At 41.6% G+C, this 72,089-nt stretch overlaps 1 protein-coding gene across 1 annotated transcript; it reads right to left on the minus strand.

Annotated features, from left to right (window-relative positions):
* Positions 1–2,883: 2,883 nt before the first annotated feature.
* Positions 2,884–36,776, minus strand: LOC148014050 (uncharacterized). The gene is made up of 4 exons (XM_087666771.1): positions 36,465–36,776; positions 3,572–3,785; positions 3,374–3,464; positions 2,884–3,283 (listed from the first exon to the last, which is right to left on the minus strand). Exons 1-4 carry the CDS (start codon positions 36,566–36,568, stop codon positions 3,057–3,059), a joined length of 636 nt encoding a protein of 211 aa, XP_087522897.1. The 5' UTR covers positions 36,569–36,776; the 3' UTR covers positions 2,884–3,056.
* Positions 36,777–72,089: the final 35,313 nt, after the last annotated feature.

Below are 72,089 nucleotides of genomic sequence, written 5' to 3' on the forward strand. Positions count from 1 at the left end.
CTCCTATTTCTAGCCTAACATAATGCTCAACAAAGCAAAGCTAATACTTCACTGCAGAGTGAGGATCTGGAAGAAAAAGAAGGGCATATGAATGCAGTTTCTCCAGTTTCTCCCCAATATTCTGAACAGGATCAAAGTGAAAAGACGGCAAAAGATGGCTTCTCCTGAGGGCCTGCTCCCGCTGATCGCCGAGAACTCAGAATAAGACTATACCCTCGACACGGAGCCTTCTCGTTGCGTCTCCAGAGCTCCTACCGCTTCACCATCCCTGACAGCTATGAGGCGCGATATGCGTCAAGGATCGCTCGCAACATCGACACTGACCACATTGTTTTCCAAGTAGGTCCCTTCTCTACCTCTTTCTCTGCAAAGAATTTCATCGAGAATCCAAGATGCGCAGGGCAACAGAAGTCCTTGAGAGCCGCAAACTATGGGGGCAACCCTGGGGCTTCAGCAGGGTATGGGGTGGCACTCATGTACTCCAAGGTGAACCCAAGGTCTCAAGAAAGTGGCTAGAGGTGCCATGCAAGCCCTGGAAGAAGGGAGAGAGAGAGAGATCTTGCAAGATTTTGGGCTGGAACTTCCATGTGGCAACTTGAGGATCCTGAGAGAAAGAAGGGGGGAAACTCACTTTTGTAAAAGATAGTTACGATTAGTCTTTTACCCAAGTCCACAGGGGTCTCCTTAGAAGAGACACCCCTAAAATTGCTCTCTGAAGTAAAAACGAGCTGCCATTCTTGCCCTTTTGTCTCCAGATGCAGCCAAACCTCCAGTGAACTCCCCAAGAAAGATTGCCAGAGTCTTCAAGAAGGCTGACAACTTGTCTAAGTACTCCCTATGTACCTATGGGAACTGTGTAAGTAGGATTTTCTAACTGTGAAGGATTGTAAGGAACCTAAATCTAAGGGAAAAAGAAGGATCAATGACAAAGCTCTAATACCAACTATAATGAAAGAGACCTAGCTAGCCTAAGGGAGAGGAGAGAGAAAGACTGTAGGAGAAGAAGAAGAGAGAAAGACAAAAAGGAGAGAGAGAGAGAGAGAGAGAGAGAGAGAGAGAGAGAGGAAGAAGGAGAAGCCATGAGAGCTGAAGAGAGGTGAAAGAGAGATTTCTTGATAATTCCATGATACCTAAGGAAACCCTCTTACACCTTTTATACCGTCAGTGTAACTGATATTTTTTCATATGCCTGATCCATTACATTTATATCACTAGTTTGAGGAAAGTCCAACACATCTATGAATAGAATTGGGATGTCAAGGTCATAGTGTTATAAATGACAAGGATGTGTGATTAGAGTCCAGGTTTAGAAATGAGCTTATGAAGCTACTCAATACACTATTCAATAACATTTTGCTTCATGTTACTACATGAGGATGGTATCCTCATCCAACTTGATGGAAGACTTGCTAACCTTTGGCTTCTCTAAATAGATATGTCATGCTTATGCTAATGTGAGAATCATCTCATAATTGGATGAAATGTCAAGTTATGAAATGTTGCAAATGCAAACAAGAATGGCCAAATGATAATGCTCAAGTGTAGCACCTCAAGGTATGAAATCCATTAACAATAAAGTGCATTTTTGTCATGTGGATGGCTGGAGCAATCTCATGAAGTCATGTGGATGGCTAGAGCAATCTCATGCAATCCTACAAAGATAGTTAGAGCAATCTAGTGAAGTCATGCAATCACACTTCCACACCTAGATGAAGGTAGCAACAAATCTAACCTCAAAAGCCTTCCTAATCCCTAAGCTTAGATATGATAAAAATCCAATGAATATAGGGTTCAACAAGTAAGATTTATTCGCTATGGGTCGACAAGGATCTATTTGCTATGGGCCAACAACATGAAATTCCATCTCATGGTCAAATCTTTCATCATTTAAGATATCTATAAGGAATTGATGTCAACCTACATCAATTGGTCAAATGGATCTTGATCTAATCACCAATAAATTCACATTGCAAATCTCCCACCATAGTCTTGTCACAATTTGCATTAGAGGTCACTCAATCCATCGTGTTTTCTATGCTATTCCACTTTGTTGTTCCTCACATCAACTCATTAAATGTCACTCATTCCAATTTCTACATGCATTGAAAGATCCAACAAACTAATCGACTTAAATAGCTTGGAACCCAACATAATAAACCAAAAGAAGTTTCTTGTTTTTTCCCCTTGTGGGGGGTGGGGGCGGGCTACCATTGATATAGAATTCATATGCTTGCCAAAGATGGGCCTTGCTCCAAGATAGGCAAGGAACGATGGGTGGATATTGGGTGGATATTGCTATTCATGTTATTAAACGCTAGGTATTCAGCATGAAAACAAGTACATTGAGGCTTTCTAATGGCATGCTGTCAATGCAAATCAAAAGCTTGGACTCTCAAATTCTATGTTGCTAACTGAGTTGATTGACTCACAGCAAGTTCTACAAATCTTCATAGAAACCAACTTGCTTCCATTGCTTTGATTGAAAAAGTAAAGAAAAGGCTTTTAATTGGCAATTGCAAGATGGAGATATAAACATCTAGATTTATGCAAAAATATGCCTTGTCTAAGAGAGCGTAAAACGGACAAGGCTATGTCTTGAAAGTTTTTGACTTTGAAATAGAGAGAAACAAGGTTCATACATATTGAGGAATGCACCATCACCACACTAAACATGGGCAAAATATGAAATCAACCTCAAGAATGCATGTTCACTCACTAGCTTATATGACCAATCACCACAGTACACATGGACAAAATATGAAGCCAACCTCAAGGATGCATGTTCACTTACTAGCTTATATGACCAATCACCTGAAGGATGCATCTTCAGTCATTAGCTTATATGAACAATCTCTTGACCAACATTGAATTAAGTAGAACCAACGCCTAGCAGTTATTTAAAACCACTTTATTATTAGACATGTTCATCTATTCTAAAGGTAGACTACTATATACATATGCAGCAAATGGTTCCTATGGACCCATCCAAACTCCTCAGAGTGATGTTATCCCACAGAATAAGAGGTAGTTGTAACTAATTTGAGTTGTCCTGTACATCATTGACAACCTTCAGGTGTAACACCGCTTAGCCTCTTCTCAATAACAATTAGGAGTGAGACAGAAGCAAGTAGTACAAGCTTATCAAGATCTCTCATCACTGAAGGCTGGGTGTCAAGAGGAAACCAAATATTTGCCAGTGCCTGGAACTTCTCTTTCAAAATTTTACAAGTCTGCTTCCACAATACTGAAGAAACATTGAATTCATTCAGGGCTGCTTCATCGTCTGCAGCCAAGTATTATTTGACTCCTAGTTAGATGATGATCCATAACAAAGAAAGGTAAAAATTTTCTAAGGTCCCAACATAATGCACACCCTTCCCCACGCTGGAAAGCCTCTGTAGACACTTATTTTTCCGCACTGCATCCCATAAAACTGGATCCGACAGTAATGAGACTACAGCTTCCTGTCATACATGAAAGGTGACTAAGCGTTGTCAACAGGAACATCTGAAACTGAAAAGACTTCTGGTAAAATAACTCCACTTTTCAGGAGGTGAATTAGCTTATATACCTTGCACAGTTCGTAGCTTTGTGGTCCTACATTTGCTGATTTTGAGAAGACAAGCTGTGGTTCAATCCAATCAGAATTACAGTGTTGCTCTGTGCTGAAAGAAGGATTACTGTCTTTTGCCATCACAGTGACCAAAAAGCTTCCTTTACAGGAAAGAGAGGATGCTGTTGAAGGAAGACTCTCAGCTTGTGGAACCTCCCTAATAAGAACACCACTGATGCATTGCGCAAGTTAGTCTCCTACGTTCAAACTCCTATTCTTTTTCACAGTGAATCAGACAACTACTTCAGATATTGAAACCTTGAAATGCTTAATATGTATTCGGGGGCCTGATTGGAGGTAGTAAACAAAGCACAGAAAGCTCACAATAGGTCCCCCAGTGCCCGCTCATACAAAAACCATCTGTTTCTGTTGCACATGTACTAAGTGAGCTTGTATCAGTGAAGCAGATTTCAGCATTCCTCTTTTTTTCTATTTTTGTCATTATCTCCTTAATGAGTCTTCATATACAATGCAGCAGACAAGCCTGTAAATTTAAAATAGCATATTCTTCCTTACCACAGAGATGCTCTAAGTGAGCTTGTATCAGTGAAGCAGATTTCAGCATTCCCCTTTTTTTCTATTTTTGTCATTATCTCCTTAATGAGTCTTCATATACAATGCAGCAGACAAGCCTGTAAATTTAAAACAGCATATTCTTCCTTACCACAGAGATGCTTCTTGCTGCAGAGCCCACTCTTTTGAAACAAGTCAAGTTCCTTTCTCTGTGTGAAAGCATGACTGCTCTTGAAACCAGCCTTCACACTTGCAAAGGGCAGTCATTAACTTGACATGCAAAAGCACTAAGCGAAACCACAATTTCAGCAATAAATAACTTCACACATGGAGAGCTAGAATGCTCCTGCACAGAGACAAAAGACACATTGGCCCTAAAGCTTGATGTCCCTTGTAGTACTTCTTTAAGGCTACAAGAGCCATGGAAATGGAGTACAAAGTAGCCATTCTGCTCTAAAACTTTAAGTTTCAGCCACTAGCCGTCTCTAACCATCAACTTTTCTTGTACCTTCTCTTCACAAATCAGTCCATGCCTGTCTGCTCACTAAATCACAAGCTGCTCTCATGGACTGTGATTATTAAACTGCAGAAATGACCAGATCTACCCTAAAAACTTTGATTTCTGCATAAACTCCTCAAAAAACACTTACACACACACTATGCTGAACAAAGAAGCTTTAGGCTTTCACTAGTGCTAAGACACTTCAACTCAACCCTGCATGATGTTGTCCAGTTGTGTCCCTTGTGCACAAAAGACACAATGCAACCTGTTCTTCACAACAAACTACAAGAGAGAAGACAGATGCATCCAAGACAACAGTAACTGCTGCTCCCACTACCATGACTGACAGAAAAGCTACCGCCCTCATTCTCCGATTGCCAGAGTTGCAGAAATTAAACCTAACAAGCATATTTTCCACATTAAAAATCTTAAATCTAGGTGTTCTAGGCCCAAACTTTGCACTGCCCAAATTTAATAATTTCAATGAAACTTTTGGCACTAAGGTTCAAAAAGTCCCAAATGATTTTTTGTGAAGAAGTTTAAATTAATGAACCCTTGCCACTGATGAACCTGCCCATATCCTGAATAACTTATGCGACGTCCTGCCATCCCAAAGAGCTTGGAAAAACACATCCTAGTGATGGCTTCTCTCACCTCACACACTAAAACATTGTTAGTTATTATTCATCCCTGTGTGTGCATACACATTAGTGTGTTTGAAAGTGTGTGTCTAGGTGTGAACATTCAACACCTGTAACACCACTTAGAATTAAGTAAGGGTCAAAGGTGTAGCTAGATACTTTCGTCAAGCATCTGATTATCATATCCATTGGTGAATAGTTCTAAACCTTCACCAAATATCTCCTAGAAACTTTACCTTTGACCTTTCTTTCCTTATATGCTAAAATTTTCTTAAATACCAAGATCTCATCTAGCTCCTCAACCTCAAGCTGAATTTCAACAGATATATCCTCTAGCACACACCACGAAAAGGCCTCAACAAACTAACCTGAAAGGCATTGTACATCTAGTAATGTCATGGTAATTTCAGCCGATATGCCACATCACTAATCTTTTCCAACACCCAAAAGGGCCCATGGTATCTCATACTTAAGTTTGGATACAACCTCTCTCTTATTTACATCTTTTTTAGCCTGGGTTTTTCAAAATGCAGCAATACATAGTTACCCTCTGCAAACTGCAAAGCACGTCATTGGCGATTAACTACCTTCTTTTGCTTTTCTTGTTATCACTGAAGTGCATATTTTTTATTTGCATAGGCTGCATCCAAGTTTTCCATATAATGATCAGCCTCAAAGATCTTATCCTTAGTTTGCAAGATAGGTGGTATCTTCTCGTCACCCTAAACCACCTCAAATGGAGCTTTCCCAGTGAAACTACGCGCCCTATTGTTGTAAGCATACTCAACCAATGGAAAATACTGCTCCCACCATGTCTTGTGGTCTAAAACATAGCACCTCAAAAGATTCAACACTGTGGAATTTGCTTCCTCAAACTGATCATCTCTTTGCAAATGGAAGGATGATGAGAATTTCGAGGTGGTACCCATATTCTCAAACAATCCCTTCCAAAATAAACCGGTGATCCAAGGGTCTCAATCACTGACGATCGACTCTAGCATACCATGATACTTAAAGATGTGCTACAAAAACAATCGCACCATATGATCAACCTTTATTTTCTTCCTCACCAGAATGAAATGGGCATATTTGCTAAAGCTGCAAATGATAGTCCATATCCCATCATTTCCTATAGGTATCTTCGAAGGCTCAAAAAATAAAGTCCATCGTAATTCTTTGCTAAGGCTTATCAAAGATAGACAAAGCCCAATATCTTTTGTCTATCATGCTTTACATTTCGACATACGATGCATGTCCTAACAAACTGCTCTACATCATGTCTCAAAGTTGGCTAATAAAAGAATGCTCCACTACCTTAATCATGGTATCAATACCTCTGTGTCCTACATACGAAGGAGCATGACTTTCACTGATAACTATAGGCCTCAATAGCTTTGTGACACAGTCATCCATACATCATCAAAAATCCATCTCTAAGCACAAAGTGTTCATATCTCCGGCCATTACAAAGTTAATCGTAAACATTAGCAAAGTGCAAATCAGTAGCATATTGCTCTTTCATGGTATTCAACTTAAGGTGATAAACCATGTTGATGGTGAAAATTTGTGACTTACATGACAGTGCATCAACCATAATATTTTTTCTTTCCATTAATATGTACAATCTGAAAATGAAACATAGAGACAAAATTTACCCATCTCATATATTTCTCCTACGGATATGATGCCAGGAGACATATTACACGGTGGATTCCGTGCCAGGTGGACTCCGTGAGGTTTTACGGTGGATTCCGTAAACTTTTATTACCGGGGCTCATACACAAAGTGAATTCTTTGTGCGAGAAGTCAATGGGGACGCCTATCCTTTTTGGGCGTTTTGTTAATTTAGTGTGTACATGGGTGATTCCGCAAAATACATATTTAAATTAATAAACGTTTATGAGTTTAGAGTGCGAACTCGTAATAAATTAAGGTTAAGATTGATTTCTAACCAATTTATTTATATAGCTGAAGACTGCTAGGTATTCACTTTTGTCGGTTTAATTGTATTATTTTTCTAACAATTGTGAATGCTTCAGTTGATATGTAGAGCAAGCAGCGGTGGCAGTGGGAAGTATTGGAGCATAGCATGTATTCAAGTTATCGTCAATATTTTGATGGGCGCGTATCTTAGGCATGGCGCCTATATTTTGTCGCGCTTATTTATTAAAGCGCTTGATATTTATTTATTATTTTTGTATGCATATGGGCGCACGATTTAAATATTTGTATTGGACATTGTATTTGGGTACGCTTGACTTCTTGGGCGCCCATTAGCTTTAATTCTTTATTGGCACAAAAGCAAACTTAAAAGCTAAAGCGTGCTATTTTGTAATTTGGGCTATTATTTGAGCTTGAAGATGAATAATATATAAAATACATGCTTTGTGGAGCGCTCACACAAGGCATGGGGGGAGATTGCACCCAATTGGTCTCTTGTTCATGTCGTGCAAACTTTCTACATTGATTTGTATGCAAAAAGTAGAGTTCTTTTGTTCTTAGGGACCTTCTGACGCTCACTGCGCGCGCATACGGCATCTGATCTGTGCACCAAAACTTTGTCTGTATTAAAAAGTACCTCAAAGTCTAATGGTCTGTCTGCATTGTAAAATCAGCCCCTAACTAATAATGTTTCCATCTAAACAGTGCATGAATTATAACAAAGAACTCTTTCTCATAGACCTGCAAATTTTTCTCAGCACCGCAAAGAATTCGGCTCTCATAAGCCACAACTCGGCTATCCTCCATAAAAACAATCCCAATGTTGTTACCACACACATCACACTAAACCACAAATGACTTCCTTAAATCGGGCAGCACAAGCACAAGAACTGAAGTCTTTTTTTTCTTCAATTTTTCAAATGCTGAAATTTCCACTGCTATCCATCTAAATGGCATATTTTTCTTTTGCAAAGCCTGCAACAGAGATACGATTTCACCAAGCCCACGTATATACTTTACTTCTTGTAGTAAGAACATAAACCCAAGAAACTACAAATCTCATAAAGATTCTTCAAAGGTGGCCATAAGCGTATTACCTCAACCTTTGTAGGCTACAAAACTGATACAATGTGCCCCAAAAAGTGGATTTTATACAAAGAGAATTCACTTTTCTTGTCATTGATAACTAGCCTATGCTTACCCAATTCATTGAACACAATGTTTAAGTGCTTTCTATACTTTGCCTCATTCTTGAAATAGACAATCATGTCATCAAAGAAAGCATCCATAAATCCTCTATATGGCCTAAAGATGTAATTCATCATCCGATTGAAAGTGGTTGGAGCATTTTTAAGTCCAAAAGGTATAAAAAGAAACTCATACAACCCAAAAGATGTTCTAAAAGCTATCTTAGACACATCCTCCGGTCTACTATGTATCTGATGTTACCCACTTTTCAACTCTATATGGTTGAATATGGTTGCCCCTTACAATCCATCCATAATATCATCTATCGGAGGGATCAAAAATCGGGTTTTAATCGTGATATTGTTCAAAGCACAATAGTCAATGTACATATATCATAAACTATCTTTTTTCAATACCAAAAGCACTAGAGAACAAAAAGAAAATGACCCACTTTAGCCCCTTTTTTAACAACTCATTCATCTAACTCATAATCGTCTCCTGTTGGGCTCCACCGACTCCATAGAGTGGCTTATTGAATGGGCTATTTCCAGGAATAATATCTATGCCATAATCTCTAGGTCTTTTCAAGCGGTAGCTACCCTAGAAGTCACTAAGAGAACCAATCAGCATATTTTCAGAAATGACATTAGATCCTTCTCTAACTTAGACATATTCCCAACATTCTCACTATCATCCTTATCCTTAGTAAAAACCAAGTATGTTGGAAGATGATTTTTATTACTTTAGAAATAGTAGTTGTAGATACAACAGGGACAAATTCGCCTTTCAATTTTTCATGAAGTGAGAGTCTTTTCCTTATGTTGAATAGTAATCTCTTGTGCACATGAATCGATCATTGCATACAGACGGTGATACCATGGCATATCAAGCAATACATCATATCCTCAAGTGGAGCAATAAAGAGCTCTTCGCTTTTCACATATCCCTGTATATGCAACCGAAGCTTTCCAACAATAAGCGGTGTGATGGGCTCTACATGGCCTTTACATGCCATTCCAACTTCTCCATGGATCTCATCTTCTCTGATACCTGCCATGTCTACAAAGATTATGTTGGCTCATGCACCATTATCAAAGAATATCAATGCATGCTGATCCCTAATTTCACCCTATGCTCTGCACAACTCAGTAGCATTATCATTGGCTTCATCACTAACAACATCAAGCACCAATCACATTGATGTTTTGGGCTTCTTTCCCTTGTGATCTCCCTCATCCCCCGCACCCCACCTCGAAAAACCCCGCTCCCTCCGCAGCACCCCACCTCTCCTCCAAAAACCCCGCTTAACCACCCCAACCCCGCGTCACTCCCCCATGACACGGCGCACCGCCCCACCCCACCGCACCCCCCCACGACGCCCCCCCGCATCCCACCTCGAAAAACCGCGCTCCCTCCACAGCACCCCACCTCTCCTCCAAAAACCCCGCTCGACCACCCCCACCCCGCGTCACCCCCCACGACGCCCCCCCGCACCCCACCTCGAAAAACCCCGCTCCCTCCACAGCACCCCACCTCTCCTCCAAAAACCCCGCTTGACCACCCCAACCCCGCGTCACTCCCCCACGACACGGCGCACCCCCCCACCCCACCGCACCCCCCCACGACGCCCCCCCGCACCCCACCTCGAAAAACCGCGCTCCCTCCACAGCACCCCACCTCTCCTCCAAAAACCCCGCTCGACCACCCCCACCCCGCGTCACCCCCCAGTACCGATTTTCTAGCTTGTTGCCTATTAAGATAGTGCCTTGTAATGTGACCCTCCTGTTCATGAATAATGCATTTATTAGCAACCATCAATTCCCTACACTGAGCTAATGTTTTCAAGCCTATTTTTTTCTTGTTTTGGCCTCTTTTCAAACTAATTTTTAAATCTGCCCCTTTTCTCAGCCTTAAACAACTTTTTATTCGGCTTCTTCCCACTCTCTAGGAAGCCTAAATCCTTCCCACGTAGCAAAGTATCTACTATAGCAGTAGTCTCTATAAGCTAAGACATACTAGACACAGTGGGTTCAATGCAAAAATCCCTAATTCCTTTAGGCAGTTCACAAACATATTTTTCCACTTACGCATGAAGGGATACGGGGTGATAAGAAGTAACTGGCAACAATGCATTCCAAAACTTATTATTGTATCGCTCCAATTTTTTGCATTCCTTAGTATCCAACTTATTCCAAGTTGTCATGATGTCCACCTCAAAGGTACTTATCAACCAATTCAATACAAACATTTGCTTGAATTGTACCCATGTTGATTGTACTCTACCTTGCATCAAAAGTGTAGCATTGCATTTGCATTCCTTGCCCTATAGGTACCAACTATTTTGCTTCATTAGCATCTTTGGAAGCTCCAAGTGAAGGTTTGGCATTACCTTCGGTGTATCTTGCTATCCCAAAGGTGTGGAGGATGACTTCCTCTAAGACATGTTGCTATAATTTCTCAACTAAGCACAAAAATCAATACTAACACAAGGCTTTGGCTTGCAATCAAGTGCCTCAGGCCCACCAAATCAAAGGATTGAGTGATATCCAAGCAATGGAACCATGAAACTAGCCTTCCTTCTCGAATAGGGCAGTAATTCCCTGATTGAGCACTTAATTACAGCAATTAGTAAATAAACTTAAATTGAAATGCACACTTTACCTTCAAAATTCTTGGACACTAGACACCCTATTGGCCCCAAAACTAGCGCGTCTTTGGGTATTTCTTTAACTTGATTGACTAATGGATTGGATACAAACTAAGATTCCACAATCTCCTTGGCTGATCCAAAAGCCCCTTGCTGTAGATGCAATCAGCACACAAAATGGGCCAATTGCCCCTTGAATTTCATCCAAGACTTGCTCTAATTGGACCCCAAAAAGGCCAAATGCTACCTCAAATTTAAATGGATGGGCTGGCATCTGAAATCCCTAATAATACCACAAATTTTATTTGTTGATTTCAATCTATGATACCTTCTACCAATGGCACAAGTCCCAAGCTGGTTGGTAAACCCTACTTTTTGCAGAAATTTAGAATTTATAACAAAATTCCCTCTACTGTCCACCAAATCTGGTTGAGATCTGCTCCAAATGGCTGAGATAGGCTGAGATAAGCTGAGATCTTCTAAGAATTGGCTGAAAGAGGTGAGGTAGTGCCAAAGAGAGAAAATTCAGAATTTTCATGCAGGAAAACCCCTAACTCTGCCTACAACCTGCACCAATCAGCATTTAATGATGTCCCCTACTATTTGGAATCTCCATGATGCTGTCGCCCACAACTAAATGCTGTTATCTGCTCCAAATGATGATCTTCTTGCAATTGCGAGCTCTAGAATGGCTCCTGTCTATTTGGAACCTCCATGATGCTATCGCCCACAACTAAATGCTATTATCTGCTCCAAATGATGATCTTGCAATCGCGAGCTCTGGCTCCTTTCTATTGTCCCAACCTCCAATGGCCGTGTTCTCTGCAGAATTTGGACTAGCCGCCTCCTCCTCCTCCTCTCTCTCTCTCTCTCTCTCTCTCAAAAAATTTAAAAAAAAAAAAAAATATATATATATATATATATATATATATATATATATATATATATATATATATATATATATATATATATTTGAATGCCCTCCAACAGACCAAAAACGTTTTCTCAGTTTGCATGTGTATTTGTGCCAAGTGGCAACCTTCTAAATCCATTTTTCAACATCATCCAACCGGTAATTAATTTCCAGAATTAAATATTTCTAAAAATTATTTTCAACCCTTCTAAACTTGCCCAAAATTAAATGTGCCCATCCATAATCAAATTGGCTATACGATTTGCAACCCGGAGAGGTCCCCAACCTCTGTTGACTCTTAAACTAGCATTAGTCCCTAGTGATACTCCTGACACTTGTTGGCCAAACAACTATCCTAGGGTCAAAACTGACACTAACCAACCACCAAAGCCCAATTACATTAGTTGGCACCTGATTTCCAGCCCTCTTCTCGCAGTTTGGATCTGATCCCAGCCAAGCGACTATTGTGAAGGAATCGATTAGGCGCAGAGATCGAGGCAGACAGTCATTACGCGCAATGAGAGAGACAGGGAGAGTGCAAGAGAGCAGAGTATAGAGTGAACACGTTTTTTGGTACAATGACGAGTGTACCACTATAGGTTTTAGATAGATATATGTATGAAAGTACAATGTGCTAAGAGTGTGTTCACACCCGTGCACATATAAAAGGCACGATGGCCCTTTATTCCCAACAACCTCCCATCTAAAGGCAATGTGCCTTAAGAGGAGAAAAGAATTGGCCAAGTCTAAGTATGTACAAAGCTGAAATAAATATATCTATCCAACTCTCATCATCTGTCGGCAATGAGCAAACCGCTCTGTTGGAAGACCCTTCGTGAGAAGGTCTGTAGGATTATCATCTGTATGCACTTTGACAAACTCAATGCTCTTGCTGTTAAGTACATCTCTAATGAAGTGATACTTCACCTATATGTGCTTTGTCTTTGCATGAAAGACAAGATTCCGTGCTAGTATGATAGCACTCTGACTATCACAATGGAGAACAGGTAACTCTGTGATGCCAAGCTCTCCCACCAGACGTGAAAGCCATAAAGCCTCCTTGCATGCCTCATTGGCAGCTACATACTCTGCCTCTGTAGTAGACAATGCAACACACTTTTGTAGCCTAGAGATCCAAGAGACCGCTCCTCCTATGAAAGTAAACACATATCCAGAAGTGGACTTCCAGCAATCCGCATGACCAGCATAGTCTGCATCCGTAAAGCCAACAACAGATGCTTTCTGCTTTCCAAAGCAGATGCACAACTCCTTTGTGCCTTTGAGGTATCTCATAATACCTTTCACTGCATCCCAATGCTTCTTGCCAGGGGTTGCCATGTATCTGCTAACCACTCCCACTGCAAAAGCAATGTCAGGACGTGTAGCAACCATAGCATACATCAAACTGCCAATGGCTGAAGCATATGGTATCTTGGCCATTTCAGCCTTCTCATCATCAGATGTAGGGTTGTCCTCTGCACTGAGTTTCACATATGGAGGCAATGAAGCCCCAATTGTTTTCCCCCCCTCCATATTGAAATGCTGCAAAACTTTGGAGATATACTCTTGCTGAGATAGATAGAGTAAACCTTTAGATCTATCTCTGAGTATTTGCATGCCAAGAATGTGATTTGCATCACCCAAATCCTTCATGTCAAAGCTGCCATGAAGACTTTGCGTCAATGAATCCAAGGCATGAGTATCCCTGCCAGCAATCAACATGTCATCAATATACAAAACCAAGATAATCAAGCTGCCATCTGCTGCCTTCTTGCTATACAAGCAGTGATCCACTTAACTTCTATGAAAGCCTTGGAACTGCATGAATGTATCAAACTTATGATACCATTCTCTTGGTGCTTGTTTCAGCCCATACAAATTCATTTTGAGTTTACATACCATTTGTTCTTTCCCTTGTTCAACAAACCCTTCAGGCTGCTGCATATATATATCTTCATGCAAATCACCATGTAAAAATGGAGTCTTTACATCCATCTGTACGAGCTCCATATCCTCAACTGCAACCAAGCCCAAAATGGTTCTCAATATAGTCATCTTGACTATAGGAGAGAAAATCTCATCAAAGTCAATTCCATGCTCCTATTTGTACCCCTTTGCAACCAATCTTGCTTTATACTTTAGTAAGAAACCAGAAGTGACCTTCATTTTGTAAACCCATTTGCATGGAAGGGTTTTCTGCTCTTTAGACAACTACACCAAGTCCCAAATGCCATTTTTTTCAAGAGATTCCATCTCTGACAGAATGGCTTTATACCATTTCTTGCTGTCCTATCTGTCCATTGCTTCCTTGAAGCAAGACGGTTCACCACAGTCTGCCAACATGACATACTCAGCCACATCAATTGCACCAGGAACAAATCTGTCAGGTTGTCTAGTAGCCCTAGACGATCTCCTAACCCAATGGTCATTGTTTGCTGGCTGTTCCTGCAAATTTCCATTTTCAGCATGCTGTCCTGGCATTTCAGCCTACAAATCAGCATTAACAGCTTGCTGTCCTGGCTGTTCCTGCACATGTAATGGCTCATTTTCATGGGTAATAGCTGGCTGATCATTTCCAGCATCATTTCCTGCATTTAGAGGTTCATTTACAACAGGTATTTGCTGCTGTACAGGAAGCACATTTTGATGTCCAAACGGTATTTCTTCCCGGAGTACAACCCTACGGACCTCCTCAATCTTTTCGGGTTGTTTGTGCATGCAATCTTCCCGAAAGATAACGTCATTGCTACGTACTATTTTCCTTTTCTCGGGATCCCACAATTTATACCCCATTTCACCCTCGTCACCATATCCTAGGAAAATGCATTTACAAGACTTTGGCTCAAGTTTGCTGCGTTTTTCTTTACGAATGTGCACAAAAGCCTCGCAGCCAAACACTTTCAAATGAGCATATGAAGGTGGCTTGCCCGACCATGCTTCTTGGGGAACTCCCCCTCCCCCCCAAGACCTGTTTGGTGACCAATTAATCAAGTGAACGGCTGTCATAACAGCCTCTGCCCAAAAACCATGGGGTAATGCAACATGAGACAGCATTGTACGGACCTTATCCTGTATGGTCCGATTCATACGCTCTGCAACTCCATTTTGGGGTGGATTATGAGGGGCAGTGAGCTCCCTCTTTATCCCTTTGCTGTCACAAAATGCCTAAAAGGCTTTGGACACATATTCCCCACCATTGTCAAAGCGAAGACACTTAAGTGTCTTATCTATCTGATTTTCAACCAATGTCAAGAATTTTTTAAACTTGTCAAGCACTTCATCCTTGCTACGAATAGGGTAAACCCATACTTTCCATGTAGCATCATCGACAAAGGTGACAAAATATTTCTTTTCCCCTAAAGATAATCCTGGCATTTGACATACATCTAAATGTACTAACTCTAGAGGAGAAGATTTCAAAGAAAGAGACTTTTTGTGAGAAGTCTGTGCATGTTTGCCATAAATATAATGATCACAGTGCTCAAAATCAGCATAACGAAGACAAGGCAAGTAACCCAAACGAGAAAGCACTTTCATTCCTGTTTGACTCATGTGTCCCAACCGGCCATGCCACAAAGAAATTGGCTACTCGGTCACGGCAACAACATGGTCACGCACACTAGATACATGAAGTGGATACAACGTATCACTCTTGCAACCTCTGGCAATAACCCTAGATCCTTTACAGATCTTCCATTTTCCATCACCAAAGGTGGTATGAAAACCATCATCATCTAGCTACCCTATGTTGATCAAGCTCTTCTTGAGCTGAGGTACATGCCGTACATGCTGAAGTGTAAAGACAGAGCCATGCTGAAACTGTAACTGCACACTGCCAATACCTGCAATCTTACATGCATAGTTGTCCCCAAGATAGACAACACCATGTCGACCCCCTGTATTTGCGAAAAACCACTCACGATAAGAGGTGACATGAAAAGAAGCACCTGAATCAAGAATCCAGGTATGCATGTCATTATCTGTATTTGCAAGTAGAGCATGTGCACCAAAATGTGAAGAGACAAAGAGTACATCACTCCCACTGTCACTATCATGAGTGACTACATTCACCTCTTCAATTTTTACACTGCTTTTCTTAGGCTGACTGTCCTTCTTCTCTTCCTTGCAATCATCTGTCTTCTTGCCTTTTCCTTTCTCTTTCTTCCATTTGTAGCAGTCACGTTTATAGTGACCCTTCTTGCCACAATGATGGCATTCAACATCTTGGCCACGTGATTTACTGCGTCCCTTGCCATCATATTTTCCCTTTTGTTGTGATTTGCCCCTAGTATGCAAAGCGCTGGAAGACTTGTTGGATGCATTGTTTTGCCGATTCATCTCTTCCATAAGTAGAGCACTCTCTACATCAGCATACAAAAGGATCACATTAGAATTGCTCATGGCAGTCCTGAATGTATCCCAACTCTCTAGTAGAGTGCAAAGCAAGAAAGTAGCCTTAAATTCCTCATCAATCATGAACTTCAAGGCAACCAGCTGGCTGAAAATGGAGTTAAACTCACTCAAGTGAGTAGACATTGCTGTACCTTCTTTCATACGCAAATCCATAAGCTTTTTCAGCCAATACACTTTACTTGCAGCGCTCTTCTGTGCATACACTTCTTCCAGTCTAGTCCATATAGCATATACAGAATCCAAACCTTCAATGTTGAAGAGCAAGGCATCAGAAATCGATAGCTCTATGGTTGAGCATGCAAGCTCATTCAACTCATCCCATTCGTCCTGATCCATGTCCACAAGCTTTGCCCCTTTTGTTTTGATCGGCTTTGCCTGCTTCTTTTGTAACAGGATATTGTAGCACTGTTTTAGCCACACTGCAAAATTATGTGCGCCTTCAAGCTTCTTTATACGCATCAAATTACTGCTGTCATTGCTGCCAGCCATGGTTTTCAGCTCAAAAGTGACCAAAAAACCAGTAAATGCAGGCCCAAATTGTCACCCAAGTGACCAAGGTACAAACAAGTATCAATCAGCAATAAATGACCACGCAGAAATACAGATTTCAGATCTGTAATTCAGTTTTCAGAAGCACCAAACCAAGTGCTACAGCATTATCCAACTGATTACAGCTGTTCCAAAAGGCATGTGCATCACTTTACGTGAGAAATCCCAAAATTTCAGCTGCAATTTCTGTTGTGCGTATACCCACAAGCATAAAATTTGACATGAACGGTCAAAAGCCCCAAAATTTTGTGCTTAAAAGCATCAAACACACATCTGCATTTCCTCTATCATGCATAGGGCTGTCCAATTTTGCCAAAATGAAGCAATTTCAGCAAAACCCCCAAATTTCACCAAGTATTGGTGTCCAAATTGTGCGGAATTCAACCTACATATACATAAGATGACCAAATGCTGCACAAATTTTGCCCAAATCGCAAAAGCCCCAAATTGCACCGGGTCCAATGTGCCTCAATGTCGAGAAATTGGGTCAATTTCGGCCCAATTTGTGCATGTACATCCCAAATGTCGGGGAAAAAATGTCACAAATTCCTGCAATTTCTGAGACAAATATCACTATTGCATCTTGCGCCCATAAAATCTAGACAAATCCCCAAATTTTCCAAGTCCTGCGTACACTAATTTCAGTGAAATTGAAAGAATTTCACTAAAAATGTGAAAAGCCCCAAAATTCCCGGGCAAATATGCACCGACTTTGCAATTTCTGAGTCAAATTGTCCAATTCTGTGTTGAGATCTCCAGATTCGAGAAAAGCCCCAGATTTCAGAGCCAATTTTGCATAAATCTGAAGTCTTGTGCTTACGCGCGTGAAGCCCCATCAGTGGGTGAAGCAATTTTCAAAGAAAAAAAAGGGTTGATTTTTTTTGTTTAATGACGAGGACGGGTCCGTTGACCCGCCAGGTGTCGCCTGACAGTCACGCCCGCCAACTGGTCGCGTTCGTCAACATCCGATGCAGTCCCGTCGCATGCAGCTATCGTGCCCTGCTACAAGTCCTGTTGCGCCGCTTGTTGCAACTGACTGCCATCTATTGTCGGTGAGTCTGTGTGCCTGTTGGTCCGTGCCTTCAGCGCCACTCTGCCACGCCTACAGTCGTCCATGCATCAGACGTCCATTACGCGTGTACCTAACCAGTCGCTTGGCACATCATGACTGTTGCTGCCCTTCGCACTTCTGCAACAGTCGATTGTATCCTTTACTCACAAGCCTACCTACTGCAACTGACTACTTGACTCTGACAACTCCTGCTCGTCGAGTCCACCTAGGACTCCTGCAACACCTGAGTTGTCTCTTGCCAGCTCTGATACCAGTTTGAAGGAATCGATTAGGCACGCAGATCGAGGCAGACAGTCATTACGGGTAGTGAAAGAGACAAGGAGAGTGCCAGAGAGCAAGGTATAGAGTGAACACGTTTTTCGGTACAATGACAAGTGTACCACTTTAGGTTTTAGATAGATATATGTATGAAAGTACAATGTGCTAAGGGTGTGTTCACACCCGTGCACATATACAAGGCACAATGGCCCTTTATTCCCAACATGTTGTTCCTGCACAGACTTGCCACCGTACTGCCTGCCACATCATCTGCAGCCTGCGTTTGGCAGCTTTCTCTCTCCTGCACGTTATCCTGCCTACGTTTCTAGTCTTTCTCTCTCCTCACCGCTGTCTGCATCAGATCCAACTTCTCATTGCTACATTTGCTAGTCTTCAACATCTGGAGGCTGCCTTGCTACGATTCGGGATCCATTCACATTATGACACACTCTCCAGCTCATTACCCCTGCCCTAATCCTAGAGATACAAGAGTTTGAGGTTCAATATTCATTCACTGCATAGTGTGTTTGCTGCATGAGCATTGTATATTCAGCAATTATATCACTTCAGTTATTTTCTATGTTCATTGTCTCAAGGTTACCCTAACCCTAACTAAGTTTTTTTATCAGTCTTTGCTTTGTCATACTATTGTTATTTGTGTTTCTGTCTCAAAGTATTTCTTTACCATGGCATCTCACGCCAGCTCACCTCTGCTCACTTCCCCTCTCAGAATGGAGTCGTAGAGAGTAGGAACCGAACAGTCATGGAAATGGCACACTCTATGCTGTTTGCAGCAGAGCTTCCTGAGTGCCTTTGGATCAAGGTTGTTAGCACTTCGATGTACATCCTCAACCGGTCCCCGACTGCGGCTCTTCTTCATCTTGTTGCAACCCTTGCCTATTCCAGATAGGCCTTGGCAGAGCATTGCAATGGACTTTATTTTTTAGCTTCCTGAGACACCTACAGGGAATGATGAGACATGGACTATCATTTGCAAGTTTAGCAAACAAGCCCATTTCATTCTAGTAAGGAAGAAAATTAAGGCTGATCATATGGCACGATTGTTTTTGTAGCACATCTTTAAGTACCATGGTATACCAGAGTCAATCATTAGTGATTGAGACCCCCAGATGACTAGTTTATTTTGAAAGGGCTTGTTTAAGAATATCGGTACCACACTAAAATTCTCATCCTCCTTCCATCCGCAAACAGATGGTCAATCTAAGGAAGCAAATTCCATAGTGTTGTTAGATCTTTTGAGGTGCTATGTTTCAGACCACAAGACAAAGTGGGAGTAATATTTGCCCTTAGTTGAGTTTTCTTGCAACAACACGGTGCATAGTTCTACGTGCAAAGCTTCATGTGAGGTGGTAGAGGGTGGTAAGAAAGTACCCCCTGTTTTGCACACAAAAGATAAGATCTTTGAGTTTGATCGCTATGTGGAAATCATGGATGCAACTTATCAGAAGGTTGAGTATGTGCTTCAAAGATCACAGGATAAGCAAAAGTGAGTAGCTGATCGTCATAGACATGCTTTGCACTTTGCAGAGGGCAATTATGTATTGTTACGATTTGAAAAGGCACGACTGAAAAAGATGAAGGGCAAAGAGCGATTGTATCTAGAGCTGTCTATGAGATACTATGGGCCATTTCAAGTGTTGGAGAGGACCAGTGATGCATGCTATAGGCTGAAATTGCCTCCACACTGGCGGATACACAATGCCTTTCATGTGAGCTTGCTTAGACCTTTTCATAGAGAAATGCGAGAGGATGTCTCTGCTGAAATTCAGCCAGAGGTTGAAGAGCTCGATGAAATATTGGTACCAGAGCAGATTTTGGCACACAGAGAGAGGAAAATCAGGGGTAAGGGTTCCAAAAGGTACTTGGTGAAGCTTTAGAATTATTCACCAATGGATGCCAAATGAATGGAGAAGGATGACTTGGCAGACCATCCTCACTTGTTGCAACTTTACCTTGATGCTTTCCAGTTAGAGCCGACTTTAGTTCAGGCTCAATCACGTTCAGCAAAGCAGAGGTCCAAAGTATTACCTGATGCTTATGAGGAAGCTAGCACGTCCGCTCCTCTTGTTATGGACAGCTCTCGTATGTAGTGGATCTCAGATGTATTCAGCATGCATCCAAGGTACTGCGCTGACAATATGTTTGCCATGAGGTCACTACTTAGTGTACTAGTCTTTTTTTCTGCAAGTAAAATGTGGCTGATTATATTGCTCAAAAAATTGATTACAACAAAGTGCTCATGCTCAACAAACTAGCTGGAGCTGATGCAAAGTCACCAATACATCATGTATACAAGCCTCTCAAGGCGGTCTAGGGAGGATGGGGGCAAGAAGCCAAGGAAGGGGGGGGTGTCTATATCGCCGAAAGTCATGGGGGGGGAGCAAGAAAGCCTCCTGACATCGCGCCTTCCAGATATGCCATCCAGTAAGACTCCCTATGATCTCCCATACCTCCAAGCGGTCTATTGTGGCCTCCAATACCTGGCGGATGGATAGAGCCTCCAAACCAACCACTGCGCACGACCTTGCCTCGATAATGAATATCTTGTCTTACATCCCGGCCTCATATAGAAGGTGACGGCCCTGGCTTACTACCTGCCAACAGAAAGCTCCCCATGAGAAACATCCAAGGTTGGGTGCTATACGGCGAAGGATGCGGCATGCTCCTCTCCACACGAGCTATGCCTCCTCACATAACCAAAGGCAGTGCTTTGGGGTTTCTAGAGGCTGTTGTGTACAGCGCTTACAACCTCCCTCCTTTTGCATCTGGGCAAGCCAACTTCCCACCGCCAAGCCTCCATATGCCACCAGCCATAAGAAATACGACACCCTCCTCGCCCTCCAACTATCCCATAGACGGCGCCAGAAGGTCCGTCGGAAGGGCTCCGTGATGCTGTGCTCCACCCAGTGCCTGCTACGTGACGGCGCCCAATCCATATCCTCCTGCATCAGTACATGTCTATCAATCCTGGCAATGCACTCTAGGAACCTGGGTGGCTTATTGGCGACCGCAAAGGCCGGCCATAGCCACTCTCCTGGATCCCACTCCAGCTCATTAAGTGGTCTACCCTCCCATATCCAAAGGCGCCACTCCCTAAGCTCCTGCCAAAAAACATAGGGGTCCAATCGCCATATCTTCCCCTGAAGGCCCACCACCCAAATCCTCCTCTACGAAAGGGCAGCAATCCCCTTATCCTGCTGCCCTCTGTCAAGGGCCAAACGTCCCCCCTCCTGAACGGCGAAGAAAGTCCCCTGCGGGGCACCACCTACTCTACCTGCCACCTGAAGGGGGATGCCCACTGGTGAAAACCTAGCTACCCATACCTCCCCAGGCTCTATCGGCTCTTGTATCGGGAGAGCAAGCCACTCCGGAGGTATTGCTGCGTCTATCTCTCTTCTCCTCAACTCCACTCCTCTCTAGCAGCCTGATACTCGCTGCAACAACCCATCCGCCATCATGTACACCTCCCACCATGTCCTGATGGTACGAGCCGGACCGGCCTCCCACCCATCCCACTGCATGTGGGGGCACTCACCTATCTGTGCCCCTTCCCGATCTTTGACCTGGGGGTTCCAGATCACCGGTTGACGGTCTAGCTCCTCCTAGCAGCCTGGGGGACTCTAGATTAGGGCCTTACGAAGGCCTTGCCACATGCAGAGTAAGCTGCAAAGGAAAGGTGATGTAGGGGGGTGATCTGGGCTGACGTGAAGATTCCCGATCTTTGACCTGGGGGTTCCAGATCACCGGTTAACGGTCTCTCTCCTCCTAGCAGCCTGGGGGACTCTGGATTAGGGCCTTACTGAGGCCCTGCCACATGCAGAGTAAGCTGCAAAGGAAAGGTGATGTACAGGGGTGATCTGGGCTGACGTGAAGATCCATCTCACGGACGCCCTCCACTCATCACCGCCACGGTCTACAGTCCTGGAGGCCCTCCTGCAATAAGACCTTCCAGGTCTGCACGCCTGGTGTGAGACCGCGGACAACTAGCTTGCCCAAGAGGGCCATACTCTGATACTCTAGGTCTATGATCCCAAGCCCTTCCTCCGACCTATGTCGTATGATGGTCGCCCATGCCAACTTGGCCTTGGAGTCCCTGGAACCATCAGACCCTGACCAAAGGAAATTCTGCACTAGGTGGCGAAGCTGCACCACATGATGAGGAGAAGCACCAACACGAGGCGATAAACCAGGCCGTCACTAGGAGAACCTGGTTAACCACCAGGGCTCGTCCGGCTAGTGAGAGGCGAACCGTGCTCCAATAGGTCAGTTTCCTCCAAATAGAATCAAGGATAGGAAGAAACTGTTGGGCAAGAGTGATGTCGAGTCCCACCTGGAACCCTAGGTACCGAACGGTCTGCCCTCTGCTCACCTATCTAAAACCCAGGTGGATGCCCCACTCCGTACTAGAGTCTGGGTCTGTGAGGAAACCAACTGACTCTCGCCAGTTGATCTTCGCTCCCACTTGCAGAGCAGAATACGTCAAGGGCCAGCCTCACTCTCTCCAACATCAACTCATCGTCCTCTATGTAGAGGGATGTATCATCTGCGTACTCTTGAGTCTAACAACTCAGTCTCCTCTCTTACTAGAAGTCAGAGGCTGCGTAATCCGCTCACACATGACCTAAGGAAGTGAGACATCGCCTCTGCGAAGAGTAGAAACAGGTAATGGGCCAGGGGGCAACCCTGTCAAACCGATCTCTCCAGCCGAAACTCCTCCTCTCGCCTTCCGCCTATGAGAACCCTGCTGGTGGTCGATCTGTACAAGGCGTAGACCCCACTAATCCAAGCTTGAGGGGATCCCAACCTCACCATGGTGCCCTCTAGGAAATCCCAGTCCACCCTGTCATAAGCTTTCTCGAAATCCAAGAGTAGTATGGCCAAACTCTGCCCACAGTGTTGAGCCCACCCTGTCGCCTCAAAGAAGGTAAATACATCGTCTAGGATGCTCCTATCCTGGACAAAGCTTGTCTGAGTGTCATGGATGATATCTGGAAGCACGGGGCATAGTCGCCTACTAACCATCTTTGCCAGTGCCTTATAGGCCACTGACAATAAGGTGATTGGTCTCCGCTGGGAAAGCTCCATCCGGTCTCCCCCTTTGGGGAGAAGACTGATAAGGCCTGCCGAGAGACTCCCCAGCATCTGTCCTAAGGTGAAAATCTCCTAGAAGGCCATCAGTAGAGGGTCCTTCACCACTTCCCAATAGGTAGTGAAGAAGGCCTTAGAGAGGCCATCCTCCCCCGGGCATTCCTTCCCATCCTGTGTATGGAAAGCCTCCTCTAGTTCCTTCTCTGCGAAGGGGGCTAGGAGGGAGCGTCCCATCTCCTCTGTGACGTGGGACGGGATGTGATCCCATATGGCATACCTGCTGTCTACATCTTTGTCCTCTAGCTGAAGCTATCTCTTGCTGGAAAAGGCACGTGTAATAGTCGATGGCAATCTCCATCACCTCGTCTGGGCTAGAACGGGTCCTCCCATACTGATCCCGGAGGCTACGTATCTACTCTCCTGCAGTGCAAGGCTGGTGCACCTAGAAAAACTCTATGCACATCGTGTCCCCCTTCCACAAACCTCTTGTGCGTGGAGGGTGGGGTCCCCCAATGCCTCCTGCAATAATCTCTGCATGGCTGCAAGGTCCCGCCGGAGTGCTCTCTCCTCCTCCCAGCTCTGCTGCCTAGCCTATATGGCTGCCTCTTGGCAAATTCTACTCGACTCTACTAGGGCCTCTGCAACCTCCTCTACTATATCCGGTCCCTCCTGCCCCACCCTCTAGTACAAATCTGCTCTATCTATCTCATCACCTCCTCCCTCCTATAGATTGAGTCAGGGATCTGACAGGATCGTGTGTCTAGGGCGGATGGTGGGAGGTCGAGTGTCAGGAGAACCGGGCAATGATCGGACAACGTGGTGCCTGCCAACTGCTCAATCTGGTCTCCACGAGAGTCTCCCCACTCTCCCACATAAAACTGTCCAACCGCTCCAACATAACTCCACCTAGCCGCCAATATCCCCAAGAGAAGTCCAACGACCTCTCCCTCCTGTGGAAGGCAAGGTCTCTCCAAGCATCACGTGCTCCGATTGCCAACAAAAAGACCTCCCATGCCTCCTGCTCCTCCCCAACCATGCCCTGGTAGTTATTGCCTCTGCCCTATTGGTCCTCCAGAGCCTCCAGATTGTTGAAGTCTCCTCCAACGATCCAGGAATCTACCTCTGGGAGTCCATCTGCGATCTCTCCACCCAGAACCTGCTGCATGCCCTAACCTCCGTAGGGACATAGACATTCAGGACTCCAAGGCACGAGTCCCCAATATCCAATCTAACCCATACAATCCTCCCTGCCACTATCGTCCCATAATCTCGTACACATGCGGTGAGACTTGGGCCAATAGAGGTGCATACGCCTCCACTCCTGCCGTGGGCACCTATGGCGTACTCCCACTAAGTGTGTGAGCTACTTGGCAGCACCTTCCGTACCCACTGAGCTTGGGTGGAGGTGAGCTTGTGCTCCTGTAAAAGCAGGATGTCAATCCATCCGGCCATGGCAAGCTACAGCTCTTGCCGAACAATCAACTTCCTGGAACCACGTGTCCCACTGTAGTGGAGACTATTCACATTCCAAGATGCTAAGTGTAAACTCATGGGGAAACCTATGACTGACCGAACAGGCATCTGTTTGGTGTGGAGGCTGTTGATGAGGAGAAGAAACTATGAGGCGTGCAAGTACGCTTTGCCGCCAGTCTGGACAGCGAACTCTAGTCCCCCATGGAGGCCCTTGGCCGGACCATAGGGGTGATAGATGCTCCAGGTGGTACTATCAATGCATCTATCAGCCATGCTGAGAGTCGTGACTCAGTACACTGGTACAAACAGGCCGCCTGTGCCAAGGGCCACTCGATCACGTCCCTCGGAGCTCTCAACTGTGGAGGGGCTCGAAAGATAATGCTCGTGTGGGACCTCGGCACCAACCCACCAGTTAATGTCCATCATGCACCTAGGCCATTGCTGTGCAAACAATGCTAATCCTTCATCTCCCAGCCACTAGGAGATGTGATCCGCCACCTGACTCTTCAACTCCTCTATCTGTGTAGTTGTCCACTCCCCTAAGTGAGAGGACTGAAGAAAAAAAGTGTAGTTTGGTCCATCCGGTGGTACTAGTAGATGGACCTTGCCCCTCCTTGACTTACGAACCACGAAGATCCCCACATCTAGAGGTAGTGGGAACTCTCCGCGCTCCGCAACTCTCAAATAGGACCGTGGACCACTGCAGAAGAACTCTTGTGGCAACAGCTATGCCTGTCTCGGGAAGGTGTGACGGGCGGCAGGGCCGGATAAGCTGGTGGCTGTATGGGAGGGGGAGGATTGCTAGTAGGAGGAAGTAGGTGTGTGGCTCATCACCTCCTGTGGGCAGATGGGGGGTGGGACTGGGGGAGACCACCTGAACCGGGTGTGGATCAAGGGGAGTGCTCGATATGGAAAGTGGTGGGGGGGAAGAGGATCAGGGAATGGTGGGATGGACAAGGATGCATGACGAGTGTATGGGGAGACTAGTGGCCCTAGAAAGGGGGGGCTGTGGGCCAAGGTCAGTTGGGGGGGGGGGGGACAATGAGATGTAGAGGTGGGTGGTTGTGGGGGCTGTGGGAACTCAGGCGAGGTAGTCTATGGCGTGGGTGATGGATGTGAGGGGCTGCAATTCTGCCAAGTGGGACAGGCAGGGGGGGCTGTGGAGTGCTTTGCCAGGGGGGGCACTCGCCCACATGCTCCCTGCATCGCTCCCCCTGTCGTCTCCTTCTCTATTGCCTCTGTACTCATGTGAAACCGTCCGCATCCACCTCTGGGCCTATCGGTGGAGCCACCCTAACACCGAAGCATGTACACTCTGCTGGCTGGTACCCAAAGTCATGGCAGCGCAGACACTGCTCTAGCTGCCCCATCACAATGACTTGCTGCCTAAAGGAGTGTCCGCCTGACTCAATCTCTAGGAGCTATGGGATATTCTTAACCTCTTCCACTGCCACCCGTACCTTGGAGACTCCTGCGGCAGTCACTGCGTCCACGAAGGACGCGGGAAGGACCGTGCCGAAGAGCCGTCCAAAGTCTTCCACCAACTGGCGATACTCTATCGCCAGGCCAAGAAAGAGAAGGGTGACCGGCGGGTGCCGAAGAAACCTGTTGTGGAGTGCAAATGCCTCCACAATGAGGCCACTGTACCAAGGGACCATGTAGATGACCCCCTTCGTGTGGACGCATAGGGTAAGCTGGCAAGTAACTCCCGAGTTACATCTGCCAAGCTTAGTCGAACCATGAAGATCCCTTGGCCCATTAGAACCACTTCCACGATCTGCGTTGTCCCGATGTACAGCGTGGAGTGAAGCCAGTCCCGAAGCTGGGCCCTGGCTAGGGAATGTCCTACTACCTGACCGTAAATCGTTATTTCCTTTAGCTCCAGCTCTTTAGCCCGGACGACTAGGAGCTGCTCCTCAGAGAGGACGACACGCAAGGTGTTTGAATGGGGGACACTCGCTGAGTGCGCCAGCGTCTAACCAGAGGTTTCCACTGCATGTCCCTTCTGAAAAGCTACCAGTCGTGTTGCGGTGTTGCCTGAGGGGGAAAGTTGCTACGGATGGAGGGAGCAACTTGGGGAGGGGGGGGGGAGGGGATTTGGCACAACCGAGGGAAGGGGAGGATTGGCGCAGCAACAGTTTGAGCGGGGACGGAAGGCAACAACAGCGCGATGGCAGGCTCGTCGTTCGTTCCTACTTAGTGTACTAGTCACTGTGAGGTGTATGCAAATGAGTATAAGTTTCACCTGAGCACTGGAACTATACTTTTGCATAAGCTTATAACCAATTTAGCATGAATTTGCCTCAATTTTGAGAACAAAATTCTGATCAGTTTCAGCTTAGTTTTTTATCAACTTGAGAATTGTTTATGGTCACTTTTTGGATCAGTTTTTACATTGATTGCTAGTCAGTTTTTGCAATGAGTTTGTGATCAATTTGAGGTCACATTTGCACTCAGATCAGCAAGTGATCAATTTATGATCAGATTATGCTCAGTTTTCACTGGTTTACATCTAGTTCCATGGACAACAGCATATGTTATGATGCCATTGGTGTTTTAGCCATGGTTTACGCTTAGTTATGCTATGCTATGGTTTGGTTTTGCCAAATGAGTTGAGCTCATGAGAAATGGACATGTCACATGATAATCTGAAAATGTTTTTGAGATTCTTTGTTCTTTGTGAGTCTTATTGTGACATTAATGTGACATTAAAAGTGATATTTAATATCACATTAAGGTCATAAATATGGAATGTGACATTAAAAGTGACATTTAATGTCACATTAAGGTAAATCTAGGGGAACATGCACGAGAATGTCCGTCCGGGCTCTTGGGCGCCCGAACGGGGTTAAGGGGAGCCTAGAGAGTAAGGGAGTCCAGGAATAGTAGGACTTCAGGAAGTTGACGGCTAGCAAAGGAATCGGGGTAGAGGGCCAGCACTTATCTAGGCGTGGTTGGGAGGAGAAGGATACTCGTCCTTTTCATCGTTTTTGTGGATCTGTCTCTCCGTCATCTATCATTGGTATTAGAGCCTATGTCTCAGATCGTTAATCGTTCGCCTATTATCAGAAATCCGTCAGGTTGTCAGTCGCCAGTCACGCCGTCAGTCTTTTGTGAAGTCGCGTGAGTACCAAGCGACGGGCCGTGAAGAAAAATAAAGGTAAGAAACGCCACGTCACATCACGTCTACCAGGCGCCGTGAAGAAAAACGAAACGGAGAAGCGCAGCACCACGTCACATTAATGTGACATCCTACGTTACGGGCAGAAAAAGAAAAAGAAAAGGGTGGGTCGCGAGGACCAGACCAGGCGTGGGACCAGATCAGGCGCGGAGTCGCCAGTACTAGACATGGGTCATGAAAAAACGTGATTCTATCACGATTGCTGCTGACGGGTAAATGCGACTGCTCCTGAGACGGATATGACTGCGACTGCTATGAGAGGGACAGAAGAATGTCATATACAACTGAAGTCAGGAAACTGGATTTTCAGCATGATTACTTCACTGTTCTAATCCGGAAAGATACAATTTGTTTCTTACTCTTCGAGTTTCTTTCCGAATCAACAGCCACTATCTGCCATTAAAAATCAAGGAAGTACTTTACTTGTATGCAAATTTCTTATTTTTGCTTTCCAATTCCAGTGTATTAATGGCAGAGAAAGGGAAAGAAAGGGCAATGGAAAGTTCTAGTTCCGGGGATCAACCTATGGTAGATCCCCATGAACCAGACATACAAGAAGAACAATGGGAAGAATTTTTTGCCACGCGAGAGCAATTCGATGATCTTACTGCTCGTGTGCAAACTCAGGGGGTTCAAATGGAATTTTTAACCCAAACACTTACTGAAATAAAATCTCAATTAACTTTATTGTTGGAAAGAGATAAAAATAAGATAGAAACCTCGGATGTCCCATCTTCATCGAAAGATTTAGATGTGACTATGCGAGATCCTAAGGAACCCCAGACTTACCATAAATTGAGGGATAATCCAGTTTTAAAGGATATGAAACCACCTCAATTTTACGGGGAGGAAAAAAATAGGAATAAAGACACAATCTTTAATTTCCTCCAAAAATAGGAAGATTTACATAAATTGAAAAATACCCCACCACATCTCCAAGCACTGGAGGCTAGTTTAACTTTAGGGCCCAAAGCATATAAGTGGTGACGAACTTTAAAGGAGGCGAATAAAATACCTGAAACTTGGGCTCAATTTGAATCCGTCTTTTTAAAAGAATTTCTTCCTGAAAATGAAATGGAAAGAAATTGGGAAGATTGGGATTATGTCAGACAAAAGGGACGACCCCTACTGACATATCTGGAGGAATATCGTGAGATAATCCTCAAACTGGAAGGAATTGATGAATTCCAAAAAACAAGAGGATTCATTAGGGGACTGGATAAAGCCTGTAAAAAGGAAGTAAAACGGAGTTTACCTAAGACGCTGGAAGAGGCAATTAAATTTGCATTAATTTATGAAGATAGTACGCGTCCAGGTACACTCACTAGTCTCACTGATACGGAGCCCAAGTCTAAGGAATTGGAAACCTCAAAATTTGTGGGCAAATTTAAAAGGAAAATGCCATTTTTCAAGGGTAAAAAACAACCTTTTGAAAAGAAACCATATATGAGGCCAAAGTTAAGTCTTGATAACTTTGATAAGGCCAAAAAAGAAAAATTGTGTTTTAATTGTCTATTCCCTAACCATGCTGCTTGGAATTGCCCTCAAAAGAAAAAGGGGGAAGATAAAGGAAAGGACAAGGGCAAGGGAAAAGAAAAACAAATCCATGTAGTGCAGACCTTAGAATTAAAGGGCCATGAAAAGTATAAATCTTTAGAGGTCTTGCACATGGATGTACAACATAAGTGTTGTATGTCAACTTCTATGTGGCAGCCTACTTTTGGGCCACATGATTTACTTAAGAGTACATGGATTGATAGCTGGAAAACGGGTTAGAGTCATGATTGATGACTCTGCCACACATAATTTTATAAATTATGCACTTGTCAAAAAATTGAAACTTCCCCAACAAAACAGTGAGCATCAATATGTTGTTTGTATGATGCAAGGCCAAGATAATAAAATATGGGATACAATGGTATCCAATTTGGAAATCGAGATTCAAGGATATAAAGATAAGCTTGATTTCCAAATAATGAACATGGAAAGAGCTGATATTGCTCTAGGGAGGGAGTGGCTATGGGGATTGGAACCATCCTTAAAACGTAGCTATCACCATAATACACTGGAATTTGAAAGGGATGGTAAGACTTTTGTCATTCAAGGTGAACATGAAGTATCTGATAATCCTTTGCTGTGTTCTACTGAAGTTCAGAAGCTGATAAAGAAGGAAATTTGTGAGGTATATATGCTATGGTCTCTTCCTGTACAGAATACTTTTACTTTCTGTAATATAAAGCAACAATTTTCTTATGTTTGTGAGTTGAATGTTAATAATGAATTGAACAGTTTGTTAGATGATTTTAAAGATGTGTTTCCTTCTGATTTACCAAGTGGCCTTCCCCCAGATAGGGGTGATATAAATCACCCAATTGACATAAATAAGGATACACACCCAATTTCAAAACCACCGTATAGGTTAAGTGAAACACAGCATCAAGAAGTTGAAAAACAAATTAAGGATTACCTGGATAAAGGATTTATTCAACCTAGTAATTCACCTTGGGCTTCACCAATTTTATTGGTAAAGAAAAAAGATGGTTCTATGCGACTTTGTGTTGACTATAGAGCACTTAATAAAATAACGGTGAAGAATAAATTTCCTATGCCCAGAATGGAAGATCTTTTTGATCAATTGTAAGGGGCAAAATTCTTCACAAAGATAGACTTAAGATCAGGTTATCGCCAAATAAGAATTAAAGCACAAGATGTTTCCAAGACGGCATTTCGTACTAGATATGGGCATTATGATTTTTTGGTGATGCCTTTTGGCCTCACTAATGCACCAGCTACCTTTATGAAGCTGATGAATAGTGTTTTACGGCCCTATCTAGGACATTTTGTAGTAGTCTTCTTGGATGATATCTTGATCTTTAGTAAATCAAGAGAAGAACATTAGGGAAAAGTTTTAATTGGGGAACAGATCAAAATGAAAGTTTTCAAAAACTTAAGGTAGCTATTGCTACAGCTCCAGTATTATTAATAGTGGATCCCAACAAACCATTTGTGGTTGAAGCTGATGCCAGTCATAAGGCAATCGGCGCGGTCTTATTACAAGAAGGTCGACCAGTTGCTTTTGAAAGCAAGAAATTAGATCGTGCAAAACAGAATTATTCTATTTATGAGAGGGAGCTGTATGCAATAGTACATGCAATGAAGAAATGGAGGCACTATTTGTATGGTGCCAAACTTTTGATTTTATCGGATCATGAAAGCATTAAGTGGCTTAATGATCAACCAGATTTACACGGGCGTAAAGCCAGATGGGCCGAACTCCTCCAAGAGTTCGACTATGAGATAAGATATAGAAAGGGAAAGTATAATATAGTAGCTGATGCACTCAGCAGAATGCCCATCATTAATGAATTGAGTTTTACTCAGTTCACTTTCAACTTACTTGAATCTTTAAAAGGGAAATGCCAGGTTGATCCGGCATATTCCAACATATGGGAAGCAATAAAAAATGGGGATCCAACAGAAAGTGCTTCTACTAAGGAAGGAATATCTAAGGATGTTCAACAAGGAAATGGAGCATCAGGGGTTGCTCAAATTGGATTCAAGTGGAAGAATTTTACCATTGATAATGGTTATTTACTCTACAAGGGTAGGGTATGTGTCCCGAAAGATATAGAAATAAGGCGCCAAATACTCTATGAGTGTCATGATACCCCTAGTGCGGGACATCCAGGAGTTAATAAGACTTATAGTCTTATTAAAAGGCAGTTCTATTGGCCTGGAATGAATAAGGACGTCCTTGACTATGTGGTCAAATGTAATAAGTGCCAGGTTAATAAAGCTGAAAAATTAAAAATGGGAGGACTTCTCCATCCATTAGAAATTCCTTCGGGAAAATGGGAGAGTATCTCCATGGACTTTTTTGTTGCTCTACCTAGAACACAGAGGGGGCACGACTCTGTGTGGGTGATTGTGGATAGGTTAACCAAAATGGCTAGGTTTATTCCAACTTCAACTGATGTTAAAACACCAGAATTGGCTAGATTGTTCGTAGAGAACATATACCGATTGTATGGCCTTCCGACAAATATAGTTTCTGATCGGGATAGAAAATTTGATAGCCATTTTTGGCGTGCGGTATTTAGGAAATTGGATACTAAACTTAGCATGAGTACGGCGGATCACCCACAAACAGATGGGCAAACTGAAAGGGTTAACCAAATTCTTGAAGATATGCTTAGGGCATATGTAAGTAAAAGGCAAACTAATTGGGAAGAGTATTTACCGTTAGCAGAGTTTGCATATAACAGTGCCAAGCACTCTTCCACTGGATATAGTCCATTTATGTTAATGTATGGGTTTCAGCCCAGAGCTCCTTTTGCAGTAGGACTGCATAAGGAAAAGGTTCAGGCAGCTAAAGATTTTTTGGAGGATATGAATAGTATGTTAAAATTTGCTCAAGAAAATATTAAAAAAGCTCAAAATCGAGCTAGAGCATATGTCGATCCTCACCGAAGAGACATCTCCTTTGAAAAAGGAGAATTGGTCTATCTTAAGGCGCCTGAACAAACCAAAACTATGAAAAAGGGACATTGTCCAAAGCTTTCACCAAGGTATTGTGGTCCTTTCATAATACTTAAAAGGGTGAGAGAATTGGCTTACAAGCTCCAACTACCTGTTGGTAGTAAAATACATCCAGTTTTTCATGTAAGCAAATTAAGGAAGAAGCTGGGTGATTTGGATAATCTAATCTTAAATGATGATATTGAGGAGTTATTCTATGACCAATCTAATCCACATGAACCAGAAAAAATATTAAATGTTCGTAATAGGCGAACGAGAAATACTATTTATCAAGAATGTTTGGTTAAGTGGAAAGATTGTTCAGAAGAAAGCTCAACATGGGAGCGAGTAAGTACTTTAAAGAAAAGGCTTCCCAATTTACAGTTAGACCTTCCAAATATCGTTTTCGAGGACGAAACCGATTCTTAAGGGGAAGGAAATGTGACATTAATGTGACATTAAAAGTGATATTTAATGTCACATTAAGGTCATAAATATGAAATGTGACATTAAAAGTGACATTTAATGTCACATTAAGGTAAATCTAGGGGAACATGCACGAGAATGACCGTCCGGGCTCTTGGGCGCCCGAACGGGGTTAAGGGGAGCCTAGAGAGTAAGGGAGTCCAGGAATAGTAGGACTTCAGGAAGTTGACGGCTGGCAAAGGAATCGGGGTAGAGGGCCAGCACTTATCTAGGCGTGGTTGGGAGGAGAAGGATACTCGTGCTTTTCATCGTTTTTGTGGATCTGTCTCTCCGTCATCTATCACTTATGTTATGTTATGTTGGCTGATAATTTTCAGCATATATTGGGCATATGGAATGGTTGAACAGCAGTGTGCAATCATCAATGTTGTGTTGACTATGATGTCCTATGGAAATTTCAATGTAGTACTTTGCTTTTGATGCATTTGGTAGACCAATCAAGGACGATTGCAAGGATTTCAAGGGGAGGACTATCATGAAGACATGTATTTTTCAAACCTCACTTAACATGTGGATTAATTTTTAATCACATGATTAAGTAAATGTTGCACATGTGAGGTGCAACTGGGATTAAAGTATATTTACGAGCCCGAGACACGAGAAAATCACAAGATGTCAAATGTAAAAGTTGCTATAAGTTATGCCGCACAGGTACTTGGTGTATCTAGTACCAATTGTTAGCCTAGGTCATTTATTTAGCCATAAGTGTCAGTTGGTGACACTAGAGAAGTGATATTTAATGGTATCTAACACCAATATGATAGTCAAAGATGGCGCAAAGACACTCGAGAGTAAAAATTGCCTAGCGAATTTAACTATTCTCTAGTCAGATTAATTTTTTGAGCACCAAAATAATTATTAAGATTAATTTTTAGTATTTAAATATTGAAATTTAATATTTAATTATGGATAATGCTGAAAAAACCATTTAGGAAGGTTGCCACTTGTCAAAAATGCCCATGCAAGACTGAAAAAAGTCTTTATAAGACTGGAGAGAGGCATTTTTAGTATATTTAGCCTGCAAGAGAGAGAGAGGAGATGATGCTCCTCCCACGGACTAGAGAAAACCAATCAACAACAAGTGACAATATCTACAAGCTGTTGAGACAAGGCAGCAGCAGTAAATGATTGATTTTCTTCAGTTCTTTGCATCTACAAGCTGTTATGGCAGGGCAACAGCTACATTTGGCTGATTTTCAATCATTCTTCGTGACAAAACTCTGAATTTTCTCTCTCTACAGCTTTCTCTCTCATCTCCCAGCCATTTCACAAAGCCTTGCTCTGAAAATCTCAGCATTTGGACCCTTGGAGACTGAGAAATTGCAAATTTCTCTACTATAAAGCCTGTTGTAAATTAGGGTTTAACAGTAGCCTCAAGAAGCGTGCCAAAAATTGAAAGCTCCAAGACTTGATTTTTCAAGGCTAAAGCTGAATTTCAGCTAAATTCAAGTGGAGGACTAGCTAGCAATTGAATTTGGGGCATTTCCATCGTCTATGAAGTAGATGAAGACCAATTAAGTGCCCGAATCAATGGGCAAATCAGATTGAAGACTTGCTTGTCACTTTGGACAGCAAGGGGAGTTTGGATTGCTGCGAAGGGGATTGGGAGAATCTCATTGTAAATCAACTTTGTCTTCAATAAAGCTAAAGAAATGCCGAAAGGGATGCCAATTTTGGGGCCAATCGGGTGTGCATTGTCCAAGAGTAGTAGCTAAATTTGTATTTTCAGATTTGCATTAATTGTTTGCTGCTGTAAATAAGTTGTAATCAAGGATTTACTACCCATCCACAGAAGAAAGGCTAGTTACATTACCACACATCTAAATCTACAACAAACATGTAAGAATCATGTAATGAAGGTCATAACTACATTGTGCACTAAATATCAACTTTGTATCCTACACACATTTGCAAATTCTAAATAGGAAGAGATATAATGATGTGCCTAGCAGTATAATGTATCCATAGGTTCAAGAGAACGAAAGGAAAAAGGAAAGGAGGGAAGGAGACATACAAAATATGAAAATCAGAAAAGTTAAAACTAAAGAGCAATCTACTATGTGTTCACAATGTACCATTGAAGTCTTACTACGAGATAACTCACACTCTAAATACTAAGTCAAAAGATAACTCTCACTCTAAATACTAAGTCAAAATTCACACATGGAAGCCTCTATGCTGAAATTCACTACAAAAGGTAGAAAAGCAATGGATCAATCTAATCGATATGCATCATGAGATGCAGTGGTAGAAAGGATGAGGATCTTGATGAGAAACAAAACTCTCCCAAGAGAGACAAGGACCACAAATTATCAAAGAATAGGGGGGCTGCGGCTGGCCTGTATAAAGGCTTATGTATGTACAAGACATGAGAACCTAGGGAAGGCCTAAGTGGCCGACTCCAAAAGTGACCTACATCCCAATGTTTTCCATTGACTCAATGCCAAGGGTCATAGGAAGGAGATGATTGCACAAAGTACACAATTGACAACTAGTTCAAGAGTGGATATAATCGTGACACCAACCTAAGTCACCAAACATAAGGAGATAGATCTTGACCTCCTAGCCTTCAACTCAATTGGAGTGCCTTCAAGATTTGAGATTCTCAAGACTTTAGCTTTTTAGGCCTTCAAACTCTTGGAGTTCCTTGATGAACTAGACCCACTTGGGTCAACCTTCCTCACAAGAACCTTGGTTTCCAATATTCCGAGTCCAAGGGCAGACATTTCCATGATCATATAGTAATTATCAATAATAATTCTTCAAGAACCCTATAGCTAGGGACAATCTACAATCACAATGTACAAGTGAGTGCACTACCACATGGCATTTTTACTATTTCCTAAAAGATATTCCAAACTTTTTTTTTTTGGGCCAAGAAAGAAAGAACCATTGTTTTGTAGCATTTTATGTCATTGCATGTGCAATCCATCATGCAGGAAAGCAGCTGTGGCATCATACTGACAAACAACGTAAAAGTGCTATTATCAATCAAATACACCAGTTACTCACGGATTAAGTCTTTGCCCAACCAATGGGAAAAGGGACGAATTAGGATTTGGGCTGATTTCTGGTCTGTTCAATAACTACATTAGGGAAATGTCATCATGTGAGTGTGAACCCTGCTATAGATGTGTCTCAATATGAGCCTTCTAACTATCGGTTCTTTGTAAGATTTCGTCTGTTCAGTAACTACAATACGGAATTTTCATCATTTGAACCAGAATTTGGACATTCTACCTGTGAAAAGCACATCGAAGAACAGTTTTCTGTAAACCCTGGAATAGATGTGTCCTAATATGTGCCTTCTAACTATCGGGTTCTTACAAGGTCTATAGCGTGTGCATGCTACAGCCATTATACATACTCTCGCAATAGCCCTTTATGAGATAACTCGTGGTCTGGCTAGCATACTTGCAACAGAGGATAAAAAAGCCTGAGACTTACACAGGAGAGGAAATTTCTTCACTCGATGAACAGACAGAATCTCGATCGAAGGAGACCCAATCCCAATCTTCATCTGGGTCAGCTCCTTCTTCTGGACGCGCCATGGCTTAGGTGATGATCCCTATTTGCTCTCTGTTATCGTGAGAGATAGCAAGGTTTCGATTTTTCTCTTAGCGTTGCATCAGAACAATCAAAATGACTAGACATGTGTACTAAGGAGAAGATCCGCGTTGCGTTGCCTGATAGAAGATGAGCGTTGCGTTGCCTGAGAGAAGAACACGACTTACCACATGTTAGAAAGTGTTTCAAGATGGAACAAGCTGATGTAAGCACACAGCAACGGATAAGAGTAGGGGGAAGAGTGGGGCCACACGTAGGTTAATGGACCTATGGGGACTCGGGAGTCTGTGGAGTCTAAGTTGACATGATGTGGTTGTAGTGCTTTTGCTTGCTCCCCAAAATTTTGTGACTTGGCGTAGCGGAGGTAGTAGATGCAAAATTAGAGCAATTTCATTTTGCCAAGCTCATGTGGTGAAGTGGGGAAAAGGGGCTAAAAAGGATGAGAGAGAGAGAGAGAGAGAGAGAGGCTGCAATCCAATGAGGCAACTAGACATAAAGGTGGGAATATTGATGATTGATAGCAGCTTTGACTTCCATGTGACTGTATCTCTCAGGCTAGGTTTAGGCAAAGGCGGTAGCACTACAAACTATGACCAACCTTCCGCCTCCTTTGTGTGAACAACAAAGCCGAAGGCACAATGTGCTATAAGAAAGTAAAGAGAGGTTTTTCCTTAGTGCCAAGGCTCTTCCGAGGGGGAGGGGTTGGTAGAAAGAGGGTAGGTCCCGGCGAAAATAGAAGGGAAGTCTCAACCATTTGGGAGATGCCACATCAAAAGCACGCCCCTTTGATACATCTCTATCGTCACTCGTCTGAACCTAGCCTCATTCACACTAAACACTCCTAGTTCAGTCCTTTGCCCAAGCATGGCATGGCATTAAGGTTCCAAGACTTTGAACATGGTATGTACTTGACTACATGTGGACGAATGTTACTATTAGTTCACAAGACCATAAGTTGGCAACACATATAATCAGTGCTTGAAGAGTTTATGTAGTACCCTAAACAATATACTACACAAACTCCAATGACTCATTTCGTGTGGCCTTCCAAAAATGGGTTTAAAACAATCCATGGTTCGTTTAAAGCTCTCTCTCTCTCTCTCTCTCTCTCTCTCTCTCTCTCTCTCTCTCTCTTTGTGTGACATTCATGGGGATCCACCTCAAGCTTCAAAAGCCACGTTCCAAGAATTTGCAAAGTTAATAAACCTATAGTGGTGGGACTCTTACAAACCTAATGGTTCCAAGACTTTCTTAAGTGAGGGAAGAGGTAAGATTTCAAGACAGACTTAAATTCAAGGAATGATTGATCATCCAAAAGTGAATTAACATGGTCAAAATATTTCTAGTATTTATTACAAATGTCAATGAGACATAAAACACATTTCTCCCTTTAAGTGTATTTCTTCTTTTAAGTAGAAGTAATACCTTGGGAAAGATTTCTAAATGAACATAACCAAATTAAGTGTAAAAATCAAAAGTAAAATTGTGCTATAAAGATTTACAAAGTAATATGTCTATTAAGACCCTGAAATATTTGCTCCATTTAGTAGTATAAAGTTTGGCCAAGCAAGAGTTACATATGCAAATGATGGTATAGTATGCACTTGTGCCTTGTGAGTGCATGTGTGCATATGTGTGATATGTATCTATCTAAATGTCTACTTACACGTTCACTCCTTGAGAAGAAGAAAGAAGAATGTATGATGAAAACATCACTTAGTTGATGGCAACATCAATGAGTGCAAGGCTATGGAAGTGTAGGAAAATGAAGGATTTTCATCTAAAAGCATAGAGTTAGCATGCCATGTTTTTCTCGTAAAGATAAGTGTGAATACTTACATTGTAAAGACTACCCATTTTTGGAAGAAGTGGTTTCCTAAGGCTAAACTAAGAACTTGGAAAGGGAGAACAAGGTCTATGTTAAGGGCCATTTTCTCACACAAACTTAACTCAATGTTGTGGAGAGTCATAATGTGAATAAGCTAGCTACAAATGATAGGCTAGGGAAGTCCATGTAAACATTACATAGCACAAAATCTGGGCAAGTAATAGATAGTACATAACAAATAAGAGAAGAACAAAAACTTATTTAATTCCAAGCAAACAGATACAAAGATGGCTATCTATACTTGTGCATTTCCATTATGAAGTTGAAATGGCAATCTAGATAGATAGTAGGTGAAGAGCTTAAGGCTAGTTGGAAGAACTCTAATTGGGTGAAAGATAAATTGATAATGGCTTTGAATTGCCTTCCTTTTATAACTCAAGAGGGTAGTCAAATCCGCTTGTCCAACCTACCATGTTATGAGCCTTCCCTAGTGAGCTAGGGAATATTCCCTTTATGGTTAGGGGGCCAAGAGTGCTCCCACATCTTGCAACTCGATGCAATGTACCTCAAGTTGCTACCAACTTAACTACTATATCTAACCCAAAGGTTAGACCCACAAAATGTATATTTTTCCTATTTGGTCACATAAACCTCATCTAGCATACAAGTCAAGACCCAACCAATATCCAAGCTCACACATGACTTCTCCTCATAATGGGGGCCTTACAACTTTGAGCACCATGGATGATTGGTGGCACCTTATGAAGGTGGGGTATTGAGCATATCTAACAATCCATGCAAATGTTGTCCCTTAGTGTCTTCTATAAGAGAGAGGAAGAGAATGCATGTCACATATTTTGGTAATGTAGAGAGGTGAAGACTATTTGGAGACTTGCCCAAGGTTGGGGGTTCAATAGCTAGATTTGAGGATAACATAAACCAAAAGCTAGCTCTTTTTGGTGATCAAGGTAGCCAAAATGAAGAATATCTGCCATAAAAGTGCGCCATAAGAATATAAGAGCTACCATAAGAGTGGATATGGAAGATGAGAAATTATAAATTTTTTGGCAAAGATAAATAGCTATGGGTGTTGTGGCCTTAGGTAGATAAATATATGTTACTATCCTAATGAGTAGCCGAGCAATAGCCCTCCAACCTCTATTGTTTCCTTGTTTCCCTAAGAAGGATTCGAGCTCTCTTTAAATCTTTTTCCACGTAGTCGTGCTAAAATCAAGTACCATTGGAAGCTAGACCAAAGTAACCATTAGGGTCATCTCTCCAAATCTCCCTACAAGCTAAGATGAGCATGGCTTTGCTTTCTAACCTGATTCACAAACTTCCCTTCAAGCCATGTAGCACTTTGCTTCATTGTAGTGTATATGCCTAAAGGGCAGCCTAGGTATCTAAATACCTATCTAGGCTTAATTACCTTGAAACCAAATTGAACCATTCATGGTTCTAGATCTTCTGAGCCTAGGTAGATTGATTTTTATTATTTGAAAGGCAAAGGGTATATGTGTGCATGCATGCTTGCATGTGTATAGTAGGCATATATACACAATTATGTGTTCATAACTTACTTTAGACATGAAAAAGGAGGGGGGACATGCACACACATGCACACAAATTTTAATAAGAGAAGAGAGTGGGACTCTCATTTTGTTGTGCTAGTAAAGGCCAATTGCCAAACACTGTGGGTGGGCACCCCTGTATATGTACATCCCTTGTGTATCTACACATTCTACATTCACATATAAGTAAAGACTGAAGAATAAGGACAACTATGCACCCATAAAATTTTCTTGTGTGCTTGTTCTCCCTCCCTCCCTCCCTCCCTCTCCCTCTCCCTCTCCCTCTCCCTCTCCCTCTCCCTCTCCCTCTCCCTCTCCCTCTCCCTCTCCCTCTCCCTCTCCCTCTCCCTCTCCCTCTCCCTCTCCCTCTCCCTCTCTCTCTCTCTCTCTCTCTCTCTCTCTCTCTCTCTCTCTCTCTCTCTCTCTCTCTCTCTCTCTCTCTCTCTCTCTCTCTCTCTCTCTCTCTCTCTCTCTCTCTCTCTCTCTCTCTCTCTCTCTCTCTCTCTCTCTCTCCCCCCTATTCCATTAATTCCACATCCCACCATCCTTTCCTCTCATTGAGCATTATCCATGGAAGCTCATGGTTGGAACAAGGAGCATGAATCAAGGTTTATTGCGAGATGGAGGAGTCAAGTTTTACCTCAACATTGGTGCTCATTTCCAAATTTGAAAGAGGTATAAATCTTATCATCAAGCTCTCAATTTTAAGTCAAACAATAGAGGTAGGTTGAGAAGAATGATGTACTAAGATGTGCTTAAGGAATGAAATTAGTATGCTAGGTTAGTACACAATGCACATGCCCTGTGCACAAGTGCAACTATGTGCAAGTACAAAGTGGTTTATGTGTAATGTGATGTGTAGTTCTTAGTGCAACACACTATGGTGGACTATGTGCAAGTACAGGTTCAAGTGTGAGTGCAAGTGCAAGTACAAGTGTGCATCTAAATACACACGTGTACACAAGTGTGGTTATGCCCAAGTGCAAGTGTACCCAAGTGCACTCAAGTGCTATCAACTACACACAAGCTCATAAAAAGTGCGCCCAAGTGTATGCAAGTACAAACTGCTTTAATTAACGGAGCCATTGAGGCTCAATTTGGGGGCTACCATGGAAGAGTGGCTAAAAATAACGAAATCAATCGAGTTTTTGAATTTGTTGAGAAGAGTTTTGTTGTGATTGGCGGCATCAACAAATATTTGTAAGCTAGAAAAACAAAACCTTAGCCTAAAATGTCCCTTTTCACACTAAGACTCTTCAACTAGTTTAAATTGAACTTGTTTAGTGAAATTCCATTCACACTAGTGCATGTAAAAACTAGATGTTTTGGAGCTCCATTTACACTTGCAAATTTGAAATTTGATATTTTGAGGTTAGTTTCATACTTGGATGCATTTGAACTGGTTCAATCTAAACCAAAAGGACTATGTTCATCTTGTAAACAATTGAAACTAGTTACCTTTGCAGAAACTTTTTTCACACTATGAAGGACTTAAATTGGTTATTTTGTCTTATGTGTCCACATTGCAAAAAGAAAATGGGTTGTATTGGAAGATATAAAAGTTTTTTAATGCAACTTTTCAAGGGCTGTTTAGGCTTGGAAAATTGTAGGAAGATTTGAGAAAATTAGTTTGTATTGAGAGGAGTGCTTGGAAACCATTTTGGTATTGCATTTGCTATTTTTTGGCTGTTGCGATGGCATTCAGATTGCAACTATACTTAATTTCTTGGTTGTGCAGTTGATATTATCTTCGTTGTTTCTTAGTTTGCACCTATTGCGATGGTTATGGATTCATATTAGCTTTGTAAAATGCATTGTTTAATAATGAGAAGTTGAAGAGCACTAACTTCTCATATTGGAAAGAATAGATATACAATATATTGGTATAAAAGAAAAAAGCCAAGCCTATAAAAAGCAAGGGTGTAAAGCCCAAAGGCATGGATAGGGATGCTTGGGATGAGATGGATAAGCTTGCATGGTCTACCATTATGTTGACTCTCTCAAAATAAATTTATTTTAATGTTAAGGACACCAAGGATGCTGAATATGAAGTTTGGATAAAACTTTGCAACCTTTATGAACAGTAAAGTGATGCATCAAAAGTTTACTAAAAAAGCTCATTGATCTTTGTAAGAAGAGTAGACAACAATGTCCAACCATTTGATTGCGTTGAACACTATCTTTATCTAGTTTTCCATTCAAAAGATTCCTTTTGAGAATTTAGTAATAAAAGATACAGTTTTGCTTGTGTAGTCTTATACCCATTCTATGTCAGATGTAGAAGGATTGGTGCATATTGTTTCATGCACTCTCTTTGCCCTCTACACACACACACACACACACACACACACACACACACACACACACACACACACACACACACACACACACACACACACACACACACACACACACATCTTTGTGCTTTCTCATAGTAGAGGGCAAAGAGGAAGATAGCAAAATTGAAATAGACAACAACCCACAAGATGGATTCACCCCCTTGGTTCAAATCCCCATGAGATGAAGATGCCCTATTTCTATTACAAGCAAGAGAATGAATTGAGTAGAAGGTTGTGAGAAAGCAAGAGGAATATGATCTTTGTTTAATTCCCTGCTACTAGAATGGGTTTTTAAAATTAGTTTTCCCACCTTAAATATGAGATGGACTCCTTACACATGGACAATGCAATTTTACTCTTGGGGACCTACAACTAGACTCTCTTTGCATACAACTGCAAGATAGTAAACCCATATGGCATGTTTACATTAAATTAAATCTCAATGTCTCACTCCCTTATACTTAGGGCTTTTATGCGCTCACAACTCTTAAATTACAACTTACATAGGAGAGAGCCAGACACTTTTATAGTTACTGTAATATCTTAATTTTAATTCTTGACTCAATTTATGGTGCTTGACTTTTTATCTGTATCTTTTTTATAAATTTGGGTGCTTTTTCACTTCTAAAGTCTTAATCATCTACTTCTTGATGTCTCAATCCTTGTTGCGTCTTACATTGTTGATTGTGGCTTTGTACACCCAACCTTTTTACTTTTTAATATGGTACTCGACCTTGGAAACCTAGGGAAGGGTTAACATTACCCCTCTCACTATTGAGCGCCAATCACATGGCATTGATGGAATGCCTAGAACTTGAGGTGGAATGGTGGAAGAGGATAAGAGATTGAGTTTGGAATGAGGTGTAGGTGGATCTCGATGATTCTTTATGGTAGCACTTAGTGTACTTGCAAGGAAGAGTTGTACACTTATGATGAGGGATGGTGCCTAATGGTGAGGGTGGACGGTTGAGAGTGCGATTGGCAGTAACATGTCTATCAATTCCTTGGATTGTCCTACCCTTGACCTAAAATGATATGTGGGGGAGAAAGGGGCTAGGATTTTAGGGACAGAGCTAGCCAACTAAAGTTGAAGTGGGAGCTCACGCTCATCTGCTAAGACCCACAGACCGCTTATTGCTTCAAATGTTTCAAGCAAGCACAAATGGCTATCTCTCACCTAGTCGACGCGCCTTTGATCCTATGGGGGTGTAGTGAGCTTATCTTGATGCCCAAATGAGTAGCCTCCTCCCTCAAGCAAGTCGATAGCTCCACGATTCAAGATGCGAGCTCAAACAACCTCAAGCCTCCTCCTTTGAGCTCTATCCTCCATAGCCGTGCACAAGACAAGAAAAGAGAAGAGAAAAGGAAGAGAGGAGATGATGGTGAACTTCTCCACCACGGTCCCTCACCCTCACACACTCACACCCTCACACTCTCACACTCCCTCTCCAAGCATACATAAGCAAGTAAGAAGGAGAGAAGAAGAAGAAGAGACCACTTTAGCCACACACCAAAGAATGAGCTTCTCATTCACTTTTTGAGTTACTTTTTGTAATCGAGGGCCTGGCCAATCTTTTCCACATACTTCTGCAACTTGCATTGGTTCATGATTCGCCTTATGGCCTGCTCCTCCATGACCACGTCCTCCAAGTTTAGGATGTTCTTGAACTTGAGCTGGTTGTAGGCCCTCTTCTCCATTAAGAGGTTATACTTTGCCTGCTCTTCCTCCAAGAATGACAATTTTTTGGTTTTTTCCTGGTCCTGCCATTGTAGGTGCCTGTCATGAAGCCATAGCTCACCATTAGTGTTTTTTAAAACAATTTCTTGCAAAAATACATGTAGAAAATGGTTGTGTGCTTTACAGAAAATTGAAGTGCTTAAGTATAGAGAGAGACTTTTCCTTAAAGTGATCCATGCATTCCAACCAATTTCATGACACTTTTCCTTAATCCCAAGTTGTTTTTTATCCATTCTTTTCTGCTAGTCTGTTTTTATGTTCCACACTTTACCCCCCACACTTTACCCCCTCCCCCCTTGGGAGATGAGAAGAATCCTTCATAGGATTTGAAGGGTTAAGGGCATTCAACACATGCTCATGGTGCTTCACTTTCACATGAGCAAAGCATAGAAGTTCGGGTTGTACTCCATACTAGCATAGTGGTCCATGTCAAAAGGTTGGATGCCTACACGAGTGATGTAGGTGAGACATCCATTAGGAAATCATCGGAGTCTATTTTTCTAGCAATGTGTAGCTCCTCCTTTGTCAAAATGCAATCTAAGTATGAAGGGGATGCAATGGCAGTGGAGAAGGAGAAGTGGAAGATGTGGGAGAGAAGAGCACACACAATGTAGATGTTGTCCAAACTCTATGACAGCCTTATTACACTTTCATATATATATATATGAATAAAGAATATGGGCGGTCACTGTACACGGCAGGCCCAAGGGCCTTTTACCCCAACAACCTCCCACTAAAAGGCCAATGGGCCAGGGAGTAAAAAACAAAGGAAAAGAAAAGAGACAAGGTGAGGAATTATGAAATCTCACCCAATGCCCAATCCAAAAGCGAGCTGTGCAATAAGTGTCGGGAATCTCCAAGTCCAAGACATCCAAGAGGCAAGTGATCCCGTAGCTCCATACAATGGAGCAATCTAGCACAACTCATGAGTGCAAGGCTGTACATCATCATCGTCAGAGTAGCGCAAAGCATCAACGTAGTGCATACAAGATAGCAGAGAGCATCCAAACTCTCCAGAGTCAATCACTGAAAGAGGGCCAGCATCCCGGACACAAGTCAGACGGGGTCTCAAGACAGTATGCAGCCTCAACAAAGCGGAAGACTGACATATGGTTGTAGAATCGGCCATAAAGTGCACTCAATGAACATCAAGAGGCCTGAGAGGTGTCTACGTCTCATAAAAGATAGCATGATGGCTGCGTAGAACCTGTTGGGCATCCAAATCCCAAAACATGTAAGTCGTAAAGTCACCATCTCCATAACTAAGGAGTATGCATCTGCGTGACATGGGCTCATGTGGCATACAAACAGTGGCCTGGCAGGCCAAATATCCTCAAGTGATCATAGGAGGGTCTCATGCCACTCCATGCCTCATGCGGTGTAATACCGTCCAAAGTCAGGTATGGCGTCCTGTTAACCAAGTAGAATGTTGTCATAAGGGCCTCAGCCCAAAATCCATAAGACAATCCAGCTATAGTAAGCATAGCAGCAACCTTTGCCTGTAAGGTCAGGCACATGCCATGAGCAATCCCATAATACCGTGGGCATAAGAAGTGAATGCCATACTGCTGATGACAATAGGACTGAAAGCTAGGAGAGAGAGCACAACTCTCATAATCCATCTGCAAGCATCTAGGCCTGCTACCAGCGAAATCCATAAACTTGTCAAGCATAACTGTGGCATCCTCAACCCGTACCAAGGGGAAAGCCCAAACTTGGTGGGTAGCATGATCCACAAAGGTCACAAAATGCGAAGCTCCACCAAGTAACTGGGAAGGCATAGGTCCATATATTGCAACATGGACAAGATCTAGAGGAGCATGCCTCACATGATCGCCATAAGCCAGAGAGGCTCTGCAAGGGCCAAGAGTACAAGAAGGGCAAGCATCAAGATCTGCATGTGACATAGCAGGCAACAAAGTCATACGAGACAGGATCTCCATCTCTTTGTGGTGCATATGGCCTAGGTGGTAATGCCATAACAATGCATGTGGTATCTAAATAATTGCAACCATAGAATCTTCCACATGAGAGACATGCACTGGGTAATAAGAACCATCTCTAGAACCTCTAGACAAAACCAAGCAACCACAACAAATCTTCCATGACCTATCCTGAAGAGAAACAGAGTAACCTGCATCATGCAACTAATAGACGGAGATCAAGCTCTTACTGAGCATGGGAACATGTAAAACATCCCTGAGCATAAGAGAAGTCCCATCAGGCAAAGCAAGGTGTATGTCCCCTATACCAGCAATGGCATAAGACTGCTCAAGGCCCAAGTCAAGACATCCGTCAACCTCCCTGTAAGAAGAGAACCATGCTCTGTGAGGGGTAACATGACGAGATGGCAAACAATCCAAAAGCCAAGCATAGGCAATGGCGTGATCACTAAGCAAGTAAGCTGTAGGGAAACTAGATGATAGGAGTACATGCTCTACTGCATCATCATGGGTAACCGCATGTACCTCACCACTAGTAACAGTGGTAACACCCGCTGCATCTGATGTATCTCTGACTCTCTGCTCAATGCGAGTCCATCTTTGTCTCTGCTGCTCTCTAATCCGTCTAAAGCATTTTCTTTTAACATGCCCAAGCTTCCCACAATGGAAGCAAACAACATCGAAAGAAGTAGAATCTATATAAGACAACGGGGAATCCAAGTCATCAGGAATAGGGATATCCATATCCACGAAACTCGAAGAATCTAGGGCTATCCCAACATAGGGAACCTGCTCATCAAGATGACTATTGGCATAAGCACAAGTGGCAGAAGCATGCTGCTGCAAGGTCTCATCCATCCGTAATGGAGAGGGGAACATAGAGGCATCAAGCAAAGATGCATAAGATGCAGAAGCTCCCACATGAACAAGAGTCGTAGCCAAATGCATGACATAACTAGCCACAATGGTGTAAAAGCCAAGACATCTGTCAAAAGAGCATGTGGCTTGCAGCCATAAAATCAGCCCATAACCATACGCATATGCATAGCTCTGCAATACATCATGCCATTGAGGAACAACCAAGTCAAACCAAGACCGGCAAGCGGCAATAAATCCTACAAGAGACAAGCTCCAGGAAAAGCCCAAACATCTATACGACAACATCCAAAGAAGCAGCTCTGAAAGGTATATGAAAGTAGACCATGTGCATAGACGAGCAAGCATACATAACATCTGCTCTCTAACATTCACGGGCTACAAGAGCCCAACTAGCATAGAGGCTAGGCAACAAAGGAGCATAAAAGCCATAACTACAGCCCAAGCACTGGCAAGTCCACTGATCAACCAAGTTGCCCGCAAAAAATCCAAGAACTAGGTGAGCTATCAAAGCTCAAGATCCAACCGCCAAGACAATGGAGCAATTACTGCTCAAACATGTCTGCATAACCCAAACATCCAAGATCCAAGAAGATATCAACGGAGCATCATAGGCCAAATAGCATCCAAGCTGTATACGGAATAAGCCAACCAATGTCAAATTGCTCAAGGGAATACTCAAATGAGTATTGAGATGAGGCTCAAACAACTGCCATCCATAGCCAACCAAAAGCATTCACCAAGACATCATAACCCGCACTGGGTAGCCTAGACATAAACCATGTCATGACAATGAAATGTCCGCTGCAACGAAGTGACAGTGAACCATAAAATCGATCTCTAATCTCAGCTCAAAAAAATTTTGGAGCATAGAAGAACTATGTGGCATCATCCAAATGCATGAATACATCAACCCAAGTAGCCGGAAGCACCCCGTACGCAATAGGCATAACCTGGCAAATCATTAAATAGCTTCAGCCTTGAAGTTTCCAGTAGCATATAACCTCTGTAAACTGAGCAAATCAGTGCTCAATCCAAGCTCAAATCCATAGTCAAAGCATAGGCATACATTCCCTGACATATAGGAACCATCCGCGAGCATCAAATGCCAAGACTTGTAAGCATAAAATTGAAGTAACAGGTGGCTGCCCTGTTTTGGACAACTCTGGGACTGTTCAAAATAGTCAATGGCTGAGCTAAATCAGCTCCAAATGAGTCTCACATAAGAGACATAACATCCACAAGTGATCCGGTATCAATAGACATCAATAGCAGCATCACATAAGCCATAGACATACAAATACGTGCTGTCTCAGACCTGAAATCTGTTGCAGAATATTCTATCATCAGAATTTGACAAATCTGACATCACCATCGCGTCGAGAGCGTGCCAAAACCCCAACTTAGACTCTTACATTGCCTGAATCGGGTTCCGAATGCCCGAGATATGACAAAAAGAGTGATTTTTGAGCCATTTTTACAAACAGGCGCAAATAAAACGTGAGCATGCTGCTGTACTTGAGGGACAAAATCAAAGGTGGGTAGGGGCTAAGCAAGAGCCCAATGAAGGCCTACAATAGGCCTATACAAGCCTAGGACAAGTCCAAGCAAGAGGTGAAGAGAACAAGCGTCAATGATGGAAGTTATGGCAGTGTCTTCATGAAACCATGCTATTCATGTCAAAGAATGGCTGAGAATAAACTCATACCTCATGGGAAAGATCGGGAAGAGACCAAAAAGCACTCCAACAATCAAGCTCTGATACTAGTTGAAGGGGATGCAATGGCAGTGAAGAAGGAGAAGTGGAAGATGCGGGAGAGAAGAGAACACACAATGTAGGTGCTGTCCAAACTCTATGACAGCCTTATTGCACTTTCATATATATATGAATAAAGAATATGGGCGGTCATTGTACATGGGCAGGTCCAAGGGCCTTTTATCCCAACAAAGTAGGGGTGAGTCATGATGTGCTCTTCTAAGGGCCGATTGTGAATGGTGGTCAATACCCTGTATAGGAGGTTGGAGCTACATAAGTTGAGTTGTATTTTGAGGTCTTGATGGCACATCTCTACTCAACGTTGGTCATGATTTGGTAGCCCTCTTGCTCCCATTGAAGTCGAGAGAGTATACCATTTTTGCAAGAAAGAGGAGTCATTGTTAGCAAGCTATTTCAACCCCTCAATTTCCTAGGATGTGGCAAGGACCATGCCCTTGTTGTAAGATGTAATGAGGTGTTGCTTGCATGCTTGTTTGTAGGAAATCTCGGTGGCAATTAGTTCCTCAGCCACCTGGGGAGCCTTAACAAATATGAATTCTGATTCTTCCTATGAGCAAGGCTGTGTGCATACCTCTGTTTGCTAAAGGCTTGTCTAAAAGACCTAGGGTTAATCGATCATAGCTTTTAGCAAGTGTGGTAAATGTGGAATCCAAACGCCAAAGGTAAACAATTAAGTCATCCCCAATATTTTTTGCTAAGTCGGCAGAGGCTAAGGTAAGAATTGATGGTTGTTTGTAGTTGGGTTTAAGGCCTGGGGTTTGACTAGACTTGACAACTCAACAGTTGACGTGTTGCTCCTGAGGGTGCGGTCTAGCCTCTTGTGCACTCAGCATGGTTTGTGATTATGACATTGTGCTGCTAGATGTTTGTGAGGCTTTAGGGGCACTAATAGTGCTAGGTTCAGTCAGTTTGGGGTCAACAAGCTGCGGTTTCGATCGATAGACCCATTGAGGCTTTGTAGGCTTAATGGTGTTGGGTTCCATGGGCTTCACAGCTTGACTCTTTTGCAGTTTTAGTACTCAATTTGTCATGGGGCTTTGTGTGGTGAAGTTTGAGGGCGGCATTTGAATAGTGCCACTTACCATATTGGCATTAGGTACCCATATCTAGGCATCGCCCTCATAATAGCCTTGCTTTTGCAATAAGAGCTTGGGGATCCATCGCAGCTTGATTGCTCGTTAGTGCCTATAGTTCCTTCTTTGCCTCCTAAGTTTTGAGTTGAGTTCCTAGGCTTGCGAAGTCATGTTTGTTTGCTTCTAGGCGGAAATCCTTGATGTTTAGGCACCCAATTGAACTATGGTTCAGCTTTGATCTCGACAGTTTGCTAACAGTGTGGCTTGGCAGGTTCTGACAAGTCACGACCCCCCTCCTTAGGCTTGGTGGCAAGTTTCTCTACCGGTGGCCTTGCGGGCTTTGATATAGCTGCACAGCCCTTGCTAAAAGCCGTGACTATTCGTACATTGCCACCAATAGCAAGGTGAATATGTTGAGACTCGTAGTTGATATTACAATGTGCTTGTTTTTTAAATGAGTATCCTAACAACGATTCCTTACTAGCATCTTTTGTATTCAATAACACATAGAAAATTACGGGTATGCTTTTAGACTCGATAGAGATTGTGACTTTGCACTTTCCTAAAAGTGCATACAATCGGTCCCCAAATGGGCTAAGTTTAGCATTGGTGGGTTGTAATTGTGGGTGGCCAATTTGAGTCCAATGATCGTGAGTTAAGTTATTAAAATTAGCTCCCTCATCGATCAATGCATCGAAGGTATGTGTTTTGTTAGGCAATGACCATTATGCGTAGGTAAGCAGGTGCTATTGCCTCTTCATCCTCCTCATCAATTTTTGTTATTGTGGCAACTCAGACCTTCATAGGGGACTCTAGTGTGGGAGGCTCATGTATTGGATATATGGGAGGGCAGTACTTCTTTATGTGGCTACCATTGAAGAAGCCTATGCCCTCTCCATCTAGGGTCTCTGAGCTCTACATTGTCGGTTCACTGATAGTGTGGACTCGGAAATGCCCTAATCCCCTAAACTTCATCTTCTGTTTATGACCTTTTACCGAGTACAACTACACTAAGTCACCTTGCTTGAATTCTCATTGCTTGACATGCTTGTCAAACTAGCTCTTCATCGCGCCTTTTCACAAATCAAGGCATGGGTACTAGGAGTGGAGTCTCCAATAAACGTTGTAGCTTGATTAGATGCTCTATCCATGCCTCCTCTCCATCCCATCTATCTTGGATGGCTACTCTCAGGCTCAAGAAAAAGAACTCTATAGGTAGAATGGCTTTAGTCCTATATGTTTACTTGAAGGGAGTCCGTCCCATTGTCATTTTATAGGCTGTTCAATAGGCCCATACGATTGCCATCGGTTTGTTGTCCCAGTTGCTGCGAGAGGCAAAGGCTACTTTGGTCAAGACGTTCACTAAGATCTTATTAGTAAACTCAGCTTGGTCATTCACTTGAGGGTAGTAGGGTGAGGATTTTCGATGGATGATCAAAAAGGTCGACAAGAGATGAGCAATCACTTCATTAATGAAGTGTATGCCTTGCCTTGATCACTAACTAGTTCAATGGGGCATCCAAATCGTGAAATCACCTGCTCCCAAAGGAACTTAGTAATGGTTCTAGCATTGTTTTTTCTGGTGGCTTGTGCTTCTACCCACTTTGTGAGATAATTCGTGGCAACTGTAATGTACTTAGCCTATGAGATTGTGCTGCAAGACTGATCATACCAATGAAGTCAATTCCCCATTTCTCGAAAGGTTGTCTTGCAATGATTGGGGTTAGCTCCATTTGGTCCTTTCGGACAAGTACCTTAGTCTGTTTTGGCACTCATCATAGTGCTTTACGAATCGTGCGACATCTAGGAAAAGAGTAGGCCACCATAGTTGAGATTGCAGCACCTTGTGGGAGACTGTCATGTCTCTACTGAAGTGTCCTCCAATAATTCTGCCGTATGCTTCTACAAGTATGTCGTGCATTTCACATTCGCACATGCATCTACACAACAATTCGTCTTACCCTATCCTATAGAGCTGGCCTGTAATCAATTGATAGGGTTGTATCTTGAGGATGAGTCGCCTAAGTCATGCCTTCTCGATAGGTCATTCAAGTAGCCCATGTTCCAGCACTTGGACTATGTCATCTGCCCAATATGGCATCAAATCGGCTCTAAACAAATTCCTCTCACTAGACAGGTTAAACAGATGCGTGTCTGGCAACTCATTCGTGATGCCCTATTCAGGAGCTTCTCCTGTGGATATGCGAGACATATGGTCAACCATGTAGTGCTGCTTCCTTGGCGTACGACCACAAAGAAGTTGAATTCTAATAGTAGAAGTAACCACATCGAGCAATGCATTTGGTAGAGTAGGGTTTGTTAACAAGATAAAACAAGGCTTGATGGTCAACAAAAAAGGTAAAGGGCATAGCCAAAAGATAGTGCCGAAATTTCTTTACAGTGAACACCATGGCTAACCCTCTCTCTTTGTCATGGAGTAGTTCATCTCCATATCCATGAGTAGCAAAGCTCGTTAGTAGTCTAGATTGTGTTCCACCAGGCTAGCATAACACATCTCTCATGACAAACTTTAAGGCGTCAATGTGAACATGGAAGGTTATGGTCCAAATCAGGGGCTCTTAGGATTGGTGCGGTGGTTAGAGCCTTCTTCAATTCTTCATATACACATTGGCATTCCTCAGTCCATTCGATATTATCAGTAGTTTGTATAGAGGTCTAGCAATTAATGCAAAGTTCAACACAAATCGCTAATAGTATCCCATATGGCCTAAGAAGCACTGAACTCCCTTGTAATTGGTTGGTGGTGGTAGGTCAATATTAACCCTATCTTTTGAGAAGTTAGTGGCAATGCTATTCCTGGACACCACGTATCCTAGGATACATCCATGTCTTACCCAAAATTGGCACTCCAAGGGGTTCAATGAGAGATGATATAATCTGTACCATTCAAAGACCACTTGGAGTTTGTCTAAGTGTTCTCTCCAACTTGAGTGCACACACAGGTCATCAATGAACACTTCTAACTCTCACCTCAGTATGTCCTTAAATATAGCACACGTGAGCTATTGAAACGTGGTTAGTGCATTTGTCAGCCCAAAAGGCATGACTATGTAGGCGAAGACACCCCACTCAGTAGCGAATGCAGTCTTATGCCTATCATCAGGATGTACTTGCACCTGATTGTACCCTGAGAAGCCATCCAGGATACTATAGGCCTCTTTACTAGCTACTCTCTTGAGCATATGCTTAGTGTACAGTAGCAGATAATTGTCTCTCTTTGTAGCAGTGTTAACCTTCTTATAATTGACACACACTTTGATCTTTCCATTCTTCTTCGGTACAATCATGATGGGGGTGAAACCCAGTACATGTGCTCAATTTCATAAATGAATCCTGCTCTTAATAGCTTATCAATTTCCTCACAGTGTGAGCGTGTTTGGGATTCATAGAATACGGTCGCTGCTTGATTGATGTTGCATCAGATGTCATGGGAATGTTATGAGTCACCACAGATCTACCCCTTTCATCTCATCGAGGGACCAAGCGAATATGTCTATATACTCTTGTAAGAGAGCAATAAGACTTGCTTCTTCTTGCTTGCTCAAGTCATCGCCTATGAACACATGCCGGTGCATTTCCCCTTCCTTAGCCAGATTGACCTCCTTCACTTTGGTCGGTGCTTCTATCTACTTGCTTACTTGCCCTTGTCGTTTGGCTCCTAGTAGCAAGATCACTACCCTATCGCCTTTCTTAAATTTCATGAATCATTTTGGTAGGTCTTGCGTCTTTCTCTACTCCTTGGCTTGCGATTCCCGAGGCTGTCTCCTTCTTTCCTCCTTCAACCTTTAGTGTCTTAGGTGGACTGGTAGGTCTCCCTTGGCACATCTGGTCGGGGTGTCTCAAGATTACTATCCGAGCTTACTTCTGTCTTAGAATCAAACTCTCCATCTTCCCTAGAAGAGGGAGTCTCTCCTAGTGGCCGTAGCTTAGATGGTAATTCCATTCTAAACAATGGTACGACACTTGGTTGGGTGAGGCCTGCTGGTTTGTAATCGATTGCTCCCACGTGCTCCAACCATGTGCGATCATAATCCTTATGCACGACTCCTTTCTCGATTCTCAAAATGTTCTTCTTCTATGGTTCGAAGTCTGTCCCCATATTTGTTCAATCATGTATCCCTCAATGTTGTACTCTATTGTGTCAATCTCTCCTTCGCTCTCGTCACTAAAGGAACAACAGTCCTCGTACTTGTCATCTAAGTCATCATCATCTGACTGCTCATCATCCCTTAGGTCTTGATACTGCATTTCCTTGTCATTGGTGACTAAGGCCCAATCGTACATCAAGTTCAAATCGTGCACCTTGGTCCATTGCCACTTGGGTTCGTCCAAAAGATCCTTGAGTGGTTTAAGATTTGTGGCTTGGTGCTTTAAGATCTCGTGGAGCTCTCATCTATTGTTCGAGGCATGGAATGTAATAGGGGTGGGTCGTCTATGAGAGCTTCTAGACATCATACAAACTTGTACTAAGGGTTTTTTCTTGGGCTCACCAATTGCCTTGACAACTTGTTTGTACTCCTTGTTGTCCGAGAATGGCAGATTGATTGTGGCTAACATATGCATTCAATCTCGCTCATCCTCGGAGCAAGGGATATACTTGGTCAACGGCCCTTAAGATTTTGGACTCGGAGCAAGGGATATACTTGGTCAACGGCCCTTAAGATTTTGGAATGTGAGCATCACCCTTCAACATGGCTGAGATGGTGTTTAGGTTGACTGATGTAGCCTTTCAAGTGTCCATCTCCACTCTCACCGCTTCCGTTCAAGCCCGAGTCTTCTATGACTCGTGCATTGTGCATCCAGGGTCGGTCTAACAGGATATCATAGTCCATTCCTTTCGTGACTATAAAGTCTACAGAGAATTGGATTCTTGCGATCTTCAATGGCCAATTTTTCAGCACTTCGAATGGCTTTACTTTTGTTCCATTAGCCAATGTGACATTGAACCTAGCATTCTTGATAGGTGGATTACCCCAAGCCTAAGCACACTAACTCTTTCCCCTTTGTCTACAATTCCTTTCCTCATGGTATCACCTAGAGCTAGGACCGACAAGACTGCGTGCATCTCTATGCCTTCCCAGAAAGCATTAACGTGCAAGGACTTGGACACTAAGTGTAGCGCCAAGCTCTCTATTTGCGTTACTACATCATGGTCTTGCAAGTCAACTCTTGTTTGCTCTATGATCCTTCTATCCACTACTTTAGCTCTTGCCATATCGTGGATGTTGCCTAAGTAGGTCTCCTAAGCACAGAGTTATAAGGGTAGCAACTAGCATTGTTAGAAGATTGTAGGCCGCTTGCTTCTTTCCTAATTATGCGCTCCTTGGCCAATGGCCTTGACTAGTTTGCTAGTTTGTGGTGTCAAGCTTTGTCTAGGTGGCACTACTTGAGGTGCAGATGTGTCTCTCAGTTGGGTGGAAGAGACGGGCATGCTTATGCTAGAGAGGTCATCAATCTCGTCCTCTAAGATGGGCTCAGCATCCTTTAGGTGTTCTTGGGCTTCTCTCATCCATCCTTGATCTTTTCTACGGCTTCGAGTTAGTGCCTCGGATTGGGGTACTCCCCTACCTTAACACTCCCTTTCTCAGTAGTCTTTAGAGAGAATGTCTCTACTTGTGTGTCAGTGACTTTCTTTCCCCAACAGGTAGTGTCATTGCGCTCTTGGTTTTAAGTGTGACCCTTGTGTTAGTTTTCTTCTTCCTTCGCCTATGGCTCTTCTTCCCTATCAAGTCGGCAACCTCTAGGGTATTAGGTGTCACGTGCCTACCTAAAAATTCCTTGATAGCATGTTTTAGTGGTCCATCGGGGAACTATCCCAGACGGCTTCGCTCAGCACTCGTGAGAATGCATGGGGTCTATCGTCTAGGTTTCCAAGAGTCCACCCTGTAACAGAAGGTACCAGCCGTCTCCACAATGATCAACCTACAAGCTTGGGTCCTAATTTGACAATTGAGGTCTCGATGCATCATCTAGCTCCATCAGAGGTGTCCCACAAGGGCTTCTCGTTCGACTCGAGCAATTGTAGTTACCCTTGGTTCATGGAGTGCAATACTTTTTTCCAGCACTGGTTAGGATTCAGGGAACCTTAACAGAGTTTTGGCATAGCCGCGACATCTTTTCCCTAAGATAATTACTGATCAAGGTTTTGAGACCTGACCCTAGGTAAGTCAATGCTCAACTCTACCTAATTTTTTCTAATTAATTAATGTTTCATTCAATCTCTTAAGAGAAGCTCCCGGCATAGCGATGCCACCCATCCATAGGACGGATCCGTTAGGGATCTCGCCCACCCGCTTTTCACAAATGGTTTTTTTTAGTTTTCTAATTACCTATCACATTAAGTTATGATATATGGAAGCAACTTCGTTAAATAACCCATTATTTAGAGATTCCTTCGCGTAACTTTATGTCACAACACAAAGATAGAGAAAATAGTCTTTTGGTAAAACATATTTATTTATTATTTCATAAAGAAATTTTCAATTATTTCCCCCTTCTGCCTACGCAAAGATAAACCTCCATTCACTTGAAAATCCCTTCTGTCTATGTAGAAGAAAAGAAACCCTCCAAGTTTTCCGTCCCTTCACTAGTACTAGTGGAAACTCCAGGATCCCATCCTGATTCATGTGAGGGTCAGGTAGTTCTTAGGAGCGATCAAGAGATTTACGGCTAGAGTTCCCTTGGCACTCCCACCTCCTCTTGCCTAATGGATTCCTCATCGAGTGGCATCTCACCATCGGGGCCGGTCCAAAGATCCTCGCGGTGGTACAAAACAATCCCCCTTGGAGCAGGGTTCCATGTAGCTGTGGGGGAGGCATAGCGCAATCTTTCCTCTTATTATCCAGATTATATATTTACAATTAGATCTAAACTGATGCAAGCACAATCAATCTTTCATGTGCAACCATCAATGCATGCACAAATAAAAAAGAAACATTAGCAAGTGTTTTTAGCATAGGAAGCATCCCCACCCAAATCTAGGGTTTCTCTTTTAAGGTCTCACCTTATTCTTAGGGTTTCGCTTCCTGCTTACAACTCTTTTTTGGGATCCGCAAGTTATTTCGCGAATCTGAAGTCTATTTTATCATTATGAAAAATTTGGTATTTCTGCCCTAAAAGCTAATATGGGCTTTTATACCTATGGCAGGCAATTCATGCGTTGTCCTACCCTAACCCGTGCTTAGCAGGATTTCAAACACTTTTCTAAGTTTATTTAGACTTTAGAACTTGTATTGAAAAATTCTTATCAATGTCCAACAAGTCTTGGAGACTTTTGATATTTATTTAATTTTCTAATACTGATAGTTTCAGGGTTGTCGAGTATTTCATAATTGTTTTTGCTTCAACATTCTTAATATTTTAGGTTAGGTTTTCTCACTGATTCATACGTGGGCCAACTCATAATATTGATGCTCTCACTAATATAATCATTGATATTAATATCATGTGTGTTTTCAACAAGAAAATAATTTTTATTTTATTCTACTCATATTCTATGGTCTAATCGACGATGTTCAACTATTTGTCGAACTTTCAACGTTATCTAGAAATATCAATTTTCATTTAGATATGTCCTAAGTGTAATGCTGATTGTTTTTCTAAAAACTTTATTATAGGCAATGCAAAAATCATAAGTGCAATTTTTCTTTTATCTTTTAGACATCGCATTATATTACTATGCACCTAATTTATGCGCGTCTAGTATATATTTTCCTATACAAATTTCTATTGATTTAATGCATTGATTATTTCATGATATTATCTAAATGATTTTCTATAAATTATTATAGAACTCATATGCATTTGTTTATCATAATTAGAAAAATAAAATAGAGATAGTCACTTTCAAGAGAAAATGATAAAATATTCCCTTCCCTAACACCATCTACCTTTTTTTTGTATTATAATCACATACGTCATTAATGAAAAAAATAATAAATATCACAAAATAAATCATAATTACGATATTTTCTTAATGATAGGCATATAATCATTTTTCAAGTGAAAGAGTGAATAGTTAATTATTATATTACTTAGGTTATTTTCCTAAGCAATAGTTCATATGCATTTTCCTTAGAATGCATTTGTAATCGTTTAAAGCCAAATATAGTGATAAGCTTATAAAATATATATTTTTTTCCAAACTGATGAGATGTTACATTTCTCAAGTTTGTTGTAACAGGGGTTTTGCTAACTCCTATCACGTCATTTTCTCCATCGACTGCGTTCCTTGCTTCCCTTGCTTCAAATGGGCTTTTTGAAATTTTGCGACCTCATGGAGTCATGGATGTTAGACGAAATTGACGTGGTCATTCAGGGAGAGTTGGTGGTCCTCCAAAAAAATTTCGTCAACGTTTCGCTTAATGGTATGGTCGTATGGGATGAAGGCATAGCATGGGATAGAGAAAATGAAAATGAGGTAGAAGGGGGGTATTTTCCTCCTTCAAGGTTCAAGCTACAATGGAAAAGAGAAGTAGAGAAAATTTTCCATTATCAGGAGGTCTTCCTTCTTACTTTCTTTGTAAAGGAGAGGGGGTGTATTTGTGGGCATAAGGGGGAGCATGCAGTCGACCCATTCTTTTGGCTACTTGTTAAGAGCCAAGGGAGCTTTATTAAAAATGCATTTTGATTGCCTACATGTTGGATGGTGGCATGGGCATGATTTTTAAATGCTTTCTCTCCCTCTAGGCGTAAAAAGCGTCATGAATTTTGGCCTATTTTTCAAAAACGTATTTTTTTCTTCAAAACGACTTCATCTGGTGGTTTTTTGGCCAAGTTACCTCATGACTTATCTAGTTTTTTAAGTCATATCATACTCTTTGATACTTAACTTACTCAATATCATGCTCATTCTTGCGCATTCTTCATCTACCAATTAAGGCTTTTATGATTTGTCTTGCGGTTACAAAATCAATACGATCTTTGATGCATTAAATGAAATCAGAAATGCTAAATCAAATATAATGCGAGAAAATTTATGATCAAGTCATAGTAATATTATTTATGAGGCGTCTTTGCTTTTTGTTGGCTAGGAACATTGGGGCATCTTCTCGTGTTGGGTTGCGAAATTAATTTAATGCAAGACTTGATATCAAGAAAATTACATGCGGTCACTTATGTGATAGCTCAACGAGTAATTTTTAAAACATCTCAAGCCTAAATTTGTTTCTTGATATGAAGTGTTATGGCGGGAATATTACACTAAGCCCTAGCAGTGATATGCCGACTTGCTTTATCTGCACTCGGATCATAACATGCAACGGGATGGGCGTGGCCTCTCTGTCAAGTGTCTCAACTCCGAAAAGTCCCAATGGTACCGAAGGTATAATTACTAAACTAGAGGGTGGTGTCTGTCTAGGGCAATCAACAAAGAGGTGAGTGATTCCACACTCTACACATCTAAGGTCAACAGCCTTATCTCAGTTGACTTGCTCCCTCTTGGGGCAATGAGAAGAGATGTGTCCCGAGTAACCACAAGTCTCGACTCTTGGGTTTGCCCTCCTAAGTCTCTACCTCTTCCTCTTTCTAACACCATCATTGGCATTGGTCGATAGTCCATGAGAACTAGATTGCCCTCTTTATCATACGAGATGTAAGGGTTCACATAAGGCTCCTAATCATTCGGCTCCTCCACGTAGCGAACTAGAGCGTCGCTTGGTGGATGGGTTATGAAAGGTCTAGGTAGCCTAGGTATGTCTATGGAATTGATATCCATCCTAGGAATGGTTGGTTTCATGTCATTTGATATTGGAAGAGCCAATGGGGCTCCTCTCCCCAAGAAATTCAGAGGCCTATTCCCTAGGTATGGTTGGTTATAATGCTACAAGTATGAAAGTTTCCTTGGTAGCCTCTGCAATGCATGGCATCATGGCTGAACCTGTTGCAATTGGCGCAAGGTCAAGACCTAGGGTCCTGACACTCAACCGAAAGGTGGTTTCCGCCACAATACATGCATTGGACATGTGGGCACATAGATCTTCTCATCATCTCTTGTAGTTTGGCAAGTTCCACTTTCATCTCCGTTAGCTCTTGACTTTGGTCAATGCTTTTCCCTTATCCTGAGTGCTTGGAATTGATCGTTTGCTAGATGTCGTTGTCCTTTCTCAGGTTTAGGAGAGGAGCAGATTTTTTAGTGAGCCATTCGTTAGTCTTTTTTAAGATAAGTTTGAGTGGGTTCCATCATAATTAAATCCAACTTTTGTTCCATCGTAGGTTCAGGAAGTTCGCCTTCAGCCATCAAATCATCCATATTTTGTTTCGTCATCCTGCAAAACTTCAAAAGACCTCACACTCTCAAAATCCAATTAGCGGGATGAGCGTAGCTCAAGATCGGGTGTACAAGGCTTATATATTTTTGTGTGGCTTTCACAGTCTTCGTCTTTGGCAATTACGAAATTTGAAATCTTTGAAAAATCTGTGTCTTGACCTTCTGCGTGTGCTGAAACTGGTTCAGCAAGTCTGCGTATGCGAACAGAATCTTCCAGGGAACAACTTTGTAGTTCGGTACTTCTGCGCAGGGACAGTCCTTATAGGAGTTTTGAACACAAGTCAATTTTGACTTCAGGTTACTTGCTTGACTTGCAGAGTAAGTAAATTTTGACTTACAGAATCTGAACTTGTAGACTTTGCAGATTTGTGTGACTTTGACTTATAGGATTAAGCTTGAAGCTTAAACAGATCACCACGTCAAATTTTAGGAGGGGGGGCCGTTTTTGCTTTGCGAAAATCACGGAAAGGCCACCTTGCTGCCGTCGATTGAAAATTTTGAAGCTTTTAAGCTTCTTTAAGCTCTATAAGCTTTATATTAAGCTTTTAAGCTTATGAGTTTTGAAACTTATCTCTGTGTATTGACGACTTGGAGAAGAGGATGTAGGAGTGGTCCTCCACCGTTACAGGCCGGTCCTTCGCGATCAGAGGCTATAAACAGAGGTTCTTGACCGCCAGGAATGCACCCATATCGACCATTTGCGATGAGACTGACCGTAGAGTTCGATCGTTCCAGGAGCTTCGCCTTCGCATAAGATGGGTAGCGATTGGAAGCTCTCGATCTCAGCTTCGCTCTGATACCATTGGTGCACAGATCGGATGCTGTATGCTCATGTAGTGAACGCCGGAAGGTCCCCAAGAACAAAAGAACTCTACTTTTTGCACAAAACTCAAGGTAGAAAGCATTCACGACATGAACAAGAGACCAATTGGGTGCAATCTCCCCCCATGCCTTGTGTGAGCGCTCCACAAAGCATGTATTTTATGTATTAATCATCCTCAAGCTCAAATAATAGCCCAAATTACAAAATAGCATGCTGTTGGCTTTTGAGTTTGCTTTAGCACAAAATAGAAATAAAGCTAATGGACGAGCGCCCAAAGAGTCAGGCATACCCAATACAATGTCCAAATACAAATATCATAATCGTGCACCCATGCGCATATAAAATAATAAATAAATATCCAATGCCTCAATAAATAGGCGCGACAAAATATAGGCGCCATGCCTAAAGTATGCGCCCATCAAAATATGAGTGATAACTCGAATACACGCTATCCTCCAATGCTTTCCTCCGCCACTGCTGCTATCTCTACACATCAACTGAAGCATTCACAATTGTTAGTAAAATAATAAAATTAAACCGACAAAAGTGAATACCTAGTAGTCTTCAGCTATATAAATAAATCAACTGGTTAGAAATCAATCCTAACCTTAATTTATCACGAGTGCGCACTCTAAACTCATAAATGTTTATTAATTTAATATGTATTTTGCGGAATCACCCGCTATGGAATCACCCATGTACACACTAAATTAATGAAACGCCCGAAAAGGATAGGCGTCCCCATCAACTTCTTGCACAAAGAATCCACTTTGTGTATGAGCCCCGGTCAACAAAGTTTACGGAATCCACCGTAAAACCTCACGGAATCCACCATGAAATATGCCTCCTGGCATCAATACTAATGTTACAAACTACATGGGATTCAACATTATTTCTTGTGGGCTAGCATTATCCCCCTCCTAGATGAGTGTGAGTCCCATGGTACTTGTTGTTGTAGGTGGCATGATCCAACTTGCACTAAAGACATGGATGCTAGGGGAAGTTGTGTCCATGGTGGAGTCCTTGCTAGTAGAAGCTTCTTGGTACAAGGTAAGCTATGGTTGGAGTGGTGATATAGTGACATAGTTGCTAAAGTTATGGGTATTCTTGAGATTGAAGCTCCGAGTGGCAATCAAACACAAACAATGTAAGAAGCATGCATTTTTGACATATGCATCAAAGCATGTACTGAAGGGTCAAGCATAGACCATAGGCATAATGACTATCACAAAGCATGCCATTGTAGACTAATGTCAATCAAATGCCAACCAAGTCAGAGCTTAATCAAAGCTCAAAAGGCATTCCGAAGCAATACAAGACATGTGCCAACCTCTGTATACATCCTATAGTCATATGAGTCTCTCGGGAAGCACTCGTGACCAATATGTAGAGCATACACTAACCATATAGGCTTTAGCCCTAGTTATTATAGTAGTAAATTCACTATCAAAACTAAATAAATCAATCCTCAAATTAATCTCAAAGCCACCTCAAATCATGGGCATATGATATACCAATGTACTAGTATCAATGGTACATATCAATAGTGCATATAGAACACCCAAATCGTAGCTAGGAGCAATAGGCATATAAAATTCCTATTAAAAGAGGTTCAGCCCTGCTGTATCTAGCAATGAATATATAGTCAAACCAAGCTATTTCAAAACCAAAATCAGCTCCAAATACAACCCATAAAATGGGTATAGCATTCCCATACATATAGACATCACCCTTGCATAACTAGGCATCATAAGACCAACAAAGCTTACCATAGAAGCATCCAAATAGAGTGTTGCCCTGCATTTCCAGCCAGCAAACCTCAGCCAAAACAAAGTAAATGAAGTGGTTAAATCGGTCCAAAGTCAACTCCAAGCAATGGCATAGCATCCTCAAATATATGAGCATCAACCGGCGGGCATAACCAGGCATCATCCAACCAATGGCAAAGAGGGTACACATCAAAGATAAGTGCTGCTCTATTTTATGATAGTTTGTGGACTATTATAACAATCCAAAACTGAAGCTTAGTACTCAAATCAAATGCCAAGAGTGGAAGGATCAATACCAAGCATCAAAACCCAGTGTATAAGTGCTTGTATAGCTACCCAATGAAGAAGATATGATGTAGAAGATGAAAAAACGTGAGATGCTATTGAAAAAAGGGCATGTTTCACACGTCATGCTACATCACTAAGGTGAGGGCTATGGGGGGCTGCTTCAACTTGCTCAAGAAGGCTCAAGGAGTGCCCAAGAAGAATGCAACCGATAGGAAGCTTGAACGAAGAGGCTATTGCTACCAACAAAGAGATGACTGCTATAGGTATTTGAATAGAAGCTAACCAAGCTCGATGAGGCTCGAATACCAGGTGAAGGGAAGTGAACCCTAAAGTGGAAGCATGAGTGGGAGCAAGAGCAAGAGAGAGAGACACACACACAATGTGGGAACTCCAACAGTCACAATGTGTGATCGGCCTTCCCTTTATTCAAATGTCATTGAAAGAATAAAAAATGAAATGACAGTGATGGGCACCTGTCGTTGCTTGTAGTGTGCAAGCACATGTACTGTCCATGTAGTAATACACTGGCAGCTAGGCAAAGGTGCCTTTACCCCCAACACTTTCTAGATATGTTTATTGAAACCTTGAACATACAGTATATTCAAGATTTCATCTTTTGGTTGAGATTGGGATCAATTCTACTATTGAGAATAGTGAGGTTGGTAGTATATGCATGGACTAATCAATCTCCTTGCTTAAGGTGGCAGAGTCATTCAAGTTTCTGTTCATCCATTTTGTCATTTTGGAACCGAATATAGAATGTAATGAGTGCATCATTTCATGTTGGCCAGCCATGTTGTTAGCTGGAACCGAATATAGAATGTAATGAGTGCATCATTCCATGTTGGCCAGCCATGTTCTATCGCTAGCTAAGTCACCCTTTTTTCACGTCGAAGATTCAAATACGGAAATCTTACAAGGTTCATTGACTTGGCTTGGAGAGTTGACTGTCTTTATGCCACATCAAACTGACGGATAAAGGCATCCGGATACTCATTAGAAGATCTAGAGAACTTCAGAAAGAAGATGCTAAGTGGATGAGCCATTGGAATTGGAAGTGAGGGTGGAGTTGCGAGTATTAAGGGGACAACAACTGAGTTAGCCAAAGCCATGAAACAACTTGTGAGGTTTAGTGGAGTAGTGGGAAATTTTAGGTGAAGAGTAGATTCGCTACCAATCAAACGAGTGGAATGCAAGCGATGCCTTCCGAGAACTGTGGAGAATATTGTTGTGCTCAGGATACATTATCACTAAGGATCAAAGAAGCCTCAGGAGATGGTATCGTTTGGCACTTTTCAAACCTAGACCATTGTGCTTGGCCTAGAGTCGAAATTCAAGGTAGACCGTGCAAATGCGTATCCATTCATCTTAGCACACGAAGGAATGATGATTATGGTGGCCATGTGTAATTGGGTCGGAGTATTACCATCATAGAATGGAGTGCAGTTGTACTCAAAGCCAACACAGGTGGACATCAACATCCTATTCTACAATCAGTGTCCAGTGTATAGAGCTAAACCTGGTCACAATAATGAAATCAAATACCAATGTGTACTCAATAGAACAAACCTGAATGTATATCGCTATATGAAAAAAAACAATACAACTACCTCAGTAGAGATGGAAAGTAATAATGACACAGTAGTCAGGAAACAACTAGTGAGGGATCACAAAACCTTCATAAACTCTAGACATCCGATGAATAGAAGATAATGGTACTACTACTACGAGGTGGTGTGATTTCCTCGCTCCCTTCCTTATATAGCCTATTGCCTCTTGTGACAATCTCTCTGCCCATGTGTCGTGCTAGATGGTCTTCTCACTGCTCCTACACCCATTGGCTCATTAATGCATCATTGTTGGCTCCTAGCTTTAAAGGCCGCTAACTACCGCCACCTTTATGTGAAAAGTCCATGCATTTCTCTAATTTGTATATAAACATAGATTACATTTTTTGAACTTTTTCATCATAAATGAAGTCCACAAATATACATAATGGCATGAACATTGTGATCTTCTCCTAAGAACTAGCTACATTAGGTTCCAAATATCTAATCTAATGAAAATCCTTATTGATACAACTTAACTCATAATTTGGTCTATAGCACAATATGTTAATAGTCCAATTCCTGAAGCACAATTCCAAGTACATACGCGGATGTTGTATAAGCACTTCCTTGATCTTTGTTATTGGTTCTTTGCGCTTGAAATATTTGAGTTGACCCTTGTAAGTGTCAAGAATCCATTTCCATATCTTCTCCTCTTCTTTGGATGTAACATAACCCAATACCAATCAAGATAGTGGTAGGAATTCACATGTGGTCACTAAGATCAAAATTTTTGTATATTGTGTTTTCACTTACAAAGGAGAAGGGATGTCAAGATGTGAAGCTTTGAAACAAAAGACCAAGCAAAAGAAGACATCGAATGAAAATTAGAAGTGAGAATGGCAAATCATGTGCAAAATAGTGAAAGAAAAGTCCCTTCATTGAAATGTTGGAGAATTTCAAGAAAAAAAACAAGGATACTACAATGGAGGGAAATAATTTTTGTATAATGTTTGACCATTTTTAGAAAACTACATGGAAACTACAAGGGTGTGTAGGATTGACAAAAAATATTGATATCCAATGTCTTTACTTATTCAAGATTCGCTTGCTTTTTGTGCCTCAATACCACAAAATATTCGTAAGTGATCTATGTGGGGAGTTTTTAAAAATAAGATAAAACATCCAAAAAATAAAGAACCTTGTTTTTAGGATTATGGCAACTCTCCCTATAGAATAGCACAAATAGAGAAAATAAGCAAACTTGACCTCAACCATGATCCATTAACATTGTAAACTTCTAACAAGTTTAGAATATTTTCTTTGTGATTCCACAATATGCATGCTCCTTTTTCCAATTGAATGATATAGTTAGAAGTAGCACGTGCATAGATTACCTTTTCCAAAGCCTCAGTCGATGAGGAAACCTTGGAATCTCTCCAATTTACGAAAGGTGATCCAAAAGGACACTCATGCATAAGAGTGTCATCAAGATAAAAACACGAAGGTGAAGCCCTTGCATAGACATAATTACATCTATAGCCAATTGACGATGCTAGGGTCCAATCATGCTCTCGTTTGGATGAAACTGGAGCAAAATAGAAACCTCAAACAATATATATAAACTATTGTAGCATTACTTTTCGGCAAGCTGCATGAGGCCCTCCCACATCAAACTTCTTGAATAGGGGAGTCCATTACTTTAATGGGAGTTAAAGCCCATTAATCATAGGTGGTGCCACCTCATAGCATTCCTCACTGTTACCTTATGCTTATGTCCTCTCCTTTGTGGACTCCTTTGCTTACCTTGAATCGTGCCCAAGCTATTAAATTTAGCTTTCTTTGAGTTCCGCCATCCTATTACTTAGATTAGCTCAAAATCGAATGTGTTTTTCTATCCACCACTACTGTGCACAAGGGTTAACTTAGAATTGAATGTGTTTTTGTATCCACCATTACAAATGCATGTTGGTGATAGAAGTGGTCAATGGGCATATATGTGAGCTATTTCAATAGAGTCTGATACATGTCTAATTGTGTAGGCCTATCAAATACTTGCAATAAACCTAATCCTAGTAGTGTTTGATGCATTTCTAAGTGTTTAGGCCTAACAATCATATTCTTTGCAATACTTGCAACCTTCATATCAAGTGAGAGTGTGGAAATTAATTAGGTGAAAATCGCAAATTGACCCTAGTTTGTACCTTAAAACCTATGCTTTAAAACCTACATGATCATCATTGGTTATGGAAAGGGATAGCTTTAGCATGAAGATCATATGCATTTTAGTAGAATGGATGTGAAAATGGAAGCCAAACTGACAAAAATCATTAGATTGTCAATCCACCAAAACCAATGTTCACAATTAATAGAGCTTTATTGTAAAATTAATGACTAATTTTCAAAAACATTCCAAAATTTAATGAAGAATGACTAAAATCTCCAAAAATTTCCAAACTTTAAAATAAATTTAAACCTTGAATTTTTTAAAAAAAAATCCTATAAACATTGGAGATACATGTGGTTTGATTAAAAAATGGCTCCAAGATTTTGAGTTAAAGGGTTTAATATCTCCACAATTTTGAGACAAAAGGTCTTTGAATCAACCAAAATTTTTTTTCATGAACCAATACCTTAAAAATTTGGTAGTGGTGTCTTTCTTGGGACATTTGTGAAACTCCCCTCCCCAAAAGGACCAAATGAAAAAACTGCCCAAAAGTCACATAGTTATAGCTTTTAGATATTAGTGACTTGTCTACTCATCATCTTCATGATTCTTGAAAGAAGCGTCTTCTTGCCCTTCTCCATCCTCCTTCTCATCATCATCATCCATGTCATGCTCACCAAGGGAACTTGGGCCAAGAACATCACTTGTACTTGCCCCCACGAGTGACATTGAAGCTACAATCCTCTTCACCCTCTTAGACTAGCAAATGAAAAAGTAGGTCAAAAAAGTCACTTTATTCTAACCATTTATCAAAAGTTTAACCTTGAAAAATGGCAATCTTGATGTCACTATCTTCTCCCCTTTCTTCTTCTCCAATTGCAACTTTTTGCTCCTCCACCTCATTATTTTACCTTATGCTACTTTTCTCCCTAATCTCCCTTCTTACTTGTTAATGGGCCTCCAAACTATGAAGATTAACTTACCAACAAAAGTGAAACACTTCACAAGATAAGCTCTTATTTACTTTCCACCGACGATTTTCACCGTCAAGAAAGCTTGTTTTAGAGAACATCAACCAATAACTATTCTTCCTCTTTCTCTTTGTGTTCACATCTTCCTTCCCCCATCTTTAGTTAATAGCAATCAAAGAACAAGTATTAAGTCCTTGTAATTAGATTACCTTGCCTTATTTTTTAATAATTTTTCATGTGGGTTTTATTTTTAATATTTGTCAATGTTTGCATTAGAGAAATTGGTGGGTTGTAGTTCTAGAAGAGATGAGAAAGGGAGGATAAAGAGAGGACATGAGAGAGTGTGAAGGAGAAAGAGAGAAAGTAAAAGGGATGAAGACAAGCATTGAAGGAGAAAAGGGTGTTGCAAGGACAAAGGGTTTTTTTTTTTTGGGGGGGGAAGAGAGAGAGAGAGAGAGAGAGAGAGAACTTAATGAATATCTTTTAAGATGTCTCATAGACATCCAAGGCCAGTGCAATATGTCATTACATATCTAGTCACAATTCACTCATCATGCTAAAACAAGAGTACCAACCCAACAACCATATTATAATCAAAATAATCAAAACCCTATAGAAGAAACCCTCTTCTTAGGGATCCTTAAAAACCTCAAATGAGGGTCTTACATGCACAATATATCATCCACTTGCCTTCATTACAAGTCACCTTCATCTTGGTATCTTTTTTGGCTTCTTCTTGAGCTCATTTGGTATGACCTCATCTACAAACCACAACTTGGTGCCCTTGCATGTGTTTCCTTGTCTTGAAATCCTTATTTTACTATCAAGCCCACCAAAAACAGAAGTTTCTTTTATGGATCTTGGATGCACAAGAAGCCATATCTCTCAAAGACTATGTTGATCTTTGTGTTGAGGTGATAAGTTTTATTGCATTCCTCTTCATGGGCTAGTATCTGCAAGCCCCCCTTCACTTTCCACAAAGGCCTTCAATTCTAATACTTACACTATGCCATTGCTATGCTAGCAATTTGTCCAACAAATGCCAACAACAAATGCCAAAACAACTTATTTTTCCACGTAGCTTCAGTTGTGTATTCCCATATCAAAGGCAGTACAGTTTAGATTAAATGCTATCCCATTTGGATTTTTGGATTCCATATGACTTCCTCAAGATAGCATAGCTTCCACAAAGGTTTTCTTCTCCTTAAAAGTAAGGGTAAACTTCTAGAGGTAGCATGATGTAGAGACTCCTATTGTCCATCAACCACAATTCTAAGGTTTTTTTGTGGAGTTGGTTACATACTCACATGTACTCATTGTAAAAAGAGAGTTTTTATGTGGAAGAACAATTCAAATATGTTTTAAGTCATATCCCACAATTCTAGAATTTGAATCCCTATGAATTTGAATATGAAAATGAAGAACTCTTCCTCTAATCATTCCACCACCACAAAGGTAACTAAAATGGTAATACAAGGTTTTCTTTTTATTTAGACAATCTCATGGGGGAGATATATGTGTATACATACATACGTGTGTGTGTGTGTGTGTGTGTGTGTGTGTGTGTGTGTGTGTGTGTGTGTGTGTGTGTGTGTGTGTGCGTGCGTGCGTGCGTGCGTGCGTGCGTGTGCGTGTGTGCGTGTGTGTGTGCGTGTGCGTGTGCGTGCGCGTGTGCGTGTGCACGTGCTCACACGTGGATGTGTGTGTGTGTGTGTGTGCGCGCGTGTGCGTGTGCTTGTGCGTGTGTGTGTGCGCGTGCTCACACGTGGATGTGCATGCAAAGTATGCAGATGTGGTTGTGGCACCCTTGACCTCTATTTGTCCAGAAGTTTGTGAAAAAATGATGATGCCTATTTCTTGGAAAGCATGTGTTACCTAAGGTGCCTTTTCTTCCTCTCTCAAAAATTGGCAGCCTATTTTCTTAATGGATGGTGTGTATAAGATTTTCTCCAAGGTGTTGGGGCTAATAGATTGCATAAAAGCCTCTTGAATATGCTCCACCTTACTAAATATGAGTTCATCAAAGGACAAAATATTTCACATAGTATAAATAGAAACAGATTATGCGCACAATACACAAGTCTAGAGAAGGTGATGATCTAGCTAGACTTGGAGAAAGATTTTGATCAATTGGATCAGTCTTTTAGGGCCTAACTCAAGGAGAAGAGTGATCTTGGGCCTAGAAGATCATGTTTTCTCTACACCATCAATAGTTGCTCATTTGCAGCACAAGTAATGCTCGATGCAAGCATTACAGAGTTCAAGATTTGTTAGTTAGAGGTATCCTTAGAGTCCTTTGTGATTTGCTCTTTTGCAGGTCATTCCATTTTGATCATGTTATCCCATCTAGCAAAAAATGGGGAAGTGTTTGACTTGTCTCTTTATTCACAACAATAACTAGAGAACCAAGCCTTACAAATAATACTTTTTATGTTCTTCAAGGTTAAAAAGAATCGTATTTACAAAGGCATAAATGTACAAGAATTATTTCATTTAGCTTCAGTGATACACATTAACACCCACAAACCAATTCACATAAGCTACACGAAACAAGATTCATTAGCATTGAATTGGTGAGGGAAGGTGGTAACACAAGGCAACATTACAAGAACCATGGGCATACAACTCGTGCCTAAGCAATTGTTTGATTGGAGTTTAAGATATGTTACAAAGACATTTGTTTTATTGGAAATCATAAGCATGGCTTTTTAATGTGCACCTCAAGGTTGCTCAAATGACTATCCTGCCCATGATCACATATTACTTATCATTACTACCTTGGTCAAAGATTACCTTGCAAGAAATAACAAGTACATCCATTTCCTAAATGTTGTGGAAATAAGACTATGCATTTTAGCATTATTTGGTTTTTTGGAATCGTCTATGTACACCTAAGCACTCCAAATGACTCTTTACTTTTTTGTAAAATAGCTAAGGAGACTTTTGTCACAAGTATATATGGCTTGCCCAAACTACTTGACACATACAATCTCAAGTTTGATATTTGATTGTAGAGTGCTCCATATATTCAAAGGATGAAGCTTTTGAAAGGCATGTATTTACTAAATCCGCTTATTAGCATCTTGTACTAGTGGTCTTATACTTTCTATGCTTTTGGGGATGTTGAAATGATTGAGCATGTGGAACCACTTTCAACTTATTATTTCAGTTCTAGAACACGACCATATCAACCTTTTGAGATGCCTAAGTGGTCTTCTCATTTATATATGTTTATGGATATTAATGTAATTAGACCATTAAAAATGCTTACACTTTTATTTTTGTTCTAGAGCAACCATATTGACCCTTTGAGAGGTCTCCTTTAGTGGCAATTTAGCACAATCAAGTATGTAAGTTTTCTTACTAGGGATAATCCAAGTTCCTTCGTGTATTGCCATCTCTTCAACTACTACTAGGTGCTTCGTGCCTAGATGTGACATTTCATTATGGTATTAATAATAAATGTTAACAAAAAATATTATTATCATAAAACATAATTAACCATAAAAATATTTTAATATTAAATAAATAAATACATGATATATAATTAATAAATAATTGTAAATATAATAATCATCATCATTTAAATTGTAAATTTTGTTTACATCATAAATGTTAACATGATAATAATAATGATAAATAATGTAAGAAACATAAGAACAACGTACATAAATGTTTATTATAAGCATTGTATAATAAACATTATAACAAATTTGTTTATTATCTTATATTATAAACGTAATATTTTTGTATAACAAATGTTATAATATTATTTAGAAGTAAATGATATAATACAATATAACATTATAAACCTTTTAACTAGTAATAATAAAAAGTGATTTAACATTTAGAATAAATAATTTAACAACCTGTCACAAAGGTTATTATATTATAAAAATATAATATTATTATATAATTAATATTATCATGTAATAAAACAGTATAAGCATTTTAACCTTTAATAGTTAAATATTTTAATGTTGTAAAGGCTACTAACAACCTTAGCAACTGCCCTCATCGCATGATATGTGTGCTATCTACATGACCCTTACCCACTGCCTCTACCCACCATCACAAGGGGATGGTAATTGGCAAGGCCATCACACACCTCTATGAGAGAGAGAGAGAGAGAGAGAGAGAGAGAGAGAGAGAGAGAGAGAGAGAGAGAGAGAGAGAGAGAGAGAGAGAGAGGGGGGGGGGGGGGGGCTCGATATAGAAGGCTGAGATGGCCGCTTGTAATGTCCCCATTACTTAGTTTATTTTAATAAACAATGTGTGTATACATTCCAAAGAAAATTGATTTATATTGCACGTCCACACATGGAAAAAAAAATTTGCAGAATCTCTACAAGATTTACAAGAAACAGGACTGGTTTACTAGAATAGTCTGAAATCTCTAGTATCATGTTTAGATGACTTAATTTTGACTTTAGATGGATCCAAATATATACTCTTACTTATTTTGAAGGGAATAAGTCGTCCAAGACAAAAGATGAATAAAAATAAC

Source organism: Lygodium microphyllum, chromosome 25 (genome assembly GCF_053477565.2).
Source record: "Lygodium microphyllum isolate KBCC chromosome 25, Lygodium_microphyllum_v1.1.10, whole genome shotgun sequence".
In the NCBI taxonomy this organism is placed as follows: domain Eukaryota; kingdom Viridiplantae; phylum Streptophyta; class Polypodiopsida; order Schizaeales; family Lygodiaceae; genus Lygodium; species Lygodium microphyllum.

Excerpts from the sequence above, each read along its gene's own strand:
- LOC148014050 (XM_087666771.1), bottom strand. The coding sequence starts at position 36,568 with ATGGCGCGTCCAGAAGAAGGAGCTGACCCAGATGAAGATTGGGATTGG. Across the intron at positions 3,786-36,464 it reads GAAGAAATTTCCTCTCCTGT|TGGTGTTCTTATTAGGGAGG; the intron begins GTAAGTCTCAGG and ends GCAATGCATCAG. Across the intron at positions 3,284-3,373 it reads GCTTTCCAGCGTGGGGAAGG|ACGATGAAGCAGCCCTGAAT; the intron begins GTGTGCATTATG and ends ACTTGGCTGCAG.